Raw genomic sequence first — 72,089 nt, 5'->3', positions numbered from 1 at the left:
AACAGATGTTTAAGGTTGTACTGAAAAGAGGAAGATTAGCTGCAAGTCTGTATAGGAGCATTTTACCTCCAAGGTCCCTTTCTCCCAACTCAGTGCTGCCTGATGACTGTCCCTTCCCCAGCCTAGCAGAAGTAAGAGTGTTTATTACCTGAATAATCAATAGAAAATCTACATTCTAAGCTGTGAGACCATGAGCTGGCCTTCCCTCTCTACCCACTTAATGTGGATGGTAAGAGAAACTGGCCCACAAGAAAATACCTGCAGATGCTGACATTTGGTTGCTTCCTGGGAAACTTTTATATGAGTCCCTGCCTTATCACCCTGTAGTGAAGCTACAAACATGCACTAAGCTGTCAATCAGCTATTTAAACCTCCCTCTTAAATCTAAACATATAGTCAAGAAATCCCGCAAATGTGTGAAGTAATAGATACCAAAAGTCAAAAAACAAATATAAAAACATGTACCCAGAGGAAATAGACACAACTTGGAAAAGCAAGTTTATAAAGAAAAAAAAAATGTAACTGATACTTCAGAAAGCTATCATATAAAAAAAAGATTAAGAGCTCTTAGAAAGTAAGAGAACAAAATAATTATTTAGAAGATTTAAAAGAGAAAGTTGAAGAAATCTCTAAAAACTAACAAAGAGAAGGAAAACAGGAAGAAAAAATGTAAAGCAACTGGAGGATTGGTCTAGGTGGTCCAATGTGCAATAAGAAGGAAAGTTCCAGATAGAGAGCCCAGAGACAGTGGAAGAGAGGAAATGATGAAAGGAATAAAAGAAAAATTCTCATAATGAAGGACGTGTCTCCAGTTCAAATGATCCCACCAAATACCTAACAGTAGAAGATGGAGGATTACTAACAAGGCACATACATCAGAGTGAAATTTCAGGACACCTGCAATAGAGACCATATGTTAGAATTTCAGGGCAAGAGGGAGAAAAGGAGAAGGAGAGAGAGAGGAGAAAGGTTGAGAGGGAGGGAGGAAGAGAGGTAAAATCATATATAAAGTATTAAGAGTCAACACCAACTTTCAACACCAACTCTGGAAGCTAGAAGGCAATGGAGCCCTATCCCTATCTTCAAAATCTGAAGATAATTTATTTTTCACTTAGAATCCTGAACCTAGCAATTTAGTAATACAGTGGAATAAAGAAATTTTGAGACATGCAAGTTGTCAAGAATTGTACCTCCTGTGCATCTGTTATCATGAAACAATTAGAAATATTAACGCAAATTGAAGGAATAAATAAAAGGAATAAAAAGGAAGAGATTCAGAAAAGAGAGGTCCTTATAGAGGAAGGAAGGAAAGGGAGAGTGGAGGTTAATTCTAGATCGACTGTGAAGCAGGCCTAGAGAGGAAACAGTACTGAGTGAACTGGAAGATGAGGGATCTGGGGAGGATGTCTTCAAGAAAAAATAGAGATTACTGGATATATTTGCTATTGAAAAGTGATTGTTTTGTGGAAGAGTTGGGAGGAAACAGTAACACGTACATAATGATTAAGTAAACAAATAATAAAGCAATTATTAACTCCAGGGAACCAAAAGTTGTACAAAATAATTATAGTAAACCTCATGTCTTTGTAACAAACCACATTTACATAGTTATAATATTAAATAAATCTTCAGTGAAAAATTCTGTGATATAAGGATAATGGGAAGATGAAGAGAAATATTGAGGAAATGAGTAGTGGTACAATAGAGAAGCACTAATCTTCCATAGTAGAAAGTCCAGAGACGTTTAAAATGGTAAAATTAAGAAATAGTAGTAAATGCTTATTATTTAGAAATGTGAAGATATGCAATGGGAGACAACTAAAAAATTTGAAAATGCTATCCTCCAGGAGGCAGGCAGTGGCAGGAAACGGGTCCATATGTATATATTTCTTTGATAAATTTAATGTGGCTAGCTAGAACAATATAATATTGTTTTCTAAATTTCAGATTTTAAAAGTAATACATGCTTGTCATGGACAGTTTTAAAAATACATAGGTGCCAAAGAAAATAGAAAATATTTTATTGTTATCATTTTAAGGGTTTTGTGTGTACCTGTGCATGATTGGAACCAGGATTTACCTGCTCGTCTGTATTCTTTTATTACTTACCAGTGTATGATGATTTCTCCATGATATAACTTTTTTATATTACTTTCAAATAATAAAAGAATTGGAAAACCCAAAGGAGAAAAACCACTAACTTTCTTTGGAAAAGGAAAAGATGACTTCCCAGAGGATGTGGCATTTGAACTAGGTTTTAAGGCACAAGTAATAAATAAAATAATTGAGCTTTTTCTCTGGGTCAGTCAGTTACTGGTGCTTTATAAGCATTATTCCATTTAATTTTCGTAATAACTTTGAAAGGTACCCACTATTACAATCCCAATTTTAAAAAGACTTAGAGAAGTTTTTGCTCTAGGTTATTTGGCAGACATACGTCAGTGCTAGAATTTTAAATACCATGATCACATGGGAAAGAGGGCCCTAGGTGTTGGTCTAGAACTGACCCAGATGTCCAGAGTAGTGGCTTGAAATGTAACCCCCAAAAAGACCATATTCAAGTCCTAGCCCCCAGTATCTGTGAACGGGACATTATGTAGAAATAGGGGCTCTGCAGATGTAATCCAGTTATGGTGAGAGCATACTGGGTAAGGGTAGGTCCTAAATTCAATCAACAGCATCTTTGTAAGAGAACAGAGAGGGAGACTCACATACAGAGATATGTGTAGTTGGAGGCAGAGGCTGGGGTTATGCTGCCACAAACCACAGCCACCAGAAGATGGAAGAGTCCCTGGAGGCTTCAGAGGGAGTATTGCCCTGCTGGCACTTTAATGTCCAATTTCTAGCCTCCAAAGCTGTGAGAATAAATTTCTGTTGTTTTAACCACCCAGTTAATGCAACTTCGTTACAGCAACCCTGGGAAACAAATATGCCAGACTCTCTGACTCTGAGACTTATGTTATTAGCCTCTTTCCCTTCGCTGGAGTTGGTTAAGTGAAGAAAGGAGGAAGGTCGCAGCAGAAAGAATAAACCGTGTATTTAATAGCCCAGAAGCATGAAGACTTAGGGCCTGACCTAAAGTCTGACAAATTTTTTGCTATTGGATATCAAGGTTTTGTGGGAAAATATTTGGTTGAAGAGATTACTTGCTACCTTCAGTAGCAGAGACTTCCACCTGCAGCCCTCTGCTGATTTAACAGTGACATTCATACTGTAGAACAGTGATGTGAAAGGAAGGCACGGGAGAAGCAGATCTCATCCATTTTAACTTGCTAGTAAAAGTTAAAATATTAATTTTACATGAAAACAAATGCAAGTCTATCATGGAGTGAAGTGTAAAACATGAGAATTTTAAAGTTAGAGCTAAAGACTTCAAGGACATTTTTAGTTTTGTGAAAGCTCGTATGAGGTTTGATTCTATCATCATGGGTTCTTTGGTGGAAAATTTTAAAGGAGTGTTCTATGGGGAATATGAATCTGAGTATAACATGATTGATCAGGTTTGTTTAAAATGTTTTTTTCCCCTAAGGAGATATGATAATACACAATCATATGTATTATGTATGCATGCAATACTAATACTATATATATATACACACACACAGACATGGTCTACCCTAGACTGAAAATACATTAACCTCAGCCAATGATAACATTGATTTAGGAAGAAAACTAGCAAATAAAAGCCATAGTTGGTATTGCGAATAAAATTTCTTAAGTTTGACTTATTGCTGTTTATGTCTCAATATTTCTTGACACTGTTTAGTCTATCTTCCCAGCACCACTATGAGTTCACTTAGAGACAAGAGTCCTTTGGAGAACTTCAAAGAAAACCCATCAGGTGAACAAATTTATTTCTTTTCAAACAGAAATTCTGGCAACTTGCAGAAATGACTGCAAACAGTGCCTTACAAAATAGAGAAATAGGTAGACAGCTGTAGTTAGTTTTCTAGTGGGGAAAGATGAGATTAAAACTTGACATCTCTTTGACCAAGATAAATGCACACTGATATTTGTAGCGGCATTGTTCACAACAGCAAAAGATGGAAGCAACCCAAGTGTCTACTAACAGATGAATGTTCAGACAAAATTTGGTATATCCATCGAAGGGATTATTATTCAGCCATAAAATGTTCTGATACATGTGACAACATGGATGAACCTTGAAGAAATCATGCTGAGTGAAAAAAGCCAGACATGAAAGGACAAAATTGTGTGATCTCACTGTTAAGAAATAATTAGAATAGGCAAATTCATAGATGCAGAAACTAGAGTACAGGTTCCCAGGGGCTGAGGTGGGGAGAGAGGGTAGGGAACTGATGCTTAGTTGGTGCAAAATTTCATTTTGGGGTGATGGAAAAGTTTTGGTAATGGATAATGTGCTATGCCAATGCACAAGGTAATGGTAAGTTAATGGTAACGTGCTAGTTGGTGACTAGCATAACATTGCAAATATAGTTGACATCACTGAATTATTTAAGCGTGGTCAACAGGAGAAATTTTAGGTTGTATGTATATTACTAGCACAAATTTTAAAAAAAAAACAGGACTATATCACTTAGTGAATCCTCATGTAAATCATAAACTGTAGTTAAAATTAAAATATGGATTCATCATTTGTAACAAAATTATCATACTAATGCAAATTGTTGATAGGCAAAAGTGTGCTATGTGAGGAGGTAGTATATGGGAAATTTGTATTTTCTGCATGATTTTTCTGTAAACATACAATTTATCTAAAAAATATACAAATGGAAAAAGTTAAAAAATTAATTTAATTATGGATTCACTGGAAGTAAATCAGCCAGTAAATGTTTAAAGTACAACAAACAAACAATAGCTTCTAAACTCAATCTAGTATCTTGGATCTTAGAAAAATGGCATTAGTGGAAGAACTCATGATATCTTAATACAGGTTGGAATTTAGTTACTAGTAACTTAACAATGTTGGTTTCTTAGTTTTGAAAAATGGAGCATGGCAATATAAGGTTAATGTTAGGGGAAACTGGCCATATAGGAACTTTCTGGGTATCTTTACATTTTGATCAATTCAAAGTATTCCAAAATAAAATGCTTAATAAAATATTTGAAAGCCATCAACTTCAACATTACGAAAAAAGAAATATTTGTTGATTTGTTTCCAAGTCCCCAAAGAATTCTTAAAACTGTTGTGTCATTCTTAGGTTTTCCAAAAATTTCACCTTGTTGCTTAGACTAAATATTCAGATACTATGTTCATTAATTATTAATAATTTTGTTATATATATTAGATATTTGCTCTAGTTCTGTCTGGATACTTTAAGTCAGATGCCCATATCTAACCACTAGTTAGTTGTGCTTGGTAGTGCAAAACAATTTAAATGCATTCTACCTCCCATCTGTTTTATAAGCAGTGAGTTTGCATTCTTTCCTGCTAGCATAAAATGCATGCAACTATATCTGGAAAGTAAAGATGGAAAGAGGTGCACTCTGCCCTGTGACTTTTTTCAGACCCAATAGCTTCTACTAGTAAATCATTCAAACATCTAGACCACATAATATTCTCAAAGACCTCCATCTGGGTAGTGTCAAGACTGGACACTCCTTGGGCACTCAAAGGCAAGGCTCTGAAGGATTGGATGATGCTTAATGGGACACTTTGAGTCACTCCCTCTGAACATCCTCATCCCTGGAATAATCTTTACCCCAGCTTGTCTTCCATATCTTACTTCCTGACTGTTTTAAGGTATTCTTGCTCCTAGAGGTTCCCAAATTTCTAGCTTTAAATGTAACTTCCATTCTATAGAATTGACTGCTTAATCATCACCTCTCTATCACATCTCTTTATGTCCCTTGAACTCGGATCATCTAAGCTTTCTATTCTCCCTGGAGTTTGGATTCTTAGACCACCAGTCTGAAGAGGTCCTAGAAATCTCTGCTTGCAATGGTCTGTACAGCATTACATCTCTCTAGATGCTGCTCTGCCAATGACTCTCATATTGATACATGAATCCTTCTGGGTAGGATATTCTGCCACTTGGCCTTTTCCTGTATCTCATTTCTGTGCTCTCATAAAGGTACAACCAATTAAGCAATCAACCTTTGAAATCCAATGTTGTTATTGCAAGGGGATCTAATAGAGATCCTCTTCCCTGTGAAGGCAAGTGGGAGAAAGAAACCCAAGATTCACAGACGAACAACTGAACTGTATGACCTTGAACACTTTACTACCCCTGGCCTCAATTTGCTCACCTGTAACATTTCTTTCTACCTGAATTTTTCCTTCCTTCCCTTGCCTAACTAACACTTGATCATCCTTGAAGAATCAGCTCAGTTGTCATCTCCTCTAGGATGGTGCTTGTGAAATTGATCAAATTATGTGAGGAGCCCTTCTCTGTGATCATTTAAATGGACACTTGCTTCCATTTATGATAAAAATAACCTCACTTAATTGTTGTTTAAAATGTATACCTACCCACCATAAAAATGGTGGTTATTATCAATACTATTTGTTGAATGAATAAATAACTGAATGAGTTGAAATGAACTTATCATTCAGGTCTCTTCCATATGAAACCTTCCATTTATCTGTAAAAACTCACTCCTCATTTGCAGTAGAAATGTAGTTACTAATCCCTAAGGTCTTCATCTCAAAATTGCTCGTTTTACCCATTGAAAGTCACTTATAGGGGAAAGTTTCCCCAGGAAACTATCTTAACATTTACTCAGTTTTGCACTAATATCACCTACTTCTATACAAACCCCTCCATATGTGTAAGTTGTGCTTCTATTAAGGAGAATATTAGCAGTTCTTCTTGTTGCTGTTGTTTCTAAAGCTTGATTCATTCAGTATTTACTAAGTAACCACAATGAGCTAGGCACTGAATTAGGCTCTGGGCAGACAAAGACGAATAAGACAGAACGTGCTCTCATGTCGCTTTCATCTAAATAATGAGTCATGGGCAAAATACTATGAAGCGGTTTATCCTCCTCTGGAGAATGGCCATGCTCAGCCCTTTTCAGCATATATTTTCACTATATTAAACATTTTGGCTATAAAACAAATGCTATGAAAAGCTGACATGGACATCACTAACTCAGCCTAGGAAAAGTATTAGGAGGTAGTATTTGAGATGGTCTTGAAAGATGAATAAGATTTATTTGGTAGAGAATTAGGGATGAAGTTTATCAACTGGATCACTTCACTCTATATCTTTCTGTCCAGTTTTGAATGACCACTTTAGAAATGTATTTTATTTAATACAAAATCATTTTACTATTATGAATATCAGGATATACATTTATTTTAATATGTGGGTTAGTAAGCTGCCATTAAATGGCAATATAGTAATGTTTTCTAAAGAGTATATCTGTTCTAGTGCATTTAATAGGAAATTGCAGCTTCACCAAACACATTTACCACACACACTATTACTAAAATGGGGGAAAAGCTGGACGTGTTCAATATGCTCCCTCAAAGTCAGATGCAGAGAGTTGCTAATGGATGAGGGTTCTAAAACCTATATTTTCTGAATAGAAAGACAGTTATCCAAAGCAGGTGGACAATCAACATCTTGGCCAGAGAGACCATGTCAGTGGTCAATGACCCCTTCCAGTCCTAAGGCATTGAAAATAGCATTATGTAGTCTTGTTGAAACTGCAAATTCTTCATCAATAACAGCCTCACATGGCTATGATGAGCATTAACAAAGATTTTGTAGCATTTCATAGTACGGTTATGGGCACACAGTAAGCACTCAGTAGATGGCAATTATTATTTTCAGAGTTTTTGTTTTTATTCTTATGTCAGAACAATATTTTACACTAGTAACTGATTTTTTTTCCCCTGGAATTTATTGCTACCCTGTATCTTATTCATTATTGTCTCACTTGAACCATGCCATCCATTGCTTCAGGGAAGAAATGCTTTTATAAGCTTAGAGAAAAGCAATTCAAAAGGCAATAAGCCCCATAGAAACGTAGCACATAGAAAAAAAGGATTTAGAGCCTTGCCTTCCACTATGGAGACTAGTAGAAGTCTCCTGATGTAGAAGAAAGGAGAAAGTTGAAGGAAAATCTAGAGTAAGTAAAAGTGGGGTCACTGATAAGGGGATATTGCTACCCTATCTCTTGAACTCAGTCCAAGTGAAAAAAGAGCTCTAGAAATTCCAGATAGGCAAGTGTGCTAATTAGGTGTTAACTTGGCCAGATGATGATGCCCCAGACAACAGCTGTGGGCTTAAAGCATCAGCATATGAAATTCATCTATGGCTGGTTACATCTGCAATCAGCTAAGGGAAATGTCCTCTGCAGTGAGTGAGGTTTAATTTAATTAGCTGGAGGCTTAAAAGAGAAAGGTCAGAAGAGAGCTCAACATACCTCATTTCAAAACATGGAGCTCAGACCCAGACATTTGGAGATGGAGAAAGGAATCACCCCAGGAAAAGTTGTTTGAACCTAGAAGCCAGGAAGGAAGCCCAGCAGACATCCACCATGTGTCTTCCCATGTGACAGAGAAAGTCAGGGGAAAGCCCCCTGCTTTTCCTCTGAAGAACTATAAATTTGTAACTAATAAATCCCCTTATTAAAAGCCAATCCATCACTGGTGTGTTGCCTTCTAGCAGCTTTAGCAAACTGAAATAGCAAGGAAGGATCCACACGTAGAGAGGACCTGTGGCTCATCTTCTGAGTTTAGCCCAGACCTGGTGGGCATAGGCTGCGGGGTTTAAGCAAGTAGTAGAATTCTTGGGTATCCAGTGAGACCAGGGGCAGAAGAATAACTTTTGGGTTCCCAGCAATGGCATGAAAATCTAAAAGGGCCAAAGATAGCTTGATTGAGATTTTAGTACTCCACAAATGGCAGAAAGATCCTGTGATTTACCAGAGAAAAATGTGGGCTTAATTGAAAGAATGATGAGTCCCAAAAAAAGCTTTGCAGTTGAAACTAAGAAACTAATTGTAAGACAGGACCATGGCTTGAGACCTGGAGCCCAAATGGTAACATGAACATCTTAGTGGAGACCAGAATGGATAAGGTGGCAACCACAGCTTGGTCCCATCCCCATACCTGTCCACACCTCAGTACATCATCACTATGTGGTAACTGACATAGAACCCTGGGCAGAGGGTAGGGAGACCTCAAATTACCTTGGAGGAATTAGTACTTGAAATTCAGTTTAGATATACAAACTGTGAATTTGTGGACTGACTTTCATGCCCATTATGGTTAAATCGCCATCAGCATCACTGTTGCCACCATAGTCATCATCATCCTAGAAGACTGAGTGGCAAATTAGGAGTCCAAGCACCCAGAGAGTAAAACAGGGCAAGAAAAGGTGAAGATACATGGTCTCAAATGAAACGGATGAAAGTCCATTTTATCCTTTAGTCTGGTGCATGTTGTGGGAGGGGATGGCAGCCTGGAGAGATTAGTAGGCTGTTCTTGTGCAGGGGTCAAGTGCTGGGCAATGAAACTGCAAAGACTGATTCTGCGCAGACATTAATCTACTCCTCCATGACCTACTTCCCCTAGCATTGTTTAGGTAGCTTTTCTCCCATATTTGCTTACTTATTGACTTTTCCTGTAATTTTTTTTTCAATTTATTCATCAGCTTTTCTGATTGCTAAACAATATGCTTTAAATTTGGCAAGCTGACTCTGTGATGAATGATTATAGATGCATATTATTTATTTTTCTTCTTAACAATCATTTTAAAAGCTAATTTATCCACGAGTTCTTGTTTAAACAATGCAATCATTTAAATGGGCTAGGGTAAGAGTGTACTCTATAATAATCTTTAGTTAAGGATACACTGGGATTTTAATAATATATGAACCTCTGCTTCACCTTGATCATACTCTGACAAATCTCTTTTGCTATATGAGTATAAAATAGTGTTTTTAAGGTAAATTTGGGATAAAAATATTATTTTATTAAATTTTTAGAACATGCCTACAAAGTAGTTAGCTTAAGACTCATTCTCAAAATGAGGAAATGGAGGATTGGGAAAGCAACTAAGAACACATGTGGAAAATTTAGGGAAGATCAGATGCGAAACTTCATGAGAATAGTGAGGGTGGGGATAGACGTGATATTATCTCCCTTCTCTGATGCTATCATTTCTTTTTTTATTAAGCACATATTTATTTAATTTTAAAAATTTAAATAAGAAATTTTGTGACTGCTTTGTTCATGGTTTAATTTGATTCAAGGCAATGGAATAATTTATGGCTATCTTCACCTCCCAAATTACTTCTGATTTTGGTCATTTGAACACTCAGTTCAGTCAATACTCCTTTGAACCCACTTTCTGCTTTTCCTGTGCTAGTTTAGCTATCCATTATAGCTCACTTTCCAGCAAGTATTCAGTCAAGAATATTTATCAGTGCGCCTGTATGAATCTGTTGTGCACCCCAGAAAGCCAAGTTCTTTATCCTCATTCAATATTGCTGGGTGGTAGCTTGTTGATTGTTTCCATGGAGATGTGACCCGCCCAATTATGGGTGGTAACTTTTGATTAGATGGTTTCCATGGAGATCGGTCTCCACCCATCCAAGATGGGTCTGCTTACTGTAGTCCTTTAAAAGGGAACCATTTTGGAAAAAGCTTTAGAGCCACGAGAGCCACCAGAACCTACAGAACCAATAGAATGGGCAGAACCCTGGAGAAGCCATTGAAGAGAAAGCTAGCAGATCTCACTATAAGCCTTTCCAGACAAGAGAGAAACCCTGAATGTCAGTGACCTTCTTGAACCAAGGTATCTTTCCCTGGATGCCTTAGATTGGACATTTTTATAGCCTAGCTTTAATTTAGACAGTTTCATGGCCTTAGAACTGTAAACTTGTAACTTAATAAATTCTCCTTTTTAAAAGCTGTTCCATTTCAGGTACATCGCATTCCAGCAGCTTGCAAATTAGAACAGTCAGACATCATTATTGTTGTTCAGGATTATGCTAGACATTTTAGAAGGTAGGAGTAGTGGTAGTTATAATAGTAAAAATAGGAATGTATGTTTATTGAGGATCCATATGTGCCAAAGAGTATTTTAAGATCTTTACATAAATTATATCCTCTCTTTTTCCACAATGACAAGTCAATGAAGTACACTATTATTACCTTTATTTTATAGATAAGGAATTTAAGTTTTAGAGGAATTAAGAAAATTTTTCAAAGTCAAAGAGCTAATAAGTAACAGAGCCAGAATTTGGATCCAGCCTTTCTCCAGAGCCTGATTGCTTAACCTCTTAGGTGGCTCTGTATAGCTGAAGAGACAAGACTTACACACACACACACAACCCACCAATTAAAAGCCATCCAAAATAGTACTGGGCAAAGGCCACACTTTATGCTGAACACAAGATTAAAACAATGACACTCAGTTTAGGAGTTTGGAATAAACTGAATAAATAACAAAGTGCAAAAGAAACATGGATCAGGATCACAGGGCTATAGGACTTCACAGAAGGAAATCAGTGAAGGGTAGTGTAGTTGAGGAAGTAGTCATTTACATTAGGATATGGGTAAGATTTAAGATTGGGAAAAGTAGACTTCTGGGAAGATGACTGAATAGAGTAGCTTGAGATCAGCCCTGCTCCACAGAAAAGTTAGAGAAGGGACAGGAGGGTGGCTGAGGTGGTGACTTGGGATGGCAGCTGACCTGGGAGCCACATAGGGTGACTCTAGTGGCAGAGGCCAAGGAACTGAGAGGCAGAAAGCTGGAGCCTGGCATGGCCAGGAGCAGGAGACCAGGAATAAGCCAGACCACATTCCTTGGGCATGCTACCCTCAGTGCAGCCTGTGACTAGCGACTCAACCTACACCCCAAAACACCTGAACCCTGTCACCTGCTCCCATTCCCTGCACTCCAGTTGTTCCCACCCCACCAGCTCCCAGTGCACATACCTGTCCCACTCCCCCACCCCAAGTACAGCCAAACCCACCTCTTCTGCACCCTTCCTGAGCATTATCTCTCCCTCCCTGTTTCCTGCAGGCTGTTGCCAGTGCATAAAGTCTGTCAGTACTAACCTCCATACCCAGGCTACCCCGACTCCCCTGCCCATAGTGTCGCACAGCCTCACCCTGCACCCCCTGAGCTCACTGTATCCGTTTATGGCACTCCTAGATCCATGCATCTGCACAGGCCCTCAATCACATCATTCAGCTTTGGGAGCCTCGGTTTACAGCAGTCCTAGAACTATGCTTGTGCACAGCCCTCAGCCACAATTCTCAGCTCTGAGAAAGTGCTGACCTTTGCGGCCAGGTCATATCTGCCCCCAATCCATGAAGGCATAACACTGACCTGCTGCCACAGCTCTACATGTGCACACAAATGGCCCCATGCCTTAGACCAGCAGACATCAGGGTTATGCCCACCAGACTAGTGCATCTGCTTAGCTAAATCCTCCCTGGTTACTGGGTGTGCACATTCACAAGCATAGTTTAACATCCTCAACCTGCACCCATACCTGCCTTGAAACAAATTACCGCACTGAGTGCCCCACCCCATAACCTGGTCCCTGCTGTACATCCATCAGCAAACATCCTTAGACTATTGAAAGAAATCAACTCCCAAAGTAAATCAATCAAGATATTTACATGCCACAAAGACAGCAGAAGATCACTAAGCATAATACAATGCAAACAGAAACAGCCCTGCCTAATGACCAAATTAAAACACCAGAGGAGACACAGACGTTGGAACAACTAATCAAAGATGTTCATACAATTCTATTTAATAAAATAAGTGGGATGGCAAATGACATAAAGGAGATCAAGGAGACAGTAGAAGAGCATAAAGAGGAATTTGAAAGAATAAATAGAAAAATAGCAGATATCAGAGAGATTAAAGACTCTTGACCAAATAAAAAACATACTAGAGGCACACAACACCAGATATGAAAAGACAGAAGAAAGAACAAGTGAAATAGAGGGCAGGATAATTGACTTCAAAGACTCAAAACAGTAAATGGGAAAAAAAAAAAAAGATGGAAAAATTTGAATTGGATCTCAGGGAAATGATAGACCAAATAAAGCACACAAATATAAGAATCATTGGTATCCCAAAAGGAAAAGAGAGAAGTAAATAGCTAGGAAGAGTAGTTGAGGATATAATGGGGGAAAACTTCCCGACCCTTATAAAGGACGTAAATGTACAAGTCAAAGAAGCCCAAAGAACTCCAAACAGAATAAATCCAAATAGGCCTTCCCCAAGACACTAATCAGTCCATCAAATGTTGAAGAGAAGCAGAAAATTCTGAAAGTGGCAAGAGAAAAACAATCTTCTACATACAAGGGAAACCAAAGAAGAATGAATTCAGACTACTCAACTAGCACCATGGAGGCAGGAAGGCAGTGGTATGATATATTCAAGATCCTGAAAGGAAAAGACTTCCAGCCAAGAATTCTGTACATAGCCAAATTGTCCTTCAAAACTGAGGGGGAGTTTAAAGTTTTCATAAACTCCTGAAATAATCTATCAACAAGAGACCAGTCCTACAAGAAATACTAAAAGGAGTCCTGCCTACTGAAAAAAGAGACAGAAGAGGGAAGTGTGGAGGAGGGCAAAGAATTGAAGAGTACCAGTAAGGGTAATTTAAAGACTACAAAGAGGATAAGAGAAAAAAATATGTCATTCTGACAAATGAAATTAAAAAGATGAGATAGTGGATTCAAGAGACACCTTTTAAGTAATAACTTTGAATGTTAATGGACTAAACTTGCCAATTAAAAGATAAAGGTTGGCAGAATGGATTAAGAAACATAATCCAGTTATATAATGCTTGCAAGAGACTCATCTTAGATACAAGGATGCAAGTAGACTGAAAGTGAAAGGATGGAAAACGATTTTCCACACAAGTTGTAATGAAAAGAAATCAGGAGTAGCTATATCAGGCAAAAAAGACTTTAACTGTAAAGACATCATAAGGAAGGACTATATAGCAATTAAAGGGTCAATTCATCAAGAAGATATAACAATCATAAATGTTTATGCTCCCAATCAAGGAGCTCCAAAGTACATGAGAGAGACATTGGCAAAACTGAAGGGAGCAAAAGATGTTTCAGCAATAACAGTAGGAGATTTCAATACACCACTCTCCTCTATAGGTAGAACAACCAGACAGAAGATCAACAAGGAAATAGAGAAGTTAAATAACTTTATAAATGAATTATACTTCACAGACATATATAAGTCATTGCACCCCAAAGCACAAGGACATACATTCTTCTCTAGTGCTCATGGAACATTCTCCAGGACAGATCATATGCTGGGGCACAAAACTGGTCTTTATAAATTTAAAAACATTGAAATTATTCAAAGGACTTTCTCAGACAACAATGGAATGAAACTGGATCTCAATAACCACCAAAGAACAAGAATATTCACTAATATAGGGATATTAAATAACACACTCTTAAACAACCAGTGGGTCAAAGAAGAAATTGCTAGAGAATTTAGTAGCTATCTGGATGAATGAAAATGAGAATACAACTTATCAGAACTTAGGGTGTGTCAAAGGCTATGCTGAGAGGGAAATTTATTGCCCTAAATGCCTGTCTTAAAAAACAAGAAAGAGCAAAAATTGAGGGCTTAACAACACACCTGGAGGAACTTGAGAAAGAACAACAAACTAACCCCAAAGAAATAGAAGAAGAGAAATAACAAGGATTAAAGCAGAGATAAATGAATGTGAGGACAAAAGAACAATGGAAGAATCAATAAAACCAAAAATTCGTTCTTTGAGAAAAGCAATAAAATTGATGGACCACTAGCAAGACTGACAGAAAAAAAAGAGAGAGAGGATGCAAAGAAACAAAATCAGAAATAAGAAGGGGTGCATTACCACAGACCCTGAAGAAATAAAAGAAATCATAAGAGGATACTATGGACAACTATATGCCAACAAACTAGACAACTTAGGTGAAATGGAAAAATTTCTGGAAACACACAAACAAGCTACACTGAGTCAGGAAGAAATAGAAAATCTCAACAAAACAATCATAAGTAAAGAGATTCTATGTGTCATCAAAAATCTTCCTATAAAGAAAAGCCCAAGGTCAGATTACTTCACAAGGGAATTCTATCAAACATTCCAAAAAGAACTAACACCAATCCTGCTCAAACTTTTCCAAAAAACTGAGGAAAAAGTTTACCTAACTCATTTTATGAAGTTAATATCATTTTAATACCAAAACCAGGTAAAGATGCTATAAGAAAGGAAAACTACAGGTCAATCTCCCTAATGAACATAGGTGCAAAAATTCTCAATAAAATACTAACAAATTGAATCTAACAACACATTAAAACAATTATACACCATGACCAATGGGGTTTATATGAGGAATGCAAGGATGGTTCAACACAAGAAAATCAATTAATGGAATACAGCACATTTACAAATCAAAAGGGAAAAATCACATGATCATTTCGATTGATGCTGAAAAAGCATTCGACAAAATTCAGCATCCTTTTCTGATTAAAAACACTGCAAAAGATAGGAATCAAAGGTAACTACCTCAATATGATAAAGGGAATATATGAAAAATAGCCAGCATAGTACTGAATGGAAAGAAACTGAAAGTTTTCTCCCTAAGATCAGGAACAAGACAAGGATGCCCACTGTCACCACTGTTATTCAACATTGTGCTAGAAGTTCTAGCTAGAACAACCAGTCAGGACAAAGAAATAAAAGACATCCAAATTGGAAAGGATGAAGTAAAACTCTCATTATTTGCAGATGATATGATACTATACTTGGAAAGTCCTGAGAAATCTATAGCAAAGATACTTGAGATCATAAACAAATTCAGCAAGGTGGCAGGATATAAAATTAATGTGCAAAAATCAGTAACATTTCTATACACAAGCAATGACCTAGCTGAGGAGTCAGTTAAGGGGAAAATTCCATTGAAAATAGCAACTAAAAGAATCAAATACTTAGGAATGAACTTAACTAGGGACTTAAAGGACTTGTACACAGAAAACTCTATAACATTGCTAAAAGAAATCTAATGAGATCTAAATAGGAGGAAAGATATTCCCTGCTCATGGATAGAAAGGCTAAATACAGTTAAGATGTCAATTCTCCCCAAATTGATCTAAGATTCAACACAGTACCAATTAAAATTTCAACAACCTACTTTGAAGATTTGGAAAAACTAACTATCAAATTCATCTGGAAGGGAAAACAACCCTGAATAGCTAAAAACATCCTAAAAAAAGAAGAATGAAGTGGGAGGATTAACACTCCCTGATTTTAAAACCTATTATAAAGCCACAGTGGTCAAAACAGCGTGATACTGGCAGAAACATAAGCATTGACCAATGGAATCGAATTGAGAGTGCAGAAATAGACCACCAAATCTGTGGTTAACTGATTTTTGACAAGGCCCCCAAATCCTCTGAACTGGTACAAAATAGCCTTTTCAATAATTGGGCATGGAAGAACTGGGTATTCATAGCCAAAAGACTGAAAGAGGACCCCTATCTTACACCCAACACAAAAATTAACTTGAAGTGGATCAAACACCTAAATATAAGAACTGGCACCATAAAGCCTCTAGAACAAAATGTAGGGAACCATCTTCAAAGATCTAGTAATAGGAGGTAGCTTTCTGAACTTACACCCAAAGCATAAGCAAAAAAAGAAAAAAATACATAAATAGGAACTCCTTAAAATCAAATGCTTCTGCACCTCAAAAGACGATGTCAAAAAGGTGAAGAGGCAGTCAACTTAATGAGAGAAAGATATTTGGAAATCACATATCAGACAAAGGTTTGAATTCCTGTATATACAAATAAATCACACAACTCAACAACAAAACAACAAACAACCCAATTGTAAAATAGGCTACAGATATGAATAGGCATTTCTCTGAAGAACAAATATAGATGGCTCAAAATCACATGAAGTTGCTCATTTTCATTGGCTATAAGGGAAATACAGATCAAGACTACAATGAGATAACACCTCATGCCTATAAGAATGGCTGTTATTAAACAAACAGGAAACTATAAATGTTGGAGAGGATGTGGGGAAACTGGGACACTTACGCACTGCTGGTGGGAATGTATAAATGGTGCAGCCATTGTTGAAGACTGGCGGTTCCTTAGGAAACTAAATAGTGATTTTCCCTATGGCCCAGCAATAGCACTACTTGGTATATATCCAGAAGAGCTGAAAGCAATGACACAAACAAACATTTGCACACTGATGCTCATAGCAGCATTATTCACAATTGCCAAAAGATGGAAACAAACCAAATGTCCATCGACAGATGAATGGATCAACAAAATGTGGTATATATACATGACAAAATATTATGCAGCCATACGACAAAATGAAGCACGTGACAAGATGGATGAGCCTTGAGGACATAATGCTGAGTGAAATTAGCCAGACACAAAAGGAGAGATACTTATGATTCCACTTTTATGACCAGAATAAAGGTATAATCAGAGGCTTATAGTACAGAATATAGGGGACTTAGAGCTCTATACAAACTAGAGATGGGTCAACCATTAGCTAATGATGTTGAACTCCAATGTAAGGGAGTAGATAGGAGTGGAGGTGGTTTTCTAGTGGGTCTATAAGTAACATTACCATATTGAAGAAGAACAAGATTGAAAGGGGTTGTATAGACCTAAGTGTCTCACTGATTAACACTAGAAATATGAAGTAGTTCTCGCAAGATTTACTTCAAAGATATGATTCTTGAAAAAAAGAGTGTTGAAGTCCAGGGTACAGGGGGGAAAATTGCTATTGCATGCTGTGGGCTATGTTCAAAAGGAAACCATCAGCACTACCACAGCAATAACAGAGGTAAATAATGGGGGGAAGGACACAAGTTAAGAGGTTTAAATTTCCTATTTGGCGAGGGTGTGTTTATTGGTTTTCTTTCTCTTGGGAACAACGAAATTACGTAAAATTGAGAATGTTGATGAACTTGGACTTTGGGCCCTATACGTGATGCCCAATGAATGCAGGTGGCTGAAGGATGCACTGACGGAGAAGTAAATTGGTGAACTATGGTGTAGACTTATGAATGAAGGTTGTGCTGCTACAAAAAGGATCAAAGTCATGCAGCATGCAATGATGTGGAACATTTGGTGAGACAAAATAAGCCAGAAACAAAAGAACAAGAATGGTATGGTCACCTTTAGAAAATGCTTATAAGAAAACAGGGGCCTAGAATGTAAGCTTTTAGAGCAGGCACATTAACTCTGGAGTGGTGATTATTATTTCTGAATTTTGAGAGGCTGCCTTATATATATAACCTGATACATAGCAATATGAACGAAACCACACAGGTTGGGGCTAAAGTAATTCAGAACATAGGGGTAAGGAAGACAGTGTCTATCTATATTTTAGAACCACACACAATCTTTGACACCAATGGAAGAAACTTTTATTTGGTCTAGAACTAAAATTTTCTGTAGGGCATAATCTAACTCAACCTATCTGTATAGCTCATTTGAACAATTTAAACACAAGGAGCCCAGAATAAGAAAGAGGTCCTTTAATCCTGTATAGAATATTGTAATGCCTCAATACATCCTAAAGTATATTAAGCAGATGATCAAAAAGTATTGGCAAAGAATATGGAAGAATATGGAAAGAATATGGAAGTCTTAAATCTTACCATCAGGGAATCCCCTGATACTGTGTCAAACTTTAAGGACACCCAAATCAATAGTCCAAGCCCTCAAACATGAGGCTTACTCTTGTGAAGCCTATGTAGGTAGCAGAGAAGCTTAGACTACCTGTAGGCATGCCTTAGAGTTACTTCTGGAGGACCTCTGCTGTTGCTCAGATGAGGCCTCAGTCTCTCCAAGTCTAACTCTGCAAGTGAAATCATCACCCTCCCACCTACATGGGACATGACATCCAGGAATGAAAGTCTCCCTGGTGACATGGGAGATGACTCCCAGGGATGACTCCAGACTTGGCACCGTGGGATCAACAATTTCATTCTGTCCAAAAGGGGGAAAAGAAGTATAATTGATAAAGTATCAGTGGCAGAGAGAGTTCAAATAGAGTCAAGAGGCTACTCTGGAGGTTACACTTATGCAAGCTTCAGTTAGATCTTGCTACCTATCATAACCTGCCAACCCCCAACCAGGATCTTTCCAGCCAATCCTAAGGAACATCTAGGGCAATACATAAGATTCCATAAGGGTTCCATTCTGGAAAGAGTAACTTTCCAGAAACCTACAACCTCCAGATGGGTTCCTGGTCCAAATAAGTCCTGAAATCTAGCCCAGTCTCTCCAGAACATCAGATAATTCCATCTCCCTACCCCATATTAGTGACAGGCCCTTCCAATATGAAAAATTCAACATGTTCATAGCCCAAACACCCCTAAAGAGAGGGAGGGAAAGATCAAAGGTGATGGTGGATTTACATAGAAAAGATAGGATTTAACAAATGAATATGAATGCTGAATCATTTAATTGATCTCTTTTAGTCTCCAGTATTTTAGAGCAGCTGGAAGTAAAAACCTAAAATTGTGTAATTGTAACCCATGTCAAAGTCTGAAATATGTTCTACAACTAATTGTGGTGCTGTGTTTTGAAAGTTATAGCTTTTTTTATATGTATGTTATTTTTCACAAGAAATGAAGGAAAAAAGTTGATTGTGATCATAAAAGTATATTGAAGCCTTCTAGCCTCCTATACTCTGGAGCAGCTAGAATGAAAAATCTGGGAGGATCATATAGTGGCCCATGACAAATTCTGGGATCTGTCCTGTAACTACTTGTTGAAGAGTGCTCTGAAAACTATGGCTTTTTTATTTCTTTGCTTTGTATATATGTTATACTATACAATAAGAAAAGTTTAAAAAAATATATTGAGAAGAAAAGGCATAAGCAAAGCCTGGTATAACAGTGAACTATATATGTTTCCAACAGAAAGAAGATGATTTGCATTGACAGTGAGTAAAATCTGTAGCACAGTGAGAATTAAGATAGGGAGCATAGATGAAGTGGTCAAGTGGCTCAGCATTCTTGATTTAATGTGGCCTTTAAGTAGGTGTGATGATAAAATGATGATAACAGTAATATATATAGGCTTTATAGTTGGGCCTGTACTTTCAAAGGCATTATATCACTTAATGTATGTGTTTTTGGAATATTTATGTGGCAGGGAGTGGATTGGAGGAAAGAGCACTTAGATTCAGCGAGGGTCAGTCATTAGGAATTACTGTTAGAAGTCCATCAAGGAGAGTCTGAATTGGTATCAGGATAATAAAGGGAAAACAGAGGACATACTATCTACTAAATGTTTCCTATATGCTGGACACTTTATATATGCTCACTTAATGTTCAAAACAATAACCTGTTATATGTGGTATTCTGGCATGAGCTTAAGGCCTGGTTCAAACACTTAGTAATGACATTGGGCAAGTTATTTAAACTTTGCCTCATTTTTTACAACAAAGTATTTATTGAGCGCCTATCATACACCAGACATTGTGCTAGCTTCTGGGGATACAGCAGTGCACCAAACACACCAGTCCCTGAACTTACAAAGCTCATAGTCTATGAGGGAAGTGACATGAATTCTGTCAGAGCATTAGTTCCCTAATGTTGCCAAAAGAAATTACCACAGACTTAGTGGCTTAAAACAACACCAAGTTATTATCTCAGCTCTGTAGATCAGAAGTACAGGTAGGTTCAGCTGGTTTCTCTGTTCCTGGCTGAAACTGATGTGTCAACCAGCTGACAACTCTTACTGGGAGCCTTTAGGAAGACATTTTTCCTAAGTTTATTTAAGTTTTTGGCAAGAATCAAGTTCCTTGTGATTGTAGGACTGAGGACCCTGTTTTCCTGCTGGTTGTCTTAGGTCCTAGAAGCCTCTCTGTGGTCCTAGGATACTGGCTCCCACATCTCAGAGCCAGGAACAGCATGTCAAAGTCTTCTCACACTTGGAACCTCTGACTTCCCCTTATGTGGTAGCTCTGTTAATTTATTTTCTGCTTCCATCTGGAGGCAGGTCTCATGTGATTAGATTGGGCCCACCCAAATAATCCAGGAAATATTCCTATTTTAAGGTCCGTAACATAAATTGCATTAGTACAGTCCCTTTTATTATGTAATATGATGTATTCCCAAGATTACTCAGCTGACCACAGACTCCAAAATATATTCACATATGCTCTTTATCTACAATCCTCTGTATCTACATTGCCCCAAGTGAGTCTCATTTTGACTGTTACTATTGACCAAATCAGCTTTTCATTTGGACTGTTACCTTGGACTTCTAACCCATTGTCCTTGCTTTTCCTAATCTCTTCCTGAATAGCAATCAAAGAGATCCTTTCAAGTTGATACTCAAGTCATGTCACTCTAGAGTTTCCATTGCTCTTACATCTAAGCTCCTTGTTCTGACTGCAAGGCCCTGGAGATCGGATGTGTAGACTCTTTTTGACTTACCCTATTTGACCTACCTGTAGCTTCTCAGATAAATCAGTACTTTCCCACCCTAGAGTTTTTGCCTATCTAGGATTTTCCAGCTGGGATGCTTTTCCCACAGCCCTTACCCTTTCCCTAAAAACAGCCTATTTTTAGATGTCTCCTTTTTTATTATGGTTATGAGCTTAAACAGCTTATTGTTGACAATTTATTGGAAAATTTTCCTGGCCTATTTTTTATAGCCACCTTTTTTCCTTTCAGAGTAAACCTCAACTTGACATTATAATGGGCACGATCAAACATAGCACTTACTATGTCACAGGTGTTGTTTTAAAAATTAAAATATAGTAACAGTTTTAACAAAAATCCCATGAGGTAAGAACTATTGTTATCCCCATTTCACAGGGGAAAAAACTGAAACACAGAGAGGTTAAATAACTTGCCTGTGGTGATAGCTAGTAAGGGGAAGAACCTATGGAGTTGAGCTAGAGTCTAAATTCTTAACCACTACGTAACATTGCTATAATCTGGGTCTAACAATGTATTATATGTCTGCTTATTGTAGTAGACAGAATAACACCCTCCCAAAGAAGTCCATGCCCCAATCCCCCAAACCTGTGACTATGCTACATTACATGGAAAAACATACTCTGAAGATGGAAATAAGATAGAAAGATTATCTTAGATTATTCAAGTGGGCCTTTAATCATTGAACCCTTAAAAGCAGAGAACTGTTACCAGCTGGAAACAGAAGAGAACCTGAGTGAGATGCAGCAGAAGGGGAAGTCTAAGAAAATCAAAGCTGGAGCTTTTGGCTTTGTGAGACTCTAAACAGAACTAGATGAGCCATGCTACACCTGAGCTTCTGGTTTACAGAACAGTGAGAAAATAAATGGGCACTAAGTTACTAAATTTCCAGCAAAAGAAAACTAATACAGAGGTTAAATAAACAGGGCTTGGTTATGATTGGAAGTAGGGAAAATGAAGAAATAAGGAATGTAACAATTATGGTTCCAGGATTGAGAAACTAAGAAGATATTATTTGTTGAGTTGGGGAAATCTGGGAGTAAATCAATTTTGGGAAAGAACTGGAGCTCAAGAGTTCATTTTTAAAGATCTATTTTGAGATATGTCTAATTGGCAGTTGAATGTATCATGTTAAGGTACAGAAAAAAGGTATTAGATTTGGGACATGCATTAGAAGCCACTGACATATAACACCATTTTTTTCATTTGTCAAATTGGTACTCATAATACTTGCTATGGTAAAAGATTGATATGAAGAGCAAATGGCATTATGTATATAAAATATTAGAACAGTGCATGGAAGTGGGTAAGTGCCCAATAAGTTTTTGGTATTATATGTATATTATGGCTTCCAATTGACATATGAGGCAACTGAGGATGCTCAGAAAGCTTAAGGAACTTGTCCATGCATCTGCCAAATAGTGTAACCAAGGCTTAAGCCCAGATTTGCCTGCTCTGCATTCCATACTCTTTCTTCTGTACCATAAGAGACAATAAGTCCCAATTCAAACATGTGGAAGAAAACCCAGATGCCCTCTTTTAGTTGTCAGGAATTCTGTCTGACTAATCAAATCAGAGAAACAATGCATTGGGTACTTACTTCATAGATCCCTAGAAAAGGTCGTGAAGTAGGCTAAGCTGACAGAAACCAAGGAAGGCTGCAGGAACCAGCCAGAAGAACTACCAGGTGGATACACCTCTGGAACTGTCACCAGCTGGAACAAGACAGTTCAGTTAGACACACACACAAACAGCATGCTGTCACTACTGGCTCTAGACCCTGGATGTTGTGACTACAATCTGTCACCCTGGAGTGAACTCCCTACTGTCTCTTTCTTTGATTCCCTCCATATTCAGTCCTGAATTAGGGCATTCTACCATAAATAAATGCAAATGGTCATGCAAATTGGTCCTAGCAAGTGTTTAAATCCATCCGTGGCTTTCCACGGCTGGCAGGATAAAGAACTTTGCATAGGTTTACTCAGTTCTTGAATATCTAGCCTTTGCCTCCCTCTGCAGCCTTACCTGTTGTTTCCCTCACTCACACTGTTAGCCCCAGCCACACTACCAACTTCCTGTTTTCTATTGTGTTCTAAGCCTTTGTGTTTGCAATTCCCTCTGCCTGAAAGCCTTTCCCCTCTTTATTCCCAGAGTTTCCCTTTCATTGACTTAAAGTTTCCATTTAGACATCAGATCTCGGCACCTCACTTAAAGATATGTTGCTATGTAAGTTACATAATCACTGTACCTCACTTTCCTCATATGTCAGATGTGGATAATAATGGAATCCTCTACACATTGTGCAGAATAACAGAATAAATTTTGTAAAGCACTTATAACAGTGAGTGACTATTACAGGCACTCAGTAAATGCTAGTCATTACTATCATTATCTATTATTATCATTCTCTTTTAGCAAATTTTCCTTAATTACCCTACCACCAAACTCAAAACTGAATTTGAAAAGCCTCTTATACATTTACTCCATTTTAGCATATATATCTTGTTTAAAGTCTTGATGCACATCTGTGAACTAGCTCCATGAGGATTTGTGCTCCCAATGTCCAGCACAGTGGGGGCGGCTAATACATTTTTCTCGAGTGACTGAAAAATTCTTTATCACCAACTCTTCCAACAGAAGCATTGAGCTTGATTTGGAATCTGCTCTGGCAAATACCACATAGGGCTCTGGAATGCCCTTCTGTGTTTCTAGACCAATATCAGTCATAAATAATGAACAAAAGATTTAGAGGGATGACACAATGAAGAGGGGCCAGATTAAATTGTTATTGGGGGCCAAATCGGTGGTAACCAATCGTACCATTTAATCTTGACAGTAACCAACTCAGTCAGATATCATTTTCCCCATTTTATAGATGACTGAGAACCAACAGAACTAAGATTTCTGCTCAGGGTCACACAGATAGCGTTAGTACATACGTTGAAACTATTTTTCACCAAAGCCTTTGCACTTACCTTTGCCTCTTGCCAGGTTGGTTAGTCACTTTCCTCAGGGAAAAACAATAGTGATCATACTTATAGATTATACACAAATATATTTGAAGGTCTTTTTGATATCTAGGATTACAAATTATTTTTTTCCTCCATCTTGTGACTTGATCTTTCTGCAAAGTACTTGTTCTTAGGCAATCAGAATTCGGTACTCAGAAAGTCCTCAATAAATACCTGGTGAATATTTCATGTGTTAATGTTGCCTAATACTTGGGATGCACATGCAGCACTTCCCAGTGAACCAAATATGGGAAGAAATGCCTATGCTTACTGTGATACCACAGGCAGACTCAGGAGCCAGAAGTTACTAAGAGAGATCGTCTGCTACTCATGAGTCTGAATCAACGGAATGGCTTTCTTCTAACTGGTAACAACGTGGCTACGTGAGATATAACTTATTTTGGAGAGGGAAAAATACCTAAGAGGAAGTTTTTGTTGCTTTTATTAAGGGAAAGCATTCCAGCTTGCACAGACATATTTTTTTTTGGATGAAGAAAATGCCAATGATGTGGGTGAGTCTGCACCTGATGGTGAGTACTCATCATTTCATATTTCTCTGCTTTAATTCTAAGCATAAGCTATTGAAACAACATATGACATCCTGAAATAGTTCTGCCAGCTATTCCTTTGTTAGCTTAAAAAATTCCTAACATTTACTGAGTGCTTACTATGTGCTGACACTGTGTAAAACTCATTACTGTCATCATTTTACTCAGTCCTCATAATAATCCTTTGTGGTAAATTTGGGTATTTTTTCCCACTTTATAGGTAAATTGGTCAAACTTTCCCAGTCAATAAGAGGCATGGCCGAGATAATCTAACACAGGTTATGACACTTCAAAGCTCCCAGTTCCTCATCACTATGCCATGTTGTTTTAGTAAAGTGTGTTACTATCCCAAGGACACTAGAAAAATGTGCCACCGTGAAGTCTAGAATCCTCTTTTATGTGACTGCTTGGAATAACTTTATCTTACTCAGTCAGCTTAGCTAAATATCCATTTGATGGCTTGCATACACTGTAGCTGTTAGTGGGGCCAATCCTGATGCTATTATTGCCTCTGCTTCTGTTTTTAAATGTTTTTAATAGATTTTTAGCTTAGCTTCTTTGACCAGGGAACATTTCTTAACCTTTATTAACAACAAGTAGGAAGTCCAATGCTTTGCAGTTCAAGACACTCAATAAATGCCTTGTAAATTAAAATAAATGATCAAAGGTGCTGCAAAAACCCTCACCATTCTGGCAGATGACTGTCTACATTCTTGGCTTTGACCCATTGTTATCAAATGCACTGGAATCCCAGATGACACTTGCCTGCTATCTAATTATGGAAGCCTGGTTTTTGTTATTGTTCTTCAGTGACAAAGGATTATCAAACCAGCCAAACCAAAGTTCATTAGTTATAGGTTATCGAAACCATCTTGGATAAAATGAATAAAATCACATGACTTAATTGCTTTATAGCACATCAAAGGAAAAACTATCTGCATTAAAAATCTAGGTGTAGGGCAGGCCACGATGGCTCAGCAGGCAGAGTTCTCACCTGCCATGCCAGAGACCTGGGTTCGATTCCTGGTGCCTCCCCATGCAAAAAAAAAAAAAAAAAAAAAAAATCTAGGTGGTGAGCCCTGTCAGCTGCAGCATTTTTATAGGTATAATTTAACAAATTTTAAATATGATTTATTGGAAAAAATGATGAAACACAGATAGAGGCTGTACCTGATTTTCACACCAATAAACTTGGGAAGAGTTTTTTTCACTTTATCCATTCATAAAATTTATTGGTAACTGATGATGTGAGAAACTGAACCAGATTCCAAGTGTACTAAGAATGGCCCTTCATGTGGTCAGTAAAGGGAAATCTTTGCACCTACCCTGCACCTCAAATGGCTTCTGCCAGGTTGATTGTGGTTATGTATGCAATAGGTGCTTGAAAATTCAGAGAACAAAAAAAATGAATGAGAATAGGAGTCAACTGCATGCACTAACTAGTGAACCTACATAACGCCATCGGTGAGATTGGGTCCAGGGTAGTAGGAAACTCATTTCCAAGTTGATTTTCTCTAAAGTCTCCGTTGGAAGAAGGCAACTGTTCTTTGCTTGCTGGAAAGTAGGAAAGACGAAGGAGATATGAAGTGGGGAATGGAGAAATAAATTAAAATAAGGAAGAGTTGAGGGGGTTGAAATTACAAATGAAAATAAATGCTAACTGGTGGGATTACTACATTTTGGGGGGCTGCAAACTAAAGAAAAGAAGTTATTGTCTTCTTTCTTAGTGAAATTCACAAACGTGGGAAGTTGACATGAACCTTGGGTTTCAGAGTAAGCAAACCATGTAGCTGAGGTGCCAAATGAGGGCTAACTAATGTGACCACTGGTTCTCCGAAGGTCGGGGAGTGGGATGCTGCCAAGTGGTCGTCAGGAAGCTGTCCTTTCTACAAAGCCCAGCGGACTGACTGCTCACCTGCTCACGCAGTGTAACCTGGAACCTACGCACATAGAATCAGTAGGTCAGCATCTGGGCAGAAGGCATATTCGCAAGTTTTCATACTGATCTTAAATTAAGGTAATGTAAGTTATAATTGAGCACAATGATATAACTCTATTGTAAGAGTTTCTGTCTCTAATCACAGCACTTTGCAGGAGTTCTGAAAGAGGGAAATGTTCTGAAATAACATGGCCATCAAAAGTAAAGTAAAATATACTGGTGTGCATGGATATTTATGTGTAAGGCATATGAAACTTTGGCTTATGGTTTTAGTCACACCTCCATATAGCATAATACAAATTAAAGTATTATCATTATGTGCCTTTTTCCTCTTATTATGGTTCATTATTTTCTTTGATGCTCCCATAAAAAACATCTCTTTCTTGCTTATCTGAGTACTCTAGAGAACTGAAATATTTAGTACAGGTCTTAAGCATGACAGCTCTGAAACTAGCCTGCTTATTTCAAATACAGAATCAATTACTCCTGATGCCTTAGTCTGATATCGTGAGAGTCAGTATTCTCATCTGTAAATTGGTGATGACCTTACCTATTTCTTCGAGTTCATGTTATAATTAAATTTGAGTTACTAGAACAGTACCTGGTAGATAGTAAGCCTACAATTAATATCAACTATCATTAATATTCTGCTTGAGTAATTATATTTTGTACTTAATCCTTATATCTCTCGTAAGGTCAGTAATACTGTCTCAATGTTATTAGCCTGATTTTGCAGATAAGGAAAGTGAGGCTTACATCACAGGCAGTAATTAGTAGAAATAGGTTTTCAACCTAGATGTGCCTGTCTTCAACAATTTTTTCCTTTTACTGTACTATATTAACATTATTGGCATCCAAATCTCCACTTTCCTCATCCACCCTGAAACATAGGAACAAATGTACACACACTAAATAGAAATACCTTTAACTCTTTCTTTGGCTTTGGTATTTTTGTTCCTGTTTTCTAGCTGCCTGATAAATCCTCTGGATACAAGGATGGGCTCCCTTTCAGCAGGCGAGTGAGTGTTCTCTGTTGAGTACACAAGACCCTGATCAATGTTTCTGAGCTGGGCTGAGGACCAGAACTTCTGGATACCTCAAACAATTTGAATATCAGGTATTCTGTGCCAATTTCACAGAATATGCAGCCTAATTTGGACATGAAAAAACATTCTTATCATCTATGCTTGAACAAACCTGGACACTTTTACAGTACTGGGAGTGCTAACCGAATAAGACGGGAGGGCAACAAGTGTATTCTAAGATGTCCTGGTCAACATGGGATGTAAGCCACTCCACCTATAATTTCTGCTTTCTGCTAGGAGAACATTTGGAGAATGAACTATGTGAGTAGTTCTCTATTCTCTGACTATTTCCTTCCTTCCATCCTTCCTTCCTTTCTTCCCTCTTTCATGAGGGTTCTTTGAAACATTTTGTTGCACAGAGGGAGGAAAATAGGGTCCAGAGACTGAAGAATGCACTTATTTTTCTATAACCAGACATTTTTCACTGTCCTATTAAAGTGGGATTTGGAAAGTGCCATGAATGAATAAAGAGGAGGCTGTCAGGGAGGCTATTCGAAGAAAGAAGAAAGGAATTCCAGTAGCTTACAGACAGAGCAAATGATGTAAAGAGAGAAGGTGATGTGGAAACCACAGTCCTAGTGAAGGTCAAGACTTTCCTCAAGGAAGAGACAATGGAACATCATTAAGCTGTGCTATAAGGAAAGAAAAAAGGAATAGGGAAAAATAAAATATTTTAGATTGCCTGCGCTAATTTGGGGGTGAGGCTCTTTGTGCAGAGGATACACGCTGAAATACAAGTTCAGTTTCCTTCCATGAGATCCACATACATTTTGTTATTTTCTCATATCACAGATTATTTATATAGGCAACTCATCAGGCCCCATCCCCTGGGAGAGTAGCAGTAAGAGGGAGGCAATGCAAAGCACATAATGATGCCCACATGCTTTGTGGACAGCTGCATCCACTTATGTCTATCTCTAAATCCATGTTGGTCAAAAGTGAGGGCAGCATCTTTCAATGGAAACCTAGTTCATACATGTTCCAAATAGCCAAGGCTTTCAACTTTTCTATTTATTATAAACTTATGTGGTTGATCTCATCTTGATTACTTTCATCTTCAGTCTTCCTTCTTTGGTGGGGCAGTGAAAGGACTAAGAGTTTTCTACATGCCTACCTAGGGAAGCAGGAACCATGTGTCAGAGGTTGTATGTGGTTAGCTAAATATTATCCAGAAGCTCAGCATTCACTTAGACTCCGCTACCTCACCAAGACCTGGGTGCTGTGTGTGTAGATAGTTCTGAACGCTTAATAGCAGATACGTTAATAGTTCATAGAGAGGCAGAATGAGCACTATTCCAGGAGTCAAAAGACAGGTTGAAATCGCAGCTCCATGACTTGCTACTGAGGTAAAATATGCATAGTACTTAAGCCCTTTAAGCCTCAATTTGCTCAATGTGAAATTAATAATAATATCTATACTACCTTACAAGACTGTTGTGAGGTTCAAATGAGAAAAAAAAAGGAGAAAATATTTCAGGAACCACAAAACATTATATAAAGATAAAGTAAGGTTCTAAGTAAGGGTTTTAAGCCAAAGATGTGGACCACTAAAGAGAAAAGCCCTGTTATAGGATCCTGGGAAATGCAACGTTTCTGTTCTCTCTTAAAATGGGCAATTGTTACAAATACCTTCTTTGTTGCTCTCATCATCACTTTTAATTTCAAATGGTTTACAGGCCTAAAGACACTTTCAATAAATAATAAAACAACTAGACAAAAACTCAACAAGGACACGGAAGAGCTAAATACTATCAACCACCTTGATCTGATTGATATTTTACAGAACACACTACATCTGATAACTGTAGCCTCCACATTCTTATCAAGTGCATAAAATACACTCACCAAAACACACCACTTTTGGGGTATAAAGCAACTCAGTTAACTTAAAAAGACGGAATTATACAGAATGTATTCTCTCTCCTCAGTGGAATTAGACACAAATGACAATAGATAGAGTTAAACTTCATTTACCTGAAAATTCAAGCACATGCTTCTAAATAATTCATGTGTCAAAGATCAAATGACAAGAAAATCTATGAAATATTTTGAACTGATTTGGCAATTAAAACAAAATATATTAGGATTTGTAGGATGCAGCTAAAGCACTGCTTAGAGGAAAGCTAAAAACACAAATTAGGAAAAAAGAAAGATATAAAATCAGGAATTTAAGGTTCTACCCTAAGAAACTAGAACAGGAGAAAGTAGAAGGGAGATATTAATAAAGACGAGAATATAAATCAATGAAATAGAAAAAAAGACAAAATTAACTTAGCAAAAAGCTTTCTTTGAAAAAAATCATCAACATACTTGACAAAATCTAGCCCCAATTATCAAGAGAAAAAGAATAAAAGTCAACATTAGAAATGAACATTTAATGTGATACTACAGATTCTACAGATCAAAAGAATAGTATAGACAACTTCATGCTAATAAATCTGGCAACTTGGGTCAAAGATATGAATTTCTTCAAAGACACACCTATAAAAATGGACTCACACAGAAAAAAGCTGAATAGTCTCATATCAATTAAAGAGGTTATCACATTTGTTATCACAGACCTCCAAAAGAAAACTCTGGGCCCCGCTGATTTCTTGGCTTTTGCTACTGGCATAGTCCTTTGTGGATTTGCTTTCTTGGGGACATACTGTGTGTTTTCTCTGTGAGGTGGGTGGAGATGTTATGGTAGGAGGGTACAGCAGGGTAGAATTTGTATAAAATCCTTGGATTCTTGATAAATAAAATTCCTCTATCTTATTAAAACTACTAATTTAACTTCAGCAGTGACAAACCAGAGAAAGGAACAATCAATAGAGGAAAAGACTGGTCCTTTCACTAAGCACCAATATATGAATGTCCATGCCTCAGGGGAGCACATCTGTACTCCTTCCCCTAAAGACACAATATAGGCCATAATAAAAGAGATAAGAGAAGAGAAACCTGGAGATCCTTAACTAGAGGCCAACAATTTCCAATCAAATAAATCTTTAAACAGTTTATGCAACTAAAGTCTAGAATAAAATATTTTATTATAATCTAATTTTGTTACATGATTTCCATGCTTTTTTTAAAGAATAGCCAATTAATAGTCTTTTTTTTTTTTTTTTTTACTTATTTGCACTTTGAATCTAACTGTAATACATCATTCTTTTCCTCCATCAGTGATTTTCAGCCTTCAGGAGATCCTTTTATCATCTAGGGCAATAAATCACCATTTATTTAGCAAATCTTTTAGAGATAGAAGGGCAGAGAAAGTTCCAAAGGTTGGTCAGCATCCAGCTTTCCTTTCCAACTGCTTCTTCCTGCTCACTACTTTAGGAAATACTTTGCAGAAGCATTTTCTTCCATGATGATTTGTCCTTGACTCTATCCTTCAACTCTCAGATCTGCTGATTTATACTAAAAGAAAGCACATTTCCCCCCATCCTGAAATGTTGGAAGTTGGGATTCTTACTCACTTGAGCAAGAAAAGAATGGCAATTAAACCTAAGTAAGTAACTCTAATTAATTGACCCTCTCAAAATCATCCCTTTCATAATTTATGGTTTTATTTGTATTTATAATTTATTATTTCCCATTTGAAATCACAAAAATATGTTTACATGCTATATTTTCCACAGCACAATCCAGCCAACGAAAAGATTTAAAATAATAAACACTAAATTTAGGAATTACTTCCTACTTCATTTAATACCCAATACATAATGGAATTTTGTATTCTAACAGCTTGGAAGTTTGTTATCTCTCTGGGCTGTCAGGAAAAACAGTAAAGCTTAACAAACCCACAGACCCACTAGGCCCATGTAACTGAAGAGGGTTTGGATTGTTTAGAAACACATTAACTACAAAACATCAAGGGCATACCTTAGGAAGATGGGGAGTTTATTGAACATTAATCCTTTTTTCACATATTCAAGTATCAATTCCAACACTGATGTGGCCATATTTATATTAGTTAGAGCTTTATTTTACTCAGTTACCATACAAGATAAGGGCACATTTCCACTAGTATTCAAATAAAAGTGGCCCTCCTGTATTTCCAGTCCACTTGTTATAAGACACATACTTTTTTTTTGTTTCCTGGATCAGGAGATAGTTCCAGAATCCCACAAAGGTTCATGCAAGTCCAGTTTCTTTGGATTTCTTACAGCAAATCAAAGAGTCTGCTATGCACAAACTTTGCAACCTTAGAGCATTGCAACTGCAATCAAGAAGTCCATACTGGACTATAACAACAGGGGCACCCTGCCCCCACTAATCTGACTCTAGTTTCTTGGCATTTGTACCTCCATTCACCACATATTTTTGCCCAGGACAGTTCCAGTTTATGCCTCTTTTCCTGGTTTAATTATTAATAGTCATCTTCTCCCATCATTCCATATTCCAAGCTCTTGGTTTGGTCTGTGAATTATGTGATTGTTTCATACAGAATTAGGTGCTGAAGTCTGCCTCTTTCACCCAGAGTTTCTCTCAGCTCTGGGTTCTCCATTTGAAAGTGAACTGATCTCTGTTATGAGAACTCTTGGGGACTACTTTGTCACGCAGACACAACTATTTCTGCAACTCCCACCAATGGTGTTAATGTGACTGCCTCTGAAAGGGTCTCAGAATCAGCCACACACTCTGTACCTCCCCTGTAATAATATACGTTCTGTTATTGAGCCCACGTATCTCACCCCTTCCTTTATTATCAGTATCTTTTAGCAGGCCCTTTGTGGTCCTTTTCTGCCAGCTGGCCAAAATATTAAATGATATTAACCCTTAAAGAGAAATAATCTCTGACCTGCCATCTCTCTTTTTAGAAATTTCCATGAAAATGAGTTGAGGATTCATATAGATAAGTAGTAGGCAGGTATCCTGGACCTTCACCTTCAGACAGAATTTAAACCCTGGGATCCCACAGAGCTAAAACACAATCATATTTCTCTCTTGAAAAATGTATAGGTATTTGTTTTGACTTTTGCAACTAAAGGGTCCTTCTGATGATATGCTCAAACTAATACTATTCTAGTCCAAGGTGACTTGTTGCAACAGAAACAGCACACAGCCTTTGAATGGCTGTTCCTTGATTTAAAAAAAGAAAAAAACTGCCTCACTGGGCATTTCATTATAAAATACACATATTTGCACATACTTTCTACATTAAAATCTTTCAAAGTCGGCATAAGAACTCACTCAACCAGTCAAACAATTTAATTTTTGGCTGAAAAGTTACCAAGACTTCATAAAATAAATCATAACTGAAGTTGGAAAACACTGATTCAGCAAAATATTATCAGTTACGTTGCAGCCTCTTTCCCCAGGGACATCCTCTTTGAATAGTTGTTTTTCCTTGAAATGGAAAAAAAAAAGTCTCTTTTCTTTTTCCCTTTCACACACACACACATACAGACACAGAGACACAATATTAGAATATTCTTTTCCCATAACTTTCTCCCTCCATAACTCAGGCAGTTTTACTTTTCACCTTACATCTTGCCTCCATGAATGATCTCTTCCTCTTATAACCAGCATGTGTGTGTGTGTGTGTGTGCATGTGTGTGCATGTGCATGCGATGAAAAAATGTAGAGTTCCCCTTTGAAACACTTCCTTGGTGGCTCTTTGTCACACTTGGTTTTGCAATCTTTGGACTGTTAGTCAAAATACTTTACGTGTAACACCTACATTTTCTCCAGCTCTTCTTTCTCCTCCATCAGCTCCATACAAGGTTCCATTTGGGTCCTGGAATATCAAAGGGCTTTACTGTTTCATTGACCTATGTGACAACTCATCAGGATTCTGAGTAAAATAGTCCAACAACCACATTAAAACTGATCTAGCCAGAATTCCATGGTTGTGCCCAAAGCTTCAGGTCTGGGGGTGGTTCCCCTCCTCTCAAAGAGAGGGTGAACCAGCACCTAGTACAAATCCTTGGCTTTTCCTCTGGGAAAGGGATGTACAGCCTCGAACAGAAATTTCCTACACCTCCTTCAAATGAGAATAATAATTGAACACTATTTGTTGAGACTGATGTTAACATCTGTTACCCCAAAGGACATTTATTTGCTTCCCTTTCTTCTCCCGACTCCTACCTTCAAACTGTAAAGCCCTTGAAAAAAGAAGCTGCGTCTTTATTCACGTAATTATGTTCAGCTTTTAGCATATTGCATGACACGATAGGAGTCCTGATTTCCACGTCATGGAAATCATACTATTTAAAATTAAAGTGAATCACAAGCTATCTTTCCCACAATTCACAGAGCTTTTTAGACTATTTAAAGGCAGTGTTTAGAATGGTACCTCATGCCTAAATGAGTCTGAATATTTAAAGGTAAACTACTTGTTGTTTGGTCTGAATTGTTGAAACTTGCCTGCTTAACTTTTTTTCCAGCTATTACCTGAACAGCTATATGAATACAAGTAGATCCTAAAATTATTAAATAGGAGATAAGAAAAACTGATGCTACGAACTGTGGAATGAAAGGTACTTTTCTAAAACTCATATGAAATTGTAGCTGACATAGCTTTTAAACCCTATTTGTAGCTGTGCACAGAGCCTGAGTCCTTCTGGGAACACACAGTCTCAGCTCGTAGCCTTGATCATTTGAGGACTCCTTGGTCTCAGCACAGAACTTGGGTCCTTTTGGGGAACTGCCACCATCAGCACAGATCGTAGCTCCTCCAGGGAATCTACAGTCTCAGCACAGAAGCTAGGTGCTTCTGGGGAGCCCTATTATCTGGAAATGGTCTTTTGAGTTCTGATCTTTACAGGCTGCCCTGTAATATTTTTATTTTTTTGCCACTTTACAACTATTGAAAACGCCAATATCAAAGGCAAATTTCCTGCTACAAGGAAATTTTGTTTGAAAGTAACCTAAGCAAAATATTAAGAAAATGTTTGTTCCTGGTCCTAATGTAGTTTTCTTAATATTGATCTTACCAAAGACCCTGAATCAAGAAATCAATGATACGTCATTTCTCTAAGGCTAGGCAACTGACTCCAGTTTTAATGGAAAATTTCAACATAACAACAAGATGTTCTTTCCCTATCGCCACACTAAATATCTTTTAAAATATCTTCTTATAAGGACTAAAATGAAATGATGTCTCGTGGATGCCGGAAACAAACAGAATGACTTACATTTACAATGGGGTTAAGAGGACTAGTACATTATAGCACAACTGACAACCTTGCTTGATCTTTTCTCATCTCTTGCTCTCCTTAACTCTCTTCTTTCCAAATTGTCCTGGGTATCTCAGTGCTTCTCCTTTCATTATACAAATAATTTTTCCCTGGGTGGGCCATGGTGGCTCAGCAGGTAAGAGTGCTTGCCTGCCATGCCCAAGGACCTGGGTTCGATTCCTGGTGCCTGCCCATGTAAAAAAAAAAAAAAAAAAAAAACAAATAATTTTTCCCTTCTCTAAAGTCTAGACACTATTAAAACCCAGATCCTGGTGGCTAAATATCTGCCTTAAATTGACTTGTCGAAGTATATTTTCAACAAAATGGAATGTTTCCTCTGTTGAACTGCATTCTAACAGACTTCATTCTTAAAGACAAATGGATAACGCTGTAGCTTTTACAGTATAATCATGTGATTGTGAAAACCTGTGGCTGACACTCCCTTTATCCAGGGTATGGACAGATGTGTAAAAAAATAAACAATAAGGGGATAAGGAGTAAAAAAAAATTGGGCAGATTGCAATATTAGTGGTCAATGAGAGAGAAGGGTAAGGGGTAGGTGATGTATGTGTTTTTCCTTTTTTATTTTTATTTTTCTGGAGTGATGTGAATATTCTGAAAATTATCACGACAATGAATACACATGTGATGATATTGTAAGCCATTGATTGTATACTTTGGATGGCCTGTATGGTGCATGAAGATAATGCAATGAAAAAAACAATTTTTAAATGGAATGTTTCCTAACAAACAGGAATATTTATACTAACTGCTGGGGAAATTTTAAAGTCCGCATCTTGTTATAAAAAAATTATAATAATTGTGATATCAGAAGATGACTAAAGTATCCATTTAGGTTGACAGGGTCAGCTATTTGTCATTGGGTCAATGTTCAGCTATACCTGGGCTTTGTGAAGGCTCCACAAAGGACATGGCACTTCAGCTCTGTGATGGTTAATTCATGGAAACCAGCCTGTGGCCTGCCCCACAGAATTCAGACTTGCCAATCTCCATGGTCGTGGGAGCCAATTCCCTAAAATCTCTTAATATTTACATATATATGTATGTGGGTATATATATATATGTATGTGTGTGTGTGTGTGTGTATTGATAAGACTATACATAGAGAAAGTCCTGGGCCCTATCAGAGCCAAAACTAAAGCTCATGCCTTCTAGAATTTCCTCTTTGTCACTTGGAATTTAAAATCCCCACCAAGGCAGCAGATACAGACAGCATCAAACTCTTTAGTTCATTACTAGTGACCCAATATAAAATAAGGCCCACCTTTCGTAAACCTACCTCTATAAGATGGACAAATCCTGGTCCAATCAATAGGAGTCAAGCTACTTTCTTTTTTATGTCTATAAGAAAACTTTGCCATCCCTAGAACCCTGAAGCTGCTTCATTATGGCTTCCTTTATTTGCTATAGCAAAACTTTAGTGTCCTGAATAAAATGCTGCAATTTGCAAACTCAACTCCAAGGTATTTTTCACACATATATTGTCTCTATGTGAAACAGAACATGTTAGTTCTGTTTTCCTAGAGAATCCTGACTGATACCAGCTTAATCTTGAAAAATAGTAGGTGCACCCCTAGCAAAAAAGGAAGGGATGAAGGGCAGCCAGGGCAGAAGTATTTCTGTTCCAAAGGGTGGAAATATAAGGGAAATGTTAAAATGCTATGTTCTGCGAACTGAGTTTGGAGCATATGTTTGTAATCTGGGAGCACTGGATGATGAAGTCAGAGAGAAAATCAAAATTTGAATCTTCAAACCAAGAAGAACTTGAATCTGACTGAGATACTGGTATATTAGTTTTCTATTGCTGCTATAACAAATTACCGTTAAATTAGTGGCTATCACTCGGCTATCTTCTCCCTGTATGTCTCTGTCCTTTAATGATATTCTCCTCTCTGTGCTTGTCTCTGTGTCTTTCCCACTCTTGTAGTAAGGACAACAGTCATGTTGTATGTACATCCCACCCTAATTCAGTGCGACCCCATCTTAACTTGGTTACATCTGCAAAGACCCTATTTACAATAAGGTCACATTCACTGGTACCAGATATTAAGTCTTCACCATACCTTTCGGGGGGACACAATCCAACCCACAACACTATAGAATGAAAATCATAATGAAAAAGTTAGAATTTAGTCTTTCAACCCTCTATATTACTATTATATACTTAGATTTATTTCTTACATTCATCCTCTAAAATTTGGATAATTCTGGTCTATCAGTGGGTTAGAACAGCCTTAACATATTTTTCAGCTCTGTCTTTGTATTTTTCTGTTTATATTTCCCATACATTTCCTACAGGAAAATATGAAATCTCCTGGCATAGCATAGACCTTTTCAAAAATTTACCTCAGCGTTTCTCAAATTGTTTTTAAATTAATAGATTCCTGAAAGCCATAACAGTTGGACAAAACAACATGATATGCTGAAATACATACTTAAAACGATTCGTTCTTTTTTATGTGAAATAAGCACTGTGGCCAATGCAATGTTAAATTCTCCATATTTTATTTGGTTTCCTTATGGCTGTCCAGCAAGATTACAGTTACATATTCTAACTCTGAGGAGTAAACTTGGGACCATGGACCAAATTCAGGCCAGTGGCATTGAATGGAAGCGACGTGCTCCGCTTCAGTGACTGGCACATAAAATCACCTGGGTGACTCCGCACACACTCCTTCTGTTCAGCTGGAACCTTGTGCTACATATGGAAGTGATGCAAGCTGGAAAGAAACTGGGTGTTCAAATGACTGTATAGGGCACAACCCTCGCCAACTCACATTGGACTATGTTATGAGTAAAAAATAAACCTTTATTATTTTAAGCCTCTGAAATTTGAAGACTATTTATTACAGCAGCTAAGCATACTTACCCTAGTACAAGATTTTATACAGATTTAAATATGGAAAAGTAACAACTAACACTAAAGTTTTAGATAACTTCATTATTAAAAATTTTGTTTCCATCTAATCTGGAATACCTGAAATAATTTGTATTTAGTATTAGAATGCCTTCGTCCCACTAGAAAATAACTTGAAAACTGCTTCTAAATTAAATGTGGATTGAATTATGTCATTAAAACTAGATCATCTTGGCTTATCTATGCTCCACTGAAGCAAGTCTGAACTTAAGTTTCAGTAGAGCAGATATAAATTTCAATTGATGAGGAAATGATATAAACCTCTTTTAGGTGAAAAATAAAAAGACTGAGTATCAAGGATAGTAAAAACACAAAGAGTAATATAATGGAGAAGCTACAAGACAGAATTTTTATGAAGCTATATTAATTGAGAAAGTATGGTATTGATGTGGGAATTGATAAATTTATTAAAATATGCAATAGAGAATACAAACATAGACACATATATAGGAATTCTGAGGCTGCATGTCAGATTGCTGGGGAATGACAGCAAACTCTCAAACTGATGAATCACAATAAATGGAATGAAATGTATCTATATGAGAAGAGGTTACAGTTCCCTACTCCGTATTATTTATAAAAATCAAAACCCTAGATCACAGATCATCAAACAATGGCCATGGGCCAAACCCAGGCATCTGCCTACTTTTATAGATAAAATCTGATTGAAACACAGCCACTAATTTATACACTAATTTATGCAGTCTCCATAGCTGCTTTCATATACAAGAGCAGAGTTGTAAAGTTGCAACAAAACCACATGGCTTGTAAAGCCAAAAATACTATTTGGCCTTGTACAGAAAAATTTGTTGGCCCCTCTCCTAGATAGATTAATAAATTAAATGCCTAAAATAAAATTGTAGATGTCTTTGCATCTCTTTTAGGGAAAGTTGTTTTTTTAAAGTAAGATACCAAAACTACTGGTTAAAAATGAAAAAAATTGAAATTTCTTTGTTAAACAACTCTGAATCATAAATGAATACCTTGAAGAACACAAAAATAATACAAATGAAGATATTTGTTATATACATCACTGACAAAGAATTAGTATCAATGATACATAAAGAATATAGAAATTAAAAGCTATATTTTTTAAATCAAAAAACCCCAGAGAATCCCCAAAACATGAACAGACACTTTAAAGATGAGGCAACACATAAAGCAAACAGAAAGATATGCTAAACACCATTAGTATTCAGTTAGACACCAATCAAAATGCCAATGAAACATATTTTATAATTATTTGGTAAAAATTAAAAAGTCTCACATTACCAAGTGTTAGAGAAGTTGTGGTGCTTTAGGATACATTGCTAGTGAGGGCACAAATTGGTGCAACTACTTTGTAAAAATATTTAGCATTAACTCCTATCATTGAACATTTATATAAGGTCCTTTATTTCCTAGGTATATATCCAAGGGATAATTTTACCAGTCAGGACAGTCCTCAGACCTGGGTGAGTGGTGCCCCATACTTTGGAATGGCCCATGAAATCTAAATCCCTATCTAGTGCTTGGGGTCTACTGTGGCCTATGGCCTACTACCCTAAAGATGGGCCACCTAACCCCAGACCAGAAGCCCTGGGCAGCATTTTTTCCCTTTGGAGAACTCTCTGATCTTGTAGTGGTTTTGGCCAAATGTCCTGAGGAGCTCTAGATTCAAGGATACAAAGTCCTGCCAAGGCTAAGTGGGCAATCTGATGACTCCTGGAGGCCAGAAGGGCATTTCCTTCATGAGAGTGCATGAGATTAGGCAGCCATAATGGTTCTGACAATCTGGTTTGGGGTGACTTACAATATTTACATAAACAGTGATTCTACAAAAAATATTTCCCCAGGTCCTGCAAATCTTTGGACCATCTCTGATACATGTAAAATGGAAACTTTTACCAAAATATTTACAGTGGACTTATTTACAATAGCGCTCTTTTGAACATTTGTGAGAACCCAAATTTCAAAATGCTCATTAATAGGGAAGTGAATTAATAATAAATTGCATTATTCTCATATACTGAAATATTAAAATGGCATTCAAAATTAAAGATAACAACCTAATGCAAGTTAGCCATATAACATTAGGTGAAAAAATAAGTTTCAAAAGATTATCTACATGATTCCATGGTATTAAGCAAATTAAAATTAAAACATTCAATTTTTAAGAATGCATATAGTTACATTAGAGTATTTACAAAGAAAATAAGGTAATGTAGTCACTTCTGTAGGGAATGAGATAGGACAGAGGGAACTAAATAGTTAGATGCAGGTCATTTGTTAAGGTACTGTCTTTTGCCTTCAATGATAGAATTTCAGGTATTCAAGAAATTCTTAAACCAGCTAAATAAAAATGAAAGCAGGTCATTAATAAACAAAGAGTGAGAGTATATCATAAAACAAAGAACATGATTAGTACAATTTTGTGCATAAGCCAAAAATATTGACTATTTGGCCCTGTACAGAAAAACTTGTTGACCCCTCTCCTAGGTAGATTAATAAATTAAATGCCTAAAATAAAACTGTAAAACTCCTAGTATAATGTATAAGTAGATATCTTTATATCTCTTTTAGGGAAATGTTTTTTTAAGCATTTAAGCTATAATTTTCTCTGTAGCCCGTTTCAAGTTACCTAGCCTCACTGAAACACAGACCATTGCAGAGGTCAAAAGGCATTAAAGTCCTTTTAATCAAGTGATGCAGTGCTCATTCCTATAAATGGGTCCAAAAATTCTTCAAATGTAAAATAGATCAGTGAAACATAATGGAATCAAGTAACAGATTGAAGTGTAAAAAGAATATAGTAAATGGTCAAATGGCATTTCACATCAATTAGTGTGAATACAATTGGCTATCTACTATACATTCCTTCACTATTCACCCAAATAATTTCGAGATGCTTAAAAAGCCAATAGTCAAATAAAATATTGAAATTAATGATAAAACAAGATTGAAGGGTGTTAATATGGGATTCAGATCTTTCTAAATAAGACAAAAATTTTCTCAATCATAGATAAAATAATTGACATTTGCAGTTAAAGTTTTAGCAATAAAACAGAAACAACCAAATATGAATAAACCAGTAATTAAATAACTTACATAACTTTAGTTAAACCAAATGAAATCTATCTAATTGTACAGACCTAGAAAGATCTCTAAGATATATCACTAAATGAAGAAAATATATTACAAAACAATGTAAATAACATAGCCCTATTGCTGTAAAAATTAAATTATTTGTAAAATTATGTTTATATGAAATTATACATAAAGTCTATAGAAGAATAGAATTAAACTACTAAAAGTGACTGCTTTTAAGAAAGAGAATGGGGAATTGAAGGGGTGAGATGTACTCTTCACTATTTATGCTTCTGTATTATATAATTTTATAAGAAAATATATAGATATGATTTTTTTGCATAAAACATTAAAATGAACTCAGGCATTTTTGTAGTGAGTGAAAGAACATTGAGTTGTATGTCAAGCAACTAATTTAATTGATTAGGCTAAGCTGATCAGAAATTATACTAGGGAAGTAACAAGATAAATAGCCCAACTTGTTTGAAAGAGATGTTAAAATAAGGAACATCTGGGACCCTACATTTCCTGAGCGAGTTAAAGGTGGTAGAAAACAAATTTTGTTTGTCAGAGCACTTTAACCAGTTTGCATTTCTTGAGGAAAGGAACTAGATGTTTTAATTTAGAGGAAGAATCCCACTTTCAGTATCACTCATGTTTTATAAGTGTGAAGCCCTGAACTTGATCATGAGTGAGACTTTTTTTTCCACATGGGCAGGCATCAGGAATCGAACCCGGGTCTCCGGCATGGCCAGCAAGAATTCTGCCATTGAGCCACCATTGCACCACATGAGACTTCATCTTTAAGGCACGTTTTTAACATGGCACTCACTGTAATATAGTACTTCATCTTTGTGTATTCCCTCTACACTAATCACTGAGTTTCTCCAGACTACAAGCTGGGTGTTATTAGACATACATTTCAGTTCCTTAAACATGATCAGGTGCATAGAAGATGTTTAATATTGGTGGAATAGAGGGGAGTAAGGGGAAAATGACAGTGAAATAGTGGTACTAGCATAGTCTTCCAATGTTAGTATGAAGTAGGTTCAAATCCCAGCTCCGCATAAGTAAAAGCTGCGGAATTTTGTCAAGTTATTTAACTTCTGTGATTTTCATGGTCTCACCAGTTAAATATAATAATGACCTTGTCTTTATAAGGGCAGAGAAGGATTAAAGAAAATTGCATACCTAAAATGTGGAGTGGAGTACCCAAAAAGTATCCAATACATGTCAGAGGTCCAACCTATGTTAGTTTCCTTTCTTACCTCCACAGTCATTTTTTTAAGATTACAGCCAGAGAGGGTTACAGCCAATGAGTGGTAGACATACAACCTAAATTCTCACGGGGATAAACCGCCTTCATTTTCAGAACTGGGACAGATTTTTCAGAAATACCTAAAAACATTAAAGCAAATTGTGAAATATAAAACTGGTTTATTTGCTGAATTATAGTAAAAATACCATAGTGTACTAAGTAAAAACCTGGAGACTTAAAGCTAGGTTCTGGGCCTCCTCAGAGGTTGCAACTCACTGCTTGATAGAACCACCTAGTGATTGATCCTATAAAGTAATCATACCTCTTTTAAGAAGTTTTAGTAATTCTACTATGTATACTGAAGTTACTCACAGAGTGTACATCTCTTAAATCTTTAGAAAAACATAATTTTCTCCGTAGCCTGTTTCAAGTTACCTAGCCTCACTGAACTACAGGCCCTTGCTGAGTTCATAAGGCATCCTTTGAAAGCCCTTTTAATCAAGTAATGCAGGGCTCATTCCTATAAATGGGTCCTACCCCATGGGCTAGTACATAGCCTCCTACTCAGTACACGGCTGATACCTCCTTCACTAGACAGGTGAAGCAACCCCCTCATTAAAGCCTCAGCGAATGTAGTGGGAAGATGTCTCCCCTTCCTCTCTCTCCCCTATGCATGAGTTGCAATAGGATTTAGGAGATTAATCCCTGCTCTAGAGCTGGGGTTGCCTATTCTAAATCAGGGGTTCTTTAAACTTTCTTTCAAAGGGTCATATAAATGTTAGGCTTGTGGACCATGCAGTCACAACTACTCAACTCTGTTACTGTACTGCAAATGCAGCCATAGACAACATGTAAATAAATGAGTGCAGTTGTGTTCCAAAAAAATTTTATTTACAGAAACAGGAAGTCTTCCAAGTCTATAGTTTTTCAACTCCTATTCTAACCCAATCCTGGTATGCCATTCTTGTTACCAATGATTGGCTTAGATACTCAATTAGTCCATGGAGTATCTCAGGAATGGGAACACGGCCTCTGGTAGACTGAATCACCTCTCTGACAAAGACATGTTCAAGTTCCTATTCCCAGTTCTGTGGGTGTGGATTCATTTGTAAATGGAATCTTTGAGGATCTTATTTGGATAAGGCCACATTGAATTAGGGAGGGATTAATTCACCATGATAGGAGTTCTTATAAGGAGAGGAAATTTGAGAGAGACACATGTGACCAAGCAAGAGGAATAGAAGCCTCAGGAGGAGACCAAATGAGAAAGATACTCATGTGACAGAGGCAGAGACTGAATGCCAGCCAGACACCATGAGGACAATACAGACTTGGAGAAAGCATGACCTGCTGCTACACTGATTGTGGGCTTTGAGCCTCCAAAACTGAGACAATAATTCTTGTTGTTTATATGTCCGCGATATTTATCATAGCAGCTCTGACAAATTAAGACATGGCCCAATTCAAATCAAAGGGATAGGAGGGGAAGTTTGCTTGAAGTTTCTGGGGAATGTGTTTTGTTTTAAAATACAACTACAGAAAGAGAAAGGCTAATTTCTTGTAGATGGTGTCATTCTCAATTTTGAGGCCCATTATTGCTGTAGAATCCTCACTATCAGCCTATTTTACTTTATATAAATAGAACAGAGCCAAGAGAACTGCAGAGAAAGAGCCATAGGCACAAGATTAAACCAATCATGAGGCCCACACTACTTTTGAAATGATATGTTTGTGAGGTGTTGACTTTCCTTAGTGCTTACAGCAGTTTTGAGTTTAGCTTTCTGTCACTTACAGCTTGAGCCATACTAACTACAGGAATAGCTCCAGGACCCAACATCTGCCTACCTTTCTAATACCTATCTGTCCCTGCAACAAAGCACCCATCCAACTTGCATATTTGAAGGATGAGTTTCCCTACCTCATAATCTAATTGAATAAACATGGCCCTTCTCCTCTCATCTATACTTTGCATTTTTGCCGACAAATGATAGCCACTTATTTTGACCACAAGTGATAAGAAGAGGGAAAGCTGTTTTCCTATGAGAGGGTCACCAGGAAGCAACACAGGGATGAGAGAGATGAAGGAGAAAGTGGAAAAGTAAAGAGTAAGGGAAGAAATAGTGTTGTGGCTGAATACTGGCCCCCAAAGATGTCCACATCCTAATCCCAGGACCCTGTGAAGATATTCCCTTACATGGTAAAAGGAACTTTGTAGATGTGATTAATTTCAAGTTTGATATATGGATAGTACCCTGATTATCCAGGTGCACTCAATGTAATAACAAGGGTCCTTACAAGACAGAGGCAGGAGAAACAGTGTCACAGTGAAGATGTAAGGAAGGAAGGAGCGGTCAGAGAGAAGAGAAGATGCTACGCTGTTGTTTTTGAAGCTGGAGGAGGGGCCACAAGCTAAAGAATGCAGGTGGTTTCTAAAAGCTGGAAAAGGCAAGGAGATGGAATCTCCACTAGAGCCTCCAGAAGGAACATAGTCCTGTTGACACCTTGACTGTAACCCAGTGAAACTAATTTAGGAATTCTGACCTCACAAAATGATACATTTGTCTTGTCTTAAGCCACTAAATTTGTGGCAATTTAGCAATAAGTAACTAATACCTAGAGGAAGACAAGAAAGGAGGAAATGAAGGGAAAGGAAAGGAAAAAATTAAGAGGCAGGAGGAGAGAAGCAAAGAAAAAATCAGACTGATTAGAGAACCATGGGTCAGAAGACTTGGAAAACCAATCACTGTACATTTAAAAAATGAAGGAGTGATGAAAGGTGATGGTGGAGTTATACAGAGAAGAGAGGATTTAACAAATGAATATGATTGCTGAATCATTAAATTGGTATCTCTTTTAGTCTCCAATATCTTAGAACAGCTAGAAAAAAAACCCTAAAATTATGGAGTTGTAACTTATGCCAAACTCTGAAATCTGTTCTACAATTAATTGTGGTGCTGTGCTTTGAAATTTATTGCTTTTTTGTATATAAGTTATTTCTCACAAAAAAGAAAAAAAAGTCGTTTGTGATGATAAAAAAATATTTAAGGGGTGGGCAACGGTGGCTCAGCAGGCAGAGTAGTTCTCACCTGTCATAACAGAGACCCAGATTTGATTCCTGGTGCCTGCCCATGAACAAAAAAATAAAATAAAATTAAGCCCTCTAGCCTATATTCTGGGGCAGCTAAAAGGAAAAATCTGAGAGGATCATATGGTAGCCCATGACAAACTCTGGATCTTTCCTGTAACTACGTGTTGAAGAATGCTTTGAAAACTACTGCTTTTTTCCTTTCTTTCCTTTTTGTATATATGTTATATTATACAATAAAAGTGTTAAAAAATGAGGGAAAGTTATATAAGAATATTCTATGTGGGTGAAATAATAGGAGGAGGATGAATTTAGACACCAAGGACTATGTTGGAGTAACAAGAGATGAACTCTAATCTTTCTTCTTAGCCTTGGGAAGAAGGAAACAGAAGAAAATTTACATTTACATTTATTAAGTACCTATAACAAGTTAACTGTTGGCCTTTGCAGTGGGAGCTATTATTGCCAGTTTTACAGATGAGAAATCTGAGGCTCAGAAAATATGAATAAACATTTGAGCCAGGATTCAATACAGATTGGTCTCCTTCCAGATTGAGAAATCAAAGTACCTAAAAAGAAGAAAAGTTGGAAGAAGAGTAAGAAAATCTAAATTAGAAGGGAGAGAGATATATGTTTATGTGTGGGGTGTGGGGTGGATGTAAACTGAAGAGTTACCGACGAGCTTGCCAGAATATTGAGAAATGAGTTAAACAAGAAATGCCTATCAAGATTTCTGGGCCTCGAGAACATGCATTAACTTTAATTTGTGGCTCTCTGGCAGTCATGCCACACAGGCACAATGTCTTTCCAAACTGAGTCACTTCCAATACCAGTGCTTTCTATAGTTTTCTTGACTCACTTCTCTTTATAAACATGTTCATCAGGTACAAATAAATCAACCCTACTCAGATTTTCTGTTTTATATTTCTGTCATAACTGAAATGAGCTGGACTTTATTACTGATTTTAGCTGCTTACTATAGTCTTGGCACTTACTCTGTGATACACACTCATGGAGAAAATTACCTTTACCAAACTTTTATTTTTCCTCTCACTATTCATTCCATTTCAAAAAAACTTGAATTGAACTGCAACCACATGCCAGAAAACAGGTTCAGTGATGGAGTAAGATCCAGAACCCCTTCATGAATAGAGGTAACAAACATTTATGCAATCTTTATAATAATGTGTAATCAGGATGGAAAGGATGTTCATGAAGAGGAGTCAGGAAAGCTTCTGAAGTGGGCTGGATTGTGCTGTGGAAACCTAGTTAAGTTGGGAATAATGTTTTCCAGAACCCCTCTCCCTGTATGGTCAAAAGAGAAGCCTGCACAAGATTTGGAAGGCGGACATAAATAAGTGGTCAATATCCTTGGAAGGTAGATGCAGACGTGACTGGATGGTACCAGACTGTCCTTGCCCTCCTCTGGTTTGCATACAACTCATCTTCCTGAATGCTGGTTGTGCTGAAACAGACAAACCCCGGGCCCACCACTACCTGGTTGGAAGCAGAGCAGAAGAACAGCTTTCCCTTGACCTTCTCACAAGCTCCCCACTCTGTGATCCCAACTGGACACAGGGCCATGCGTCATTATTTCCCTGCAAGCTCTGAGGACAGATATGAGAAATGTACTAGATTTTAGAAAAGACTTTGAAAGTTCTAATTTGGGTAGGAGGAAAAGTCAATATAGTCGTACCATGTTATCAAGAAAACAGAGGGCTCCATGGTACCCTAAACCTAGAGGTTCTCAGACATATCTTAAATACCCCTTCCAGAAGACAGACCCTCTACCCTGAGGAATAACTTCTGGAATTAGAATTCTAATTAAGAAGGCAGGAATGTTGAAAGTAAAGGAGAATATTCAACTTGTACTGGGAGATGGGATGAGAAGAGGTACATCTTGGAAATTACTTTGAAAATTACTACACAAAAGAGCCATATTATTTTCCTTAAAAAATATTCATTTTGAGAACATTTCAAGTCTATAGAAACAGTGAAAATAATATAATGAATATCATAAAAACTTTAACTGAATTGACCAACGTTTCTTTTCCTTCCTCTTCTTGCTCCCCTCCCTGTTCCGCCTCCTTCTCTTCCTCCCCCATCTCTGTCTCACACACATATACTCAGGCATTGTTTTTGCTCATCCATTTGAAAGTGACTTTCACATATAATATCCCAGCACTATTTCAACAGATATCTCCTAAAAATAAACATATTCTCCTACATAGGCTTAATACCTTTATCAACACTCAAGAAATTTGTTATGCATATTTTATCTAACATGTTGTTTATATTTTTAATTTTCCAAATCGTTTCAATAACATCTTTTTATCTCTCACTACCTCAAAGTTCAGTCTACAGATTGAGCATCAATACTTGGGAGCTTTTTATTTTTATTGTATAATATAACATATAAATGAGGCAAAGAAAGAAAAAGCAATCGTTTTCACAGCACTCTTCAACAAGTAGCTACAGAACAGAACCAAGAGTTTGTCATTGGCTACCATATCACCCTTTCAGATTTTTCCTTTTAGCTGCTCCAGAATATAGGCGGCTAGAAGGCTTAAATGATTTTTCATCATTACAGTTGACTTTTTCCTTTCCTTTTTGTGCAAAATAACATAAATACAAAAAAGCAATAGTTTCAAAGCTAGCACCACAATTAGTTGTAGAACATATTTCAGAGTTTGACAAGGGTTATGATTCCACAATTTTAGATTTTTACTTCTAGTTGCTCTAAGATACTGGAGAACTAAAAGATGTCAATTTAATGATTCAGCAATCATACTCATTTGTTATATCCTACTTCTCTGTATAACTCCATCATCACTTTTGATCTTTCTATCCCTTACTTTAGGGTTGTTTGGGCTATGGCCATTCTATTTTTTCATGTTGGGAGGGTCTGTCACTACTATGGAGTAGGGAGATGGAACTGTCTGATGTTCTGGAGAGGCTGGGCCCTCTTGGTTTCAGGATTTATCTGGTCCAGGGACCCATCTGGAGATTGTAGGTTTCTGGATAGTTACATTAGTGCATGAAACCTTTGTGGAATTTTATATATTGCCTTAAGTGTTCTTGAGGATTGGCTGGCATGGTCCTGGTTGGGGTTTGGGAGGCTATGAAGGTAGCAGGGTCTAACTGAAGCTTTGTATAAGAGCAACCTCCAGAGTAGCCTCTCAACTCTATTTAAACTCTCTCCTGGGAGATTTTTAAGACATGCTGAAACTCAGACCATTCTCCTGATGAACTGAATCATAGTGTGCACTTTAACAAGACCTTAGTGACCCAAAGCACATTAAAGTTTGAGAATCACCACTTTAGAGTGTTTTCTCCCTTTCAAGCTAGGATCCAATTAAGAACCACATGTAGAATTTTGTTATCTTACCTCTTCAGAGTCCTTTAATCCAAAGTACTCTGCCATTTTCATTCTCTTTTATGACATTTAATTTTTTTTATTCTAAGAAGTTATGCCAATTGTGTTACAGAATGTCCTTAAATCTGTATTTGTTCAATTGTGTTCTCATGATTAAATTCAGTTTAGATACAGAAGCCCTCTCTCCTAGAAGCAAGGAAGGTAGTTCAACTAAGTTCCAGCTGCAGATTTAATTAACAAATTCAAACTACTGAATTCAAGCTCTGAGCATAGATAAATCTGGAGCAAACACAAAAGGAGAGCTCACGAATCATTCTCCAGGATAGCCCACACACTGAGTCACAAGGCAAGTCTCAATAAATTTTAAAAGATTGAAAGTTTCTTGGATCATAATGGAATGAAGGTGGAAATCAATAACAGGTGGAAGGCCAGAATATTCACAAATATATGAAGGCTAAATAACACTCTTAAACAACCAGTGGGTCAAGGAAGAAATTATAAGAGAAATCAGTAAATATCTTGAGGCAAATAAAAATGAAAATGCATATCAAAATTCATGGATTACAGTAAAGATGGTGTTGAGAGAAATTTATTGCCATCAATGACTATATTGAAAAGGAAGTAAAAGCCAAAATTGAACAATTTTGTGCATCAAAGGACTTTGTCAGAAAAGCAAAAATGTAGCCTATGCAATGGGAGACAATATCAGATAGGGGTATAATATCCAGAATATATAAAGAGATTCTACAACTCAACAACAAAAAGACAACCCAATTAAAAAGTACACAAAAGACATGGATAGACACTTTCCAACATTATAAGGTGTTGAAAATGGGATGGCATATGGAAAAAATATAATCAATGCAATCTAGAGTCTATAGTTAACAGGAACACTGTAATATGCTTCCAGAAAATACAACCAAGGCAATATACCAAAACTAAATAGTCAATAAGAGGGGGATATAGGGGAGGAGTATGGGATTCCTGGTGGTAGAGTTGTTTCTCCTTTTTCTTTTTTCTTTTTTTTTCTTCAAATATTTCTTTATTCATGGTTCAAATCACTCTGGGATTTATCGGGGAATCACTCTGGACAAACCTACACAATCTCATGTCCTGTTCAAGGCTCCATGTACTTATGGTGTTCAATTAATCCATCTATATAAGCTATATTATGAAATGCACTAGTCAAAATATAAATTTTGTACCAAATAAACATTTTTTGCTTTATTTTTTTTGTACCAAATATACATTTTTTGCTCACACGGAAGTTGAAGTTTTAAAATATGAATGACCATATATTTTCAACATCCTGCAATATTGACATTCCTTTGTTCTTCCTTTTTCTTTGCAGATGAAATGGAAATGTCCTCATACAAATTGTGGTAGTGAATGCATAACTGTGATTATACCAGGACCATGGACTATTTAACAATTGAGTATGGATGGTATGGTATATGAGGAAAACTGTTTAAAAAAATAAACAGAAAGATACAAGTGCTGAAGAGAATATGGAGAGAAGGATGTACCTATTTGCTCTTAGTAGGGAAGTAAAATGGTGTCGCTGCTCTGAAAGGCAGTGTGATGGTTCAATAGGAGGCTACATATAGTGTAGCCATATGATCATGCATATTTTTTTATTAGGTATATACTTGGAAGAACTGAAAGCAGGAACATGAATAGACATTTGCACAATGGTGTTTTTGGCAGTATTCACAATTAGAAATGTATGGGGGAGTCTTAAGGATACATCAACTGATGAACATAAGGGCAAACTGTGGTTACATCTACAATGGAATATTGAGCAGCTGCAAGAAGGAATGAAGTTGTGTGGCATGCAAATGGGTGAATGGACCTTGAGGAGAGTATGCTGAGTGAAATAAGCCTGAAATGAAAAGACAAACATCATAATCCCTCACTAATATGAACTAATTACAATGCAAACTCTGAGAATTAAATCCAAGACCTTAGGTTATCAGGGGAAGCCTTATTGTAAAGATTCCTAGATTGTAAGTGCTTACAGCAGTCACATCTATTCCTGAGATGCAATGGTTATTTCTAAATTCTGAGGTACTGAGCTCTTTGTGTATAACCTGGTTGTTCCCTCGAACTTCCAGTATCTGAGTGACACCTGAGACTCAGAACTAGATTTCTGCAGCTGTGAAAGTCAGCATTATCCCATACAGCCACTGTTTAAAAGCTGGAAAGGAGATCAGATTTCAATTAGAGATATGAATGAAGCTTATCTGGTTAGGACTGAGGTAAATCAGACTAAAGGGTAAAGGATGTTGACTGTGTTTTAAATATGAACTTTTATGTGAGACCAAAGGAGGAGATGTTTATTTGGTGCAAAATTTATATTTTTGGTAGCACACTGTCTAATTTAACTTGTACGGTCAGTTTATTCGAACACTATAATTACATGGAATTTTGAATAGGTTGTGAGATCTTGGTTTGTACAGATTAGTGTGATATCCCAATATATCCCAGAGTAATCTGGGCAGAGAATAAAAAAATATTTGCACAGCCCCCTTAAGGGACTGGGGAAAAATGTGGAAATATTAAACTTTCCCACCTGGGAAATTTCTGATAATTTTGCAAGCATTGGGGACTACCAATTTAATAGCCTGAGCCCTTGATCTTAGAGTGTGCCCTTATGAAACTTATTCCTATGAAGAAGCTAAGCCTACTTTTAATTATACCTAAGAGTCACCTCCAGAGAACCTCTTTTGTTGTTCAGATGTGGCCTCTCTGTCCAAGGCAACTCCATAGTAAACTCACTCTGCCCACCGCCCTACATGGGACGTGACTCCCAGGTTTGTAAATCACCCTGGTAATGTGGGATATGACTCCCAGGGATGAGCCTGGACCTGGCATAATGGGACTGAGCCAAAAGGGGGAAAAGAAATAAAACAAGTTTCAGTAGCTTATGCATTTGGTAATTTTCCCTTTTTAGTTTCTAGTATATTTAGTATGTTAGAATAGCTAGAAGGTATGGTAATCCTGTAGCCTTGATTCTTGAAGATATTGTGTAACTACATAGCTTTTACTGTGTGACCGTATAACTTTGGAAACCTTGTGGCTGATGCTCTCTTTATCCAGGCTATGGACAGATCAGTAAAAAAACAAGGACAATAAATAACTAAATAAAAGGGGGGCAAGGGATATGAGATTTTTGGGTGTTCTTTTTCATTTTTATTCTTATTTTTATTTTCTTTAGAGTAAGAAAAATGTTCAAAAATCGATTGTGGTAATGAATGCACAACTATATGATGATACTGTGAACTACTGATTGTACACTTTGGATGATTATATGGTTATGTGAATATATCTCAATAAAAAATTCAGTTTAAACATATTTTGGCAAAGATACTACAGAGGTTCTGAGTAATTTCTTTCATTATGGACTTTGCTAAGTCTGATCACTTGGCCAAGTTAGTTTCTCCTAGACTGCTTGATTGTAAAAGTATCTTCTTCCCATTGAAATTAATATATATTCTATGGGGTAGTATTTTGAGTCCAGGAGAATGTCCCTTTCCTAAATAACTTTTATTCAATGATTTTAGCATCTATTTATGATTCTTACCTGAATCAATTATTATACTGCAACCCACCCAGTGGTGATTATATAGTTCTATCACTCATCTGTCTTTATAAAACTATTTGCTTTCATTATTTAATATATCTATTTATCATATCATCTATCATCACTATGAACTTAGGGATTCATTTATTAGTCAATGTGTTCCCACTTAAAAAATATAGGATAATTTAAACTTAAAAGTAGAAATAAAGTTAATGAATTATAAGTTTAAATTGTTCTATATTTGGTAAGTGGGAACCTCTTTGAGCCAGTTTCCTTGCCACTTTTTCATTTCCCCATCTGCACCGGATTGAATCTGCTGTGTACCCCAGAAAAGCCTTTAATCCTCATTCAATTTTACTGGTTGTGATCTTTTTCATTGTTTCCATGGGAATGTGACCCATCCAGTTGTGGGTGGTAACTTTTGATTAGATGGTTTCCTTGGGATTGTATCTCTACTCATTAAAGGTGGGGTTGTTTACTAGAGTCCTTTAAGAGGGAACCATTTTGGAAAAAGCTTTAAAGTCAACAGAGCCCACACAGCCAAAGATGCAGAAGGAATCATCCCCTGGGAAACCTTATGACGTGAGAAGAGAAAGCTAGAAGAAGACCCCATGTGTCTTTTCAGCTGAGGTGTTCTGGACCCATTGGCCTTTCTTGAATCAAGGATTTTTCCCTGGATGCCTTAATTTGGACATTTTCACAGCCTTAGAATGACAAACATGTAACTTAATAAATTCCTTTTTTAAGAAGTCATTCCATTTCTGGTATATTGTATTCCGGCAACTTTTACAAACTAAAATACCATCCATCATTGAATGTTTTCTTGCTTTCCTTTACAATAAAATATCTCTCAGTTTGCATTTTACTTTACCTAGCTATGGAATCTGTCATTTGTTTCCCCAAGATCCCTGGTTTCATTTACCGGAAAATGGTATTTAGAAACCAAGATCTGGGGATTGAGTATTTTCTTTTATACTGAAGTGTTATTGTTTTCAGATCTTTTAGGGGACAAAGCTAGGAAATAAGTTAACAAAATATCATGAGTTCATATTGATATCTGCAACTCAAATCCAAAAGGATTCCCTCTTTTTTCCCTGAAGGTACATTTTGGTGAAGGTCCTCTGAGAACAAGATACATTTATACATTTATACATTTATTCTGGGATCTCCCCCACACAGAACCTTGAGGGAGCATGGGCCAACTTTGCTGGGGTAGCTGAGGTAACACATAGTTAGTGGGCATGAAACAGTTAAACACTAAAACTGGCTGTGAGACCTGCTATATTAAATTAATCTGAGTTTTAAATTCTAAATCAATAGGAGAACACATCCCAGGGTAAAGTTTAGGATTAAATGAGCACCATCATGGTCAATCAGTGGTTTAGCTACTTTTAAAGAAGAAAACTTTTGTCTCTATAAAGCAATTTCAGTCTCAGCTTTAGGAGCTAAAGGATAGTAGATATGAAAAAAATGAAATTCTTCAGAATAATAGGGAAGAGTCTTGTAGGTAATGTTTGGTCTAAAAGTTATTCATTACCTAAATGAAAGCAGACCTTTGGTAGTATAATCACAAAGAGTACTAATAAGGATTTCCTGGAAATCGTTTGCCAGCAGAAAAAATTGATGGTTGATCCTAAAATTCAGGAAGAATTTGATCTTATGGGTATCCAAAATTTTCACAAATATGGGCAATAGCAATTCAGAAATATGGTAGTTACTTGAGAACTAGAAACACAATTGAAGGGGTCTGAAGGTGAAATGGCAGCTTTTGAACTTTGTCGGCACAAACACAACATTTAGCTAGTAATTAGCTAAATGCTAAAGTAATTAGCTAAAGTAATATGCTTTACCATATTAATTCATTGAATTATCATGGGATCATAAGAACTCGGTGGCATTATTACTCCTATTCTACAGATTAAAATTGAGAGATTGATTAGTTTGCCTTGGCTCACAGAGCTAGTAAAAGGGGAAAGATCAGTTTCAAACACAAATCTGGCTCTAAGCCTGGATCTTGCCCGCTGCACTCTGCTGTGTCTCCGACTTTAAAAGACAGAACAGTGAACAGTTATGGTCAAAGAGGCTGAAAATCCTCTGCAGTTGATATGTAAAGATCAATATATGGAAATGACTAGTCGGGTGTAGAGTATCTTGAAATGTGGGCCATTATGAGACAAAGAAACTGACAACAGAACTTACAGAGTGATCTAGAATAGGACAAAGTAAAAATGAAAGAAAAGAAAAGGCAAAACAAGCTAAATTTGAGGAAAGGCACAAAACTAGGCGAGCTTCTGCTGGCAAAGGGCTTCTTGGACCCCACCGAGGAGGGACAGTAGTTACAGGTGACCTACTCTTGGTGCCCTACCCATATGCCCTTTACTGACTGGTGCACCCACTCCTCGCTGCCAGGTATGTTGCCTCCTTCTCAGGAAAATTATCTCCACTTGGTAGGGAGTTCCCCTGATCCCCAGGATCTATAGATTTCAGCCAATAACTGGCTGCCTGGAGAGTAGGAAAGGCCACCTCTCGCCCCCCTACCCCGGCCCAGCACCAAGGTTAAACCAAGACTGTGGAGATGTTCAGGCTTCAGAGTTTCCCAGTGGGAAAAGACCGAAACAAGTTCCCAGCTGAGACCTCTGCATTCCTGATTCACTTTATCCACTGCCTTATTCTAATTCTCTCATTTCCCTCTCAGAATCCAGGGAAGCAAACAATAAAACTATCTTTGGGCTATACAAAATCTACTTCTTTATTCTTGCATTTCCTTTGGTGTTTCTCATCAAAGATGGCATGCCACCTGTATTTTCCAATAATATTTAACATCGAAAAGCTGCCCATAAAAATTGCATCAGGAAAACAATAACTCAAGCAATTGACTCCTGTCCTCTGCCCAAGCCTAGTTCTTAAATTGAGAACAAATTCTGAAGCTGGTGGTTGGAAGGGGAAGGGGTAATAAGAAATTTGCATGGGATTTTTCTGTCTGGTGTTTGTGGACGGTATAATTATCATAATCTCTATATTTGTTCTTCTTATTCAGATCAAATGGAAACTAGGTTTTCCATTCACAATGCAACAGTTCAATCCTGTATTTTATGCAATTGAATTTTTTATACTAGTCATAGCATTATGGTCATGTTTTACTATATCATGCAAAATGCTCAAGTGTTTTTATAACCGTGTTTTATGTACAAACTATCACATTTGTTCCAAACTTTAATTTGGACCCAAACACAATTTGATATGTAGAAATCAAACAATTTTGAGAAAATCATTTTATATTTAGTTGACTTCACCTGAATATCCAAACATGATTCAAGTTTGTCTGTAGTCTGTTTGTCAAAACATGTCATTGTGTATTCTGATTGCCTCCAGGCCAAGCTGTGAAATATCTACATTCCAGAGCAGCAGACTGTGATTTATTCTCAGCAACCCCTCCCTACCTTCTGCTACGCTTCCATGAAGCAACCATCAGATCTAAGATGGCTCAGCTTAAGTAAGATATTAGGCTTCATATGGAAAAAGACAACTTTTACAAAACAATCACCAAATATGTGATACATGCTAGGTTTTGAACATGATCCAGAAGTTGTGGTTTATGAGCACACACACACATACACACACACACACTCCAAGTGTTTTTAAAAGTTCCTTCCAATAAAACGAATAAATTACTCTATAATAACCTTACGTACTTTTAAGTACACAATTTTATAAAATTATACCCACAGGGTAGTGGAAAATTCGTAAGTACACAGCTTGATGATTCTCCTAAAATAAATACAAGTGCGGAATGAGCATTTGTATTAAGAAATAGAATATTATCAGCATCCTGTAAGAGTATCTTGTGCTCCTCCAAGCTGTGACATTTTCCCTATAAGTAACAAACACTTCTTAATGCTATGAATTAGTGTTGCCTGCTTTTGAAATTTGTATAAATGTAATCATAAAGTATATTCTTATTTTCTTTTGCTTTAACATTTTGTGAATGTTATCCATGGGTTTTATGTAGCAATAGTTTTTGCTCAGTTTCATTGTATTGCATTGAATGGACACAGCACAATGTATTTAACTGGTTATTCAGTTGCTGATGGGTGTCATGGTCAGGTTCATGTGTCAGCTTGGCCAGGTGATGGTATCCAGTTGTCTGTTGTGGCAAGCGCTGGCCTGTCTGTTGCTGTGAGGACATTTCATGGACTTAAACCATGACCACATTCACAGCTGATTGCATTTATGGGGAGTGTCTTCGGCAATGAGTGATGCTTAATCTAGTTTCTGGAAGCCTTTTAAGGAGAATTCAGAAGAGACAATCACTCATTCTGCTTCAGCCAGCCACCCTTTCCTGAGAGTTGAAGACCTTCATAGGAGTGGCCAGCTCACAGCTTGCCCTACAGATCTTGGACTCTTATATCCACAGGGCTGCATGAGACACTTTTATAAATTTTATGGTCACAGATACCTCCTGTTGATTCTATTTCTCTAGGGAACCCTAGCTAATACATTGGACACATGGTTTGTTTCTAATTTGATTATTACAAATAGTCCTGCATATCTTTAGGGACTATATATATACTGTTGGATACATATTAAATGACAGGAATCCCGCATCGTAAGAAAATCTTTAGAAGATAGTCCTAAGTAGTTTATCAAGTAGATTGTAACAATTTATGTTCTCACCAACAGAGTATGAGAGTTCCAGTTGCTTCACATCCTTACCAACACTTGGTCCTGTCTTTCATTTTTGTCATTCTGGTAGGCATATGGTAGAGCTCATGGTGATTTGCACTTCCTAGAGGTTAAACACTTCCTTACCTGTTTATTTACCCCTTCTCCTATACTGTTCTTGCAATGGCATAGTGGAACAGCATGGACTTGGAAATTAGATAAACCCTTGTTTAAATCCCAGCTTCTCTACTCTCTACCGGTTACCATTAAGCAATTTACTTTTACTTTTCTGAACCTCAATTTTCTCAACTGAGATCTGGGAATAATAGTAAGTACATTGCAGGATTACTGTGAGGAATAAAGGAAACTATCTCTTTAGTAGGTGCCAAATAAATGTTACTTTCTTTCCTCCCCTCTCTTGGCTCTCCTTGCTAAACCTGATGTCTATTTGCTTGCTTTATATGGCCACCAACATTCCTCTAACACATCCAGATTCAGATTTTCTTTCTTTCATAGCCTAAATTCACTCTATTGAATTGATCTACCTTTCGCCGTGAGTCTTTTACCCTTGCCTTCACATTATTATTGTCACCTCCTCAGGTTTCATTCCAGATATTGCTCCTACCTGATTTTCTCTTCTTCCTGGTTCCCCACCTCACCTTCCTGAATGGGCTCCACCTAGCTACTAGTTTGGACCTCCTAAAGCAGCCTCATTCTCATATTTGATATCCTCATGTAGCTCTCCTTTACTACCTGGTTTGATATCGTAGCTATCTGATCATATTAGCATAGCTAATAGGATAGTCTCTCCTGCCACATAACCCTACACTGCTGAGTTCCTTGCTTATCTCATGCTCTTCTTTAGGTCATGAGTAATCTCTACTATAATAGCTCTGTACTAAGGCTGCCAGCTCTGCTTCAGGCACTCTTGCATGCATTACTTAACCTCCTAATAATATGAAAATAAGGATTGTCATTAAATTTTGCATACAGGGAAACTGGGCCTTGGAGAATTTAAACAAATTTCCTCCCACAGTCACAACAGCTGCATGAAGTGGGGTTGTATTTAGGACTCACTTTAGTTGACTAAAACCTATACTTTCTCCATTGTACTGTTTGCTTTCTTTAAAAACAGCTTTTTTATCTCTGATGTCTAACAGTGCTCAAAAATATATATTTAATTTGAATTAAATCATCTCAGTCTCTTACTTGGGAGTACCCTGGTTATGCAGTTCAGAGAACAGCAGAGGGCAGTGCAAGAACTTCAGACCATTGCATAAGGTATCAATAAAATACTATAAAACTGTGAAATAAAAAGGAAGTGTTCTCTAGGTCCATGATTTTCGGAAGATTTCATCACAAGCCAGTGTTGAACATGTTGGAGGATGTTTTCATCAAGGATATTTTCAGTTTTCGAAAAGCAACTCTTATTGCTGACTGTGAGGCTGTGCTAAAAACTGCATTTTCCACTCCCTGGTTCGAGCTGCTCTTTATTTCATATAATACCACACATTGGTAAACAAATCATAGCAGATAAAGTCAGCTTTGTGTGCCACTTACATTTACAAAAGAAGTGGGTTCTGCAGGTGAGCTCCTTGTTAAATCCACCTCTTTAATTCATTCTGGGGAGAGAAAAATATAACTTTGCCTCAAGAACGAAATTGTTACCCAACCTTGTTATACCTTTCTCATTAAATATGTTATTTCCACGTATTGCACTGGAAAATATCCAAGTCAAGTATCCTTTCCTAGTTTGCTTCTCTAATTTGCAGAGAAATTATTGTTTGTTTGTTTTTTTGCCTCAGTCATAAATTAATATTGCCTAGGAATTTAAATTCTGGCAGAGGGTTGGGAGTGTGTAGGAAATAAGCCCAATTAAAGCTAGGCAGAACTATAGTTATTTTGTTTTCATTTTTTCCTGGGGGAAAAATTTATATTTAAATTTTATATATTTATGATGTATAAGCTTCTCATAACATATTTATGATATATAATATATACTTATGATAGTAATATATAACTATATGCCATATGTTTAGAAAAAATTACATAAATATAAATTGCATTGCTTACTAATTCTTACATCAATCATTAAAACAATGAATTATTTAATCAGAGCATAAGATTTCTCATTTTCTTGGCAAAGGGCTGTATGCACTAACTAAAAAAATTTTTCTATATAGATATGTCACCACATTCCCATGGTGTAGCACACTCTGGCCTAAAAGACACGAATGGAAGGGAGCACCTTCTCTTTTCTTTCTCTCTCATAGACACATATACATATATGCACGCACACATACACACACACACACGCACAGATATATATACACATAATACATGCATATATATAGGGTGTGTGTGTGTGGATGTGTATATTTGTGTGACAGTATGCATAATGCAGTGACCAAGAAGATTTTTTAAGTTAGGACTATAGAAAGACCATGAAAAAATTTATTTAAAAAGTCAGGACTCACACTGTAGAATGGAAACTATATGAACTTTACTATTAGGGCTTTGTGCCACAGCAGAAAAATGGCACCTGGCACATAAATAGAAGGTCCTGACGGGAATGGAATTATGTAGGCTGTTTGAGAAGAAACAAATCTATCCTTTCTGTCTTTCTGCTCTCATGTACAGAGCTCTGGGCATTTGCTGAACCACATTTTACAGGCGAAGTGTTGACTTAAAAGGCAAATCTCAGACCTAAGTATTAGGATATCAGATGCTTGGCCAGTTAGAAAACAGTTCTGGTACTTTTATGGCCTTATCTTTATCTTTCTAACTTTTAAAACTTTCTACACTATTTCTATTTAACCCATAAATCTTCTGGGCATAAACGGATGCTGAATTTAGAGACCACATCATGTCACCTAGTACTGTGCTTATTTTTTCTTTAGCCTCATTTGTTATTCTGTTTCATGATAACTGATATTTTCTTGGCTGCACTCCACTATGTAGAATGGAATTATAGTGACAACAATACAATCTTTCTCTCAGTCCAGGTACTTAAGAATTTTGGGACAAGGGACGCCACTTGTGAATTTCATAAATTATCCCTCTTGGCTACCTGGACTTTTTTCATTCTTTTCTTCTCCCCCATTTTCTGCTGTGGCTTTGTGGTAACAGTCCTATCAATTCCATACCAATGGCCAGAACCATGTTTTTGCTCCTGCTAAAAGCTCAACAGCCAAACCCTGCCAATTGTGCTCATGCCCCTGCTCTTGCTTCCACGTCTGCACCAAAACTACTGCTGCCCAATGTGCAAAGGGATGGCTAATGTCTGGGAAGAGGTAAAGGAAACCTCTTCCTCTGCTGCTGTAACAATTACCCATGGTCCTTGAACCAAATTATGCCTTCAAATCTCCCCCCTTTAAGGTGAAGTTATATCAACGGCTCCTCAGTTCCTCAGCAGTCTCCAGACTATTCTAGACAAACCTGAACCTTAAGGATACCCTTGGTTATATAATATAATTTTAAATTTCTTGGGGATAGGGTTTCTTATTCTGGTATGGTCTTGGCCCAATTTTGGGCACACAGTAGGCTCATAACAAGCAAAAGAAGTTCTTGTTTTATGTATGGAATCTTAACTTAAGCTAGGCTTTTGATAAATGTTGCCCATGAATTGGTGACTAAGGATAGTGGTTCTAAAACCTGGTTGCATATCACAATCCCCTGAATGGCTTTAAAAAAATATAAGTGTCTGGGTCCCATGGAGAATCTCCATGAAGAACTCAGAAAACCTATTCTCCTCTAGGTTATCACGGGTGATTCTAAAGCTGCTGGTTTGCAGATTGCACTTGGAAACAGCTCTACCAGAGTAATGTGATATTCCATTCTATTCCACCGACATTTATTAAGAGCTTACTTCCTGTTAAAAATGATGTGGTTACAAAGTAATTATGTTAGTCCTTATCCTCAAATTGCTCAAAATAAAATGGCAGGGACTGGGGGAGGGTCTGAAATGTAAAGAAACAAGTAGGAGATGATGAGACAAGAAGTCTTTGTGCAGCTATACTTGCTTTGATCTCTGCCAATGCCCTCTTTTGCTGTCAGCAGTGGAATGTTAGTGTTAGGGACCATTCCCATGGAAACTGAGTTAAGCTATTTTCTTAAGACATGTTTCTGTCATTTTTCAGAAAGTTGTTTTATCAAGCATGGTCTTTGTAAGCTTTCCCTTTCTTCCCAAGATGATAATAAATCTGGCTGAGATTAAAAAGGAATTCACTCTATTTTCCACAGTTTTTGTATTGCTCTGAAAGACAGCTCTGAGTTCCAACACAGCTATGTTGAAGAGGATTCATTTAATTTTCACTGATGTATTTTTAACGTTTTCTGTCTTGCATGTGACTGGTGTGGACAGAGCTTGGAGGACTCAGTCTAACTATAGTATCAAAAGAATCTTGGTGGGTTTGCTGTAGCTATCGCAAGTGCTCACTGCTGACAGGGCATGCTTTCCAGAGCAATCTTTATTTTCAGTTTCAACTCTAGATCACTTCAAATATCTCTGAGAATAAATCCCCCCTTCATCACCACTATGGCAACCAAACTGTTGTCATGGAAATTTTCTGCTAAGCCAGGGAACTGGTTTTCTGTATCCTCGATAGAGGTGTCAGCAGGAGGAGGTGGATGAGAACATGAACTTAGGAACCAGACGACTTCAGTTCAAATCTCATTTTTGACACCTCCTGGCTAGATCACTCTTGGTAAGTTCACCTCGCTGCAAAAATGAGGTTAAGAATCTCTAAATAATGGTGTTGTTGACTGGATAAGTTAATGCACAGAAAGCATAATAGTAGCCATTTTTAGTAGGCAGAGAAATGGTCCTTCAATACATCTAAACTCTAATCCCCAGAACCTGTAAATATATTACCTTACATGGCAAAAGTTTTTTTCCAGATGTGATTAAGGCTAAGGAGGTGGGGAGTTTATCCTTTATTATCTGGATGTGCCCAATCTAATCATATGAATACTTAAAAGTGGAGAACTTTTCCAGGCTGTAATTAGAGAGAAAGAGACGTGACAACTGAAATAAAGTTAGAGAGATGCAATGCTGCTGGCTTTGAAGATGGGGGAAAAGCCACAAGCCAAGGAACATAGGTCGCCTACAGAAGCTGAAAAAGGCAAAAATAGCTTTTCCCCTAAAGCTTCTAGAAAGGAACTCGGCCCTGCCAATACCTTGATTTTAGTCCACTGAGACCCATTTTGGACTTCTGACCTTCAAACCAGTAAGATACTAAATTTTCATTATTTTAAGCCACTGAGTTTGTGGTTATCTGTTATGACAGCAATAGAAAACTAATACACCATCATTATTATTGTGATCGTGGTGATCAACCTTGCTTTGTTCACCTGACGGAGCTAATGCTGATGACCTTGAATTTCTGGCGGTATTGACCCTCAGAATCTATATCTATCCTTATCTCTAGATTAAATACCTGCAGGTAACCATTAAGCAAAATGGTGATAAACTCATAGAACAAAAATGCTCAAATTACAATGTGGGACCACGTTTGCTAGTTTGTCATGCTCAGAACTTGCTTTTCAAAACTCACATCTGACTTGACAGAGAACATATTCATTAATGAATCCCAGGATTGTGTGTGTGTGTGTGTGGGGGGGTACTTTGCAATGAAGCCAACACATTTAAAGATAGATTTTCTCATATGTCAATTTTACATTAAAAAGAAAATGTAAACAAAATAGTAACATAAGCAAACAATATTGTAACAATATCGGCAAAAATAGTTTTGATTCTTCTGAGTCACTTTTTAACTAGGAATCTCCTAGTTGGAATTTTTCTCTCCAGAATTGTGCCTTGTTCCATCAAGGGCACTGGTGATACAGCATTTCTGGAAAATTCTCTACTGTTTTCTTTTAATTATAATTTATAATGCATTCCAATTTCAGGCATGCTCATATTGTGAAAAAAACTATCTTGGGATTGGTGAGGTATGGTAAATCGTGAGCATCCAGGATAAAAGGAGAGTTCTATGATCATGAAAAGACCACTAGCTTCGAAGCCAAACAAACTTGGATTTAAATCCTAGGGCTACCATTTTCTGTATATATGACCTGTATGACCCTGGACATATTGCTTAACCTGAGTCTAGGTTTCCTCTTTGTAGGATTAGAATAATAATCTGTCCCCTCAAGGAAGGTTGGGAGGAGTGAAACAAAGTTTATATCTAAAAGCATACTTGATAACCAATTTCCATCCTTCTTTCTTCCTCAACTGCCATTCTGGCAAATCTTCAAGAACAATGTGGTTAGAAGAAGGGTTCTCCTTGCCTGCTCCATCCTTCACTCCTGGCCTTACCCAAGGAACCAGGTTTAGCACCGCTATGAGTGGAGAAGGAGTGAGACTTAGATTATGGCAAGGACTCTTTTACCCTTGACTGAAAATATTAGAACCATAAACTTAGTCCAGTCTATTGGTTTCCTGAAAAGCAGAATGTTCTGCACTCAGACAGATATAGAAAACAAAGAGACAATGGAGGCATGGGCTACTTCTGAGGAAATATCACTGGCAATTAATGCCATCTGCACATTGGGAGTTGCAGTGCTCAAACAAAGCATTCAACCCAGTTTGAAGAAACATATTTCTCCTTAATTAGTTCTCCTAAAACTCTAAAGGGAAAAACGCCAGAGCAGAACAGTCACTAATAGCTTTGTTTTCTTATCAGCAATAGTTTTTAAAGTTTGAAAATATGGATGTGAAAAGGATATGGCTTTATGCTTTTCTTCAAATGAAAGAACTCCTTGGTTATTAGGTCAGAAAACCACAGATGTGCCCTCTGCCCAGTTACAAGAGAAGAAGGGAGGAAGGTGCAGAGGCGCCCCTTATCTCACTCCCTCCTCTACCTCCCCTGTGACCCCACTGTGGAGAGCTGACTCTTTTGGAGACAAAGAGAACTGCTTGCAATGAACTCTCATGACCTCCCAAAATATACAGTCTCTTGCCTCTGCCCAGGATGAATTTTCTGCTTTTTTTTTTCCCCACCTAGTTTATTTCTTCACATCTTTCAAGAATCAGCTCAAAGATCAACCCATCCAAAAACCTATTTCTAACTTGTTCAGTCTATACCACGTGTTCCCATCTCTCTGTACATCAACAATAATATTAATAATGACAGTGAGGTTTGAGCACTTACAATGTACTGAGTTGTTTACATATATCATGTGATATAATCTTCATAACATTGCTGAAACAGGTATTATCTCCAGTGTTATATAATAAGCACACAGAGTTGAAGCGAGTTTCTCCAGTGATAGAATGGCTAAGCAGCAGTGTCTGGATTTGAACCCATGTTTTTCTGACTCCAAAGCCCCTCCTTTTTCTCCTACATTATCCTTTCTTTATTTATGACCTATTATTCTATACTGTATGTGTCTGTGCATATTTGTTTTTCTGTTATTTTTCTTGTTGCTAGAATGTGTGCTTCTTAAGGGCAAGCATCATTTCTTTTCTCTTTATCTAGTATCTACTAGAAGAACTTCATAATATTATAGAGGCACAAAGAATGCTTGTTGATTATAATATAAAACTATATTAAGTATTTATTATAGAAATCATATTTTTATTCATTTACCTGCTCGCTAGGAGCTCACCATCTACTAAAATTACATCGAGAACTCTCTCTCTCTATTTTTATCTAACTTTACATAATATTAAGAACTACAAAGAATTATTAAAAATAATTATAAATTATCTTTATAAATTATAAAAATTTCCCATCTTAAGATGGGAAAAGACTTCAGAGTCAAGCTGTATACAGTATATGAGGAAGGAGGCCTGGGGAAACTAAGCATGTTGGCTAAATTGAAACATTTTTTTATATTTAATAATATTAGTCCTCTGCTAATATTTAAAGTTCTAGCCTATTTACTTTGCTATTAATTTCAGTCCTCTGCTCTCCATCCCATAGCTACCTATGACCTTTAGTCTAGCACTGCACAAGGAAAAATGTGTGAGTTCATACAACAGTGTTAGACAGGATACAAGTTTATCACCTCAGACTAAATTAAATGACAGAAAAGATAATGGGAGCATCAACAGATGAAGGATTTCAACAAATTCCTAAATGAATGAAGGCAGAGGAAAGAATGGTGAATGCTGTCTCGGACCAGAGGGAAGTACAGTCTAGGGGAGATATATTGAGGCTGTAGCCCAGGAGACCAACGTGTCTGCCCAAAACCTGGACTACTTCCAGGCTCAGAGATAAGAAATAAAATTTATGTGAAGGGATTGTTTCAATATTGGTACACAGAGGAGTCCCCCAAATCCTCACACATATGAACCCACAAGTGTGTATTTTTTCCCCAGTTTTGAAAACAAGAGTTCAGTAGTTTCCTCATACAAAATTTTTCTGTCCATACACAATTATTATTCTTATTTCATTTCTTCTGATGATTACTTCCTTAGATAAAACCATTGTACTTATGTGGCATTACTATTTAATTTTCTCTAGACTGACTTTATATTTCATGACACCATATGACACCACCAATAAAAATGACAATTTCATGGTTCAAACTAAGTAACTTAAAAATGCACAGATATCTGTTTATTCTTTTATCTGTTACAGAAAATATCTCCTGAATCCCCTCTTGGAAAGCATAGGAAAACAATGTCCTTAACTTTCTGGCAGATTTTGTCAGGCAAAGCTTTATTCTCACCTGACATAACTGAGAACTCTTGTATTCATTTCTGTAATACAGTTTAATATTTTAAGCTTTACCTTAAGGCTCATTCTGAAAGTTGAATCATAGTGTACAACAACGTAAATACAGTTCATTGCAAAGACAGGTTAATTGCAAAAATATTAATTTCACTTTTATATATTAACAACAAACAAATGGAAAAATAAAATTATATATATTTACTATGTACCATTAAAATAAATCAATCATCTAGGAATGAATTATTGAAGGAAAATATTGAATACCTAGGCTGAGAACTGAAAAACATACCAAGAATAATTTTAGAAAGATCTTAGTAATTGGAAGTGACTTGAAATTGTAAAGATATCCTTTCTCTTATAAAGCCAAAATAATTGACAGTTTTCAATTAGTACAATGATTAATTAAACAGAATAAGGAATTGAGAAATAGACTCATATTTATATGGTAAGAAATGAAATAGACTCATAAATATATGGTAAGCTCTTTTATGAAAAAGGTGACACTGCAGTGTGGTGGAGGAAGGGAGAGTCTTCTTGATAAATTGTGTGGGATGGATTGGCTAGGCATATAAACAGGGAAAAAAGATGAATCTTGATCCCTAGCCACACCATAACAAACATTATTTTCCAATTGATCACGGACATAAGTTTGAAGGTAAAAACAGCAAACCTTTTAGAAGCGTATTTTTCTTGACTTCATACTAGGTAAAGATTTCTTAAATAGGATGCAAAATCTCTAACCAAATTTGAGTCTGTTAAAATTAACAAACTTGTGTTCACCAAAGCCACTATTAAAGAGAGTGAAAAGACAAAAGCCATGGAGTAGAAGATATTTCTGATGCATATATTTGATAAAGAACTTGCATCTAGACTAGATAAACAACTCAATAAGCAAAAGTTAGATAACCCATTATCTCACAAATCATTTAAATAAACAGTTCAAAGAAGAGAATATCTAAGTGGTTAATAAATGGTCAAAAATACATTCAATGTAGTTGTTCATCAGAAATTAAAAGCATAATGCAATTACACATTCACCAGAATGACTAAAATGAAATGAATGATGATTGTAAGTGTTGGTTAAGATGGAGAACAACTAGAAATCTTACATAGTGGTTGGAGTGCAAATTGGAGCAACTGCTTTTCAAAACTGTTTGGCATGATATTATAAAGCTGACCTTATTAATACCTTATGATCCTAAAACACCACTGCTAAGCATATAAAAATAAATATGTATATACAACTACCAAAATACACATATGTGAATGTTCATGTCAGCACTATTCTTAATAGCTAAAAATTTATTTAGCTAATAACTAAACAATGAAATAAAATATGACGGTAAGAATGGATGAACTACAGCCAAATTCAACAGCATGCATGAATCTTGTATACGTAATGCTGGGTGAAATAAGCCCCCATACAAAAATAAATATTCCACAATCCCATTTATATAAACTTCAAAGCCAGGTAAATCTAGTCAATTTGTTAGAAGTCACACCAGTACTTACCTTCACATGGGATGTAGTTTCCTTCTGGGGTGCTGGTATTGTTTCCATTATTTTATCAGGTACAGCCTAGATGGGTATGTTCAATTTGTGAAAAGTCATTGAGTTGTACATTTATGATTTGCACATTCTTCTGTAATATATTTCAATAAAAGTCTACTTTAAATTTAACTGGCCACACATACTGATACACAAACACATTAAAATCATCTAAATATGTTTTGGCATGAAAGGAATCTACAGAAAATTTGTTTGGTAAGTCCCAAATACAAACAAAACATTTATTGCCTGGTAGCCTTGTGACATTACTGAAATGCTATTAAGAATTCCAGATAGTTCGGAAGTAATTTCCAAACAGCACAGCTTCTGCTAACCTTTACACATTGGTCCAGGGGAGAAGGCATGTCTATGCAGCTCCCAGCCAGCTTTTCCTAGTCCCCTCTACTGTTAAGTATCATGACCCCTACCCACCCCTTATGCCATTCATCACTAGCCAGGGTAATTTTCTAAACTTCATACCTGAACCTTGTGATTACCTTTCTATAAATCTCCTTAGCTCATACAGTAAAGTCTATACTCTTTAGAATGGCATTCAGAGCTTTCAAAAATATATATATATATATATATTTTTTTTTACCAGCTTTATCTTTCTCTAACTGAGACCTAACAGGCTGGGCTCCAACCATAATTCAAATTTCCTGCCTCTTCCTGAATCATACCAGTCCTTTTATCCTCCTGGGTTTTGCAGATATCTTTGCAAATCCCATTCCTGCCTTTTCTATTTAGAAAACCTCAAATTATTTTTCACAATATTCATTCATTCATTCCTTATTTACTCATACATTTAGTATCAAGAATCATACTAGTATATCTATCCCAGGACCAGTTACATAATTTGCCAGACCTAGTGCAAAATTAATGGGGTCTTTGTTATAAAAAAAGTTGCCAAGAATTGCAAAACAGGAACAGCATAGTATTAAACAAGAATGGAGGTCTTCTAAGTAGACTCTATACAAAAGCACTGATGAAACCAGCCCTAATTTACTGTCTCTCATCTATGTTGCTCATTGTGTGTCTAATGGGAAAGAGTAAATACCTCATACCCTGTCACTTTAATGAGTAAATTACTGCTTTTAAGTTAAAAGCATTACACAGGAATGCTAAGAGTATTACTAAAGACAGGTCTTTGATTGAGGTGGCTTTAGTAGATCTGTTCCATCTCTTTTTTGCCTTTCATCATCACTGCCAGGGCAACAGAAAAGGGCAACAGAAATCTAGCAGATATCCCCAGAAGCACAGACAAGAAAGTTTCAGGGCCTGGTGCTTCAGTATCAAGGAGGAAAATAGATTTATAATCCTTAACCCTAATGAGTCTTATGGTTTCTTTGTGTCATTTCTATCATATGCACAGAGTAAGTTGACAAATACCACTCAATGTGGCTACTAGCCACTTGTTCACTGGTAAGTAACATTGTGTGATTGGAGGACTACTCCTCCAGTGGTCAGCAAGTAGGTGAGATTTAAATGCCATATAAAGAGCAGAAGACTTCTGCAGATCACGATGGCCCTGTTGCTTATTTTTGCCAAGAATTTCCACACCTTTAGGGTTAAGAATTGGACTTTATCCCTGGTTGCAAAGGCAATCTCTTTAAAAAGCTCGGTAAATGTGATATCCCAGGAGTTCAAAATGACTAATACCAAGATTTCTGCCTGTGTATATTTTGTGTATTAAGAGTTTAAACCATGTGCTGTAGCTACGCACCCAAAAAATGTGAACGTAAACAGGAAGGACATAGTTTGTGCTTTCCTTAAGCTTAGATCTAAGGGACCAAATATCCTTTCATCTGTAAAATCTTTCGAATATAAGGATACATTTAGTTGCTACTTTTGTCTTTCTTCGCCCACAGCCCTTTGCACACCTCTGAATGATACCCTCTGTCATGTGATATTGTAATTGTTTGCATGCCTGTCTACCCTGCTTGAACTCCTTAGAGACAGGAGCTATAAATTACACATTTTTTAAATCCCTGGTGCTTAGCACAGCAGATTACTAATGTTGATTTAGTAAGGAATGTCCTAACAAAGAATAAACAATAGAAATGGGCATTCAAAAGTTGCCTGAATGGCTAGGAACAATCTGGCAGCTTCAAGAAACACTGATCTGGGAATAAGAAGACCCAATTTCTGTATTCAACTTCCCCACATAGGGAATTCCTGATATTCTCACAAGCAGTGTGGACAAACTTTGAATAGGCTGAGCCCTCGATCTTGGGATTTGCCCCTATGAAACTTATTGCTGAAAAGGATAGGCTAAGCCTATTGATAATTAAGCCTATTCTCCCAGAGAACCTCTTTTGTTGCTCAGATGTGGCCTCTCTAAGCCAATCTGGTAGGTAAACTCACTGCCCTTCCCCCTATGTGGGATGTGATTCCCAGGGGTTTAAATCTCCCTGGCAAATTGGCACAGGACTCCTGGGGTGAGCTAGGACCCAGCATCATGGAACTGAGAAAAGCCTTCTTGAACAAAAGCAGGGGAGAGAAATGAGACAAATAAGGTGTCAGTGGCTGAGAGATTTCAGAGTTGAGAGGTTTTCCTGGAGGTTATTCTTATGCTCTATATAGATATCCCTTTTTAGTTTATCATGTACTGAAGTGGCTGGAGGGAAGTACCTGGAACTGTTGAACTGTGTTCCAGTAACCTTGATTCTTAAAGATGAATATGTAACTATTAAGCTTTTACAATGTGACTGTGTGATTGTGAAAGCCTTGTGTCTGATGTTCTTTTTATCCAGGGTATAGACAGATGAGTATAAAAACAAGGATAAAAATTAAATAAATAATAGGGGGGATGAAGGGTAAAAAAATGGTGGACTGAAATACTAGTGGTCAATGAGAGGGAGGGGTAAGGGGTCTAGGATGTATGAGTTTTTTTTCTTTTATCTTTTTATTTCTTTTTCTGGAGTGGCACAAATGTTCTAAAAATGATCATGTGGAGGAATACACAACTCTGTGATGATGCTGTGAGCCACTAATTGTTTATCATGTATGGACTGCATATGTGTGAAGATTTCTCAATAAAAATATTTTTTTAAAAAGGAAGACCCAATTTCTAGTTCTAGCTCATCCACTGAAGAGGGAAAAGGGTCTGGCTAAGGATCTTACCTGTTAAGAAGGTTCTTAACCCTTCTGCCCTCAAATCCATTCTCTGCAGTAATACTAAGGCTATTTAAAATGGAAAATCCACATGGAATTCCCTTGTTCAAAAGCCTTTCCGGAATTAATGACTGCCACTGGGTTTATCATGGCCAGGCATATAGTTGCTAAACTAACCTTTCTTTACCTTATCTTCCACTACTCTAACTTTCCACTGCAACTGCTGGCAACCCAAACATTCCTGGCTCTTTCTTGACTCCACGCATTGTCCACTGGCATGGTGTATCTCTACTGCATTGCTCGCATCAATGCTACCCATTCCTCAAGTCTCAGTTCCAGTATCTGTTGATCTTTCAAAAAGGTCCTGATCATTCTCTCCACTAGATTAGCCCCATATTTCTCGTTTCTTTCCAGTACTAAATAATTCTAACCGACCTTATTCATGCTGTTATTATGTTGTATGTTTGATCATCCAGTTAGGCAGTGAGTTTATGGAAGAGACCATGGTATAATATTACAAATGAGGTAATGAGCAGAAAACATTGGTATGCTGTTCCATAAATACTTCATAAATAAGCTGCTTGTGTGATGCTAATGGTGGTAGTAGTGGTTATTAGTGGGAGACATACATCTAGCACTCAGGGGCCAGGTCACTTTCTCTCCATCTATCTCTCCATCTATCTCTCTACCCTCTCACTGAAGACCAGTTCTTTCATAAGGCTGGCTTCCAAACCTCATAACTCCTAGTTTCAGCAACAAAAGATGACTGGGTCCTTTTTCAGTCTTGTTAAAATATACTTGGAAGGGCTCTGTGTAGCACTGATTAGATTAGGAGCCTATCCTGAGCCATTCAATTATGGCCAGGGAGGCAAAGTTTTTTTTTTTTTTTAAACATGGGCAGACACCAGGAATTGAACCCGGGTCCTCTGGCATGGCAGGCAAGCATTCTTGCCTGCTGAGCCACCGTGGCCCACCCAGGGAGGCAGAGTTTTGATGACAGGACAGCCCCACTAAAAACACAAGAGCCAATAAGTGACATTGGGAGGCAACAGTGATGGTGAGTTTGGAAGAAGCAGATCTGTGTAGAAAGAAATGTTATTGCCAAAATAAAGGAATGGTGCTAGACAGTAAAAAATTATACCAGCCATTTTGATGACGAAGATGATAATAATTATGTTAATAATGCATTATATTATTTACCACAAATTACCAAGTAGCAGCTCCAACATGTTATGGATCAATAGCAAAATTGTTGCATTAAACATACTGTTTCTTAAGGGATCACTTTGATACAGGTGACCACAATCAACTGAACATATAAATTCTGCTCTGTGGGTTAAAGAAACATACCTGGCACCTTATGGTTTTGCCTAGTAGTGATAATGCTCATTTTTAAATGTGGGGCAATAAAATTAAAATAACACCTATTATGTCTATTATTGCTGAGGGGCGGTAAGTGTGCTGGATACCTTATATATGAAACTTACATATATGAAATATCAATATATAGTCACTGACTCAAAATCTCTATGAGGATGTAGATAATTTAGGTAAAATATTTAGCATTGTGGGAAACTTCAGTGCCAAATATATTGAATTTCCTTTCTTCAG

This window comes from Tamandua tetradactyla, chromosome 8 (assembly GCF_023851605.1).
Source record: "Tamandua tetradactyla isolate mTamTet1 chromosome 8, mTamTet1.pri, whole genome shotgun sequence".
NCBI lineage: Eukaryota > Metazoa > Chordata > Mammalia > Pilosa > Myrmecophagidae > Tamandua > Tamandua tetradactyla.
The sequence above is the reverse complement of the archived record's forward strand: the minus strand, read 5'-3'. Positions refer to the sequence as shown.